The sequence below is a fragment of the Cadophora gregata genome, assembly GCF_030347475.1.
Source record: "Cadophora gregata isolate MNR1 chromosome Unknown scaffold_13, whole genome shotgun sequence".
NCBI lineage: Eukaryota > Fungi > Ascomycota > Leotiomycetes > Helotiales > Ploettnerulaceae > Cadophora > Cadophora gregata.
Genome location: NW_026695936.1, coordinates 1,828,374 through 1,900,462, shown reverse-complemented (window position 1 = coordinate 1,900,462; position 72,089 = coordinate 1,828,374). Strand labels below are relative to the sequence as shown.

General features: G+C 33.6%; 8 protein-coding genes across 8 annotated transcripts; 2 read left to right on the top strand and 6 right to left on the bottom strand.

The window, feature by feature from the left end:
• Positions 1–20,570: 20,570 nt before the first annotated feature.
• On the bottom strand, positions 20,571–22,122 carry ONS95_004084 (uncharacterized protein). The gene is made up of 3 exons (XM_058497427.1): positions 21,965–22,122; positions 21,109–21,914; positions 20,571–21,044 (listed from the first exon to the last, which is right to left on the bottom strand). Exons 2-3 carry the CDS (start codon positions 21,910–21,912, stop codon positions 20,682–20,684), a joined length of 1,167 nt encoding a protein of 388 aa, XP_058353370.1. The 5' UTR covers positions 21,913–21,914; positions 21,965–22,122; the 3' UTR covers positions 20,571–20,681.
• A 1,429-nt stretch (positions 22,123–23,551) lies between these two features.
• ONS95_004082 (uncharacterized protein) lies at positions 23,552–25,943 on the bottom strand. Its single transcript, XM_058497426.1, has 6 exons — positions 25,592–25,943; positions 25,046–25,536; positions 24,892–24,989; positions 24,634–24,835; positions 24,241–24,577; positions 23,552–24,192 (listed from the first exon to the last, which is right to left on the bottom strand). Exons 1-6 carry the CDS (start codon positions 25,890–25,892, stop codon positions 23,654–23,656), a joined length of 1,968 nt encoding a protein of 655 aa, XP_058353369.1. The 5' UTR covers positions 25,893–25,943; the 3' UTR covers positions 23,552–23,653.
• Positions 25,944–27,552: 1,609 nt separating this feature from the next.
• ONS95_004081 (uncharacterized protein) lies at positions 27,553–28,972 on the top strand (the record flags this gene model as incomplete). The annotated part of the gene is made up of 7 exons (XM_058497425.1): positions 27,553–27,879; positions 27,939–28,006; positions 28,079–28,225; positions 28,283–28,498; positions 28,552–28,673; positions 28,722–28,789; positions 28,841–28,972. 7 exons carry the CDS (start codon positions 27,553–27,555, stop codon positions 28,970–28,972), a joined length of 1,080 nt encoding a protein of 359 aa, XP_058353368.1.
• A 14,631-nt stretch (positions 28,973–43,603) lies between these two features.
• Positions 43,604–44,544, bottom strand: ONS95_004080 (uncharacterized protein; the record flags this gene model as incomplete). Its single annotated transcript, XM_058497424.1, has 2 exons — positions 43,604–44,116; positions 44,182–44,544. The coding sequence occupies 2 exons, from the start codon at positions 44,542–44,544 to the stop codon at positions 43,604–43,606; spliced, it is 876 nt and encodes a 291-aa protein (XP_058353367.1).
• Positions 44,545–47,442: 2,898 nt separating this feature from the next.
• Positions 47,443–48,045, bottom strand: ONS95_004079 (uncharacterized protein; the record flags this gene model as incomplete). The annotated part of the gene is made up of 1 exon (XM_058497423.1): positions 47,443–48,045. One exon carries the CDS (start codon positions 48,043–48,045, stop codon positions 47,443–47,445), a length of 603 nt encoding a protein of 200 aa, XP_058353366.1.
• On the top strand, positions 47,499–50,409 carry ONS95_004078 (uncharacterized protein; the record flags this gene model as incomplete). Its single annotated transcript, XM_058497422.1, has 3 exons — positions 47,499–48,395; positions 48,449–49,217; positions 49,264–50,409. The coding sequence occupies exons 2-3, from the start codon at positions 48,690–48,692 to the stop codon at positions 50,407–50,409; spliced, it is 1,674 nt and encodes a 557-aa protein (XP_058353365.1). The 5' UTR covers positions 47,499–48,395; positions 48,449–48,689.
• Positions 50,410–50,721: 312 nt separating this feature from the next.
• On the bottom strand, positions 50,722–53,318 carry TKL1 (Transketolase; the record flags this gene model as incomplete). Its single annotated transcript, XM_058497421.1, has 6 exons — positions 50,722–50,838; positions 50,887–52,545; positions 52,606–52,690; positions 52,920–53,015; positions 53,067–53,113; positions 53,265–53,318. The coding sequence occupies 6 exons, from the start codon at positions 53,316–53,318 to the stop codon at positions 50,722–50,724; spliced, it is 2,058 nt and encodes a 685-aa protein (XP_058353364.1).
• Positions 53,319–56,206: 2,888 nt separating this feature from the next.
• On the bottom strand, positions 56,207–56,953 carry ONS95_004076 (uncharacterized protein; the record flags this gene model as incomplete). Its single annotated transcript, XM_058497420.1, has 3 exons — positions 56,207–56,524; positions 56,575–56,772; positions 56,825–56,953. The coding sequence occupies 3 exons, from the start codon at positions 56,951–56,953 to the stop codon at positions 56,207–56,209; spliced, it is 645 nt and encodes a 214-aa protein (XP_058353363.1).
• Positions 56,954–72,089: the final 15,136 nt, after the last annotated feature.

The following is a 72,089-nucleotide window of genomic DNA, read 5'->3' as shown; positions in this document are numbered from 1 at the left end:
TATTCTTTTAAACTTACTAATAATAAGTTTCTTAGATTTAAGACTAAGTATATAGATCTAAATACTAGTAGTATTATCTCCTTATTATTTTTTTATATTAATAAGCCGGGCGATTTATTCTTTAATAATATATAAGTAATCTATATATCCTCTAGTAAGATAGATATCTAGTAGAATAACCTCTAGAAGTATTAATTACCTTTTTATAATAGTAAGAATAAGTTATCTAGATATATTATTATAAGTTATTTTCTTATTATTATTTATATCTAGTTAATAGTATATTATTAAACTAACCTCTTATCAGCTTTATACTTATAGGATTATAAACTAATACTAATTCTTAATAGCTATAATATATAATAATAGAAAATACTAAAGATATTATTATTATTATATCTTATATAAGTAAGAAGTAGCGTATTAAAGCGCTATTACGCTTTTATATTATCTTTAAAGGAATAAAAGCTAAAATCTTTATTAAGAAATAATTCCCTGCTCGATTTATTATTATAATAAGCTTAGTAATTATAACTAATCTTACTCTAGTTAAGGTAATTACTATAATATTTATAGAAGTAGATTATAATACTTATATAATAGACTAAGGGTTTCTTATTACTATTATTAAAGTAATAAGAACTAGAAGATCGAATTATAGCTACTTATTAATAAAGGGAATATAATAGAGTAATAGATTCTAGAGATAAATAGTTTATAAAAGAGAATCTAGTAAGTATAAGATTATAAGAGAGTTAAAGTAAAGCTAATATTAGTTCTTCCTAATATAACTCCTAACTTAGCTAAATAGTATTTAATATAATAAGTAAAGAGTAATAGAGATTAAGAGTATATCTATTAGATACTTAGCTAAAATTAGCTTATAAACTTACTACGTGAAGTATTTCGCTAAAATAATTTATCCTATTAGAAATAGTCTAAGAAGTTATTATATAAAGTAGTCTAGTTTAAAGTAAGTAGCTAAAGTAGCCTCTAAGGTTATTATATAAAGTAGTTAGCTAAAGTAATCTAGTATAAAGTAAGTAGCTAAAGTAGTTTCCGAGGTTATTATATAAAGTAGTTAGCTAAAGTAATCTAGTATAAAGTAGTTAATTAAAGTAGCCTATTAGTAATTAGTATAGTAGCTGAATAATATACGTGCCTAATACTAAATCTAGTACTCTATAGATTTAATAAATAAATTAATTATAAGTATTATTATCTAAGTATATTTATATTCTTAAGATATTTTATTACTTTCTAGTTACTTATATAAGTTATTATCTCTCTAAGTTCACTAGTTATATACTTAATCAGCTTTATAATACTTATATAATTAAAAGTTACTTTATATATAGTTAAAACTCTTCTATATTATTTCTAAGTTTTATTTATCTATTTATAACTATAAAAGAATTATCTTAAGGTCCTAGTCCCGCTTATTTATACTAGTATATATATATAATAATCCGCACGCTTATTAGAAATTATCCTTATCCTTAATTTCTATTACTAGCTTTTTACCTCCTTAACCCGGGAGTTTATAAATAAGCTTATATTATTTATCTGAATTACTATATAAATCTTCCTTAATATAATATAATAGGTCTATATCGTAGAGTACTTAATAAAACTTACGCTAGCTTAAATACTTAAGCTATATATTAATACTTACCTTTTCCTTATATCTATCTTTTACTATTATATATATCCTTATAGTAAGAGTATCTCTCGGACTATAACCTTCTCTCTTAATCTCTATTATAATATTATATTATATAAGAGTAGTCTTTAATATCGTTTTATATATAAACTTAGCTATTAGCTTATTTATCTTTATTATATAACTTCCGTCTAACCTACTATCTTTACTCTTATACTTTTTAGTTATTTTTTTTCTCTTTCGCTTTAATATTATCTATTAGACTACTACTTATATAAGAGGAGCTAAGCTTTATAACTTTAGTTAAAGACTTAGGAGATATATTTATTTATACTAAATACTTATAGTAATTAGATTATAGTAGTATATATCTTTTACTTTAAAGTAATAGTATTATATTCTTACTTATAATCGCTAAAGCTAATAATAATATTTACTTTAACTTAGCCTTACTTTAGCTATTATTATCTCTAAGATCCTTAGTCTTAATCTTTTAAAGCTTTTATTTAAAAATATATACTACTCTTTAAGTATATATAATTAGATATAGAATAGCTTAATTAGTTTTAACTTATAACTAAAAAGTATTATCTTACTTTTAGATTAAGTCCGCTATTATTTTTCTAATCTTACCTTAGTCTATCTTACTAATCTATTTCTTAGTATTAACTTTCTTCTTAGCTTAGTATTAATTATAAGAATTAATCTATAAGTTAGTTAATATAAAAGGCTTTAAGTTAAATATAGTTTATATTAGAATATCTACGTTTAACTACTAGCTCTTATATTATATTATAAGAGCTTTCTATATATTAAATTAAGTATTATTAATATCTTAAAACTAATTATCTTATTTAGTCTTATTATCTATAGGAAAATATATAAACTTAAGGAGCTAGTCCTTAAGGTTTAAGTTTACTAGATATAGAACTTATTAATAAAGTATAGCTATATAAAAGAAAGTAGTTATTTTACTTTCTATATTAATACTTACTATTATATATAAGTAGCTAAAGCAGGTATCTTAATAATAATAGATAATCTACTAAATTCTGAAGTAGAAGTATAAGTATAATTAATTATTATACCTTTAATAAAGCCTCCTTTAACTATATAAGTATTTAGATATCTTAAGCTTTAGCTTAGAGAATATTTACTAAATATTAAGCTTATTAGAAAGTTCTAATAAGTATAGTTAGATTATAATATTTATAATTAGAAATATAAATCTATAATAATATAAGTTTAATAGTTTATATATTATTAAGATAAATATATTTATATTCTTAGAGAGGATATTATACTAACTTAGATTAGCTAGAGATTATTTATTATCTTATTTTATTTAGATTAGAAATCCTTACTCTAAGTGCTTCTACTAGTAAAACTTAGCTAAACTACTTTCTAAAATCTTCTCTAGATCCTAACTATCTTACTAAGTTATATATTATAATATTCTTCTTATTTTTACTTCTCTAATTAACTACTTTACTATATCTACTTCTAACTAGATTACTCTAATAAACTACTCTTCTATATCTACCTCTAACTAAACTACTTTAATAAACTACTCTTCTATATCCTTCTCTAACTAGATTACTCTAATAAACTACTCTTTTATATCTTCCTTTAACTAGATTACTTTAATAGATTACTCTCTTATATCCTTCTTCTCTTAAACTACTCTAATAAACTACTTTCTTATATTCTTCTCTTTTTAAATTACTTTAATAGATTACTTTCTTATATCTCTTTCTTACTAGATTACTTTACTAAGCTTAATCTTTATATCCTTCTCTTATTATACTACTTTACTAAGCGCGCTCTTAGTATTCTTCTTTAACTAGACTACTTTATTAAGTATACTTTTTATATATTATTTTAATTAAACTACTTTACTAAGCGCGCTTTTTATATATTATTTTAACTAAACTACTTTACTAGATTACTCTCTTATATACTCTTATAACTAAATTACTTTATTAGACTATTTTTAAGTATAAAGTTTAAATTAAAATCACTTCTTAAGACTACTTTTCTAGTAAGTTATTCCCTTTAAGATTATATTAATAAGCTACTTTATCTATAAGTTATCTACCTTAAGGCTAATTTAGAAAGCTACTTACTTATAAGAGCTACTTATATAAAGCTACTTTAGCGGAAATTTAAGTATAAGCTTATAGTTTAAGAGAAGTATTACTAGAAGAAAGACTTTTTAAATTTTATATTATATAAGAGGAGTTAGCTCTAAGGATTTAATATACTAATAGTAATTTCTAAGAAGTATAATTATTTAGAGTAACCTTATTTAGAGATAGAGCTTTAAATCTGAATTATTTAGTAAGATTATCTTTAGTAATAAGCTATAACTTTACTATCTTAATAAGGAAAGTAAGGTTAAATATACTAATAGATATAGTCTAAAGGTTATTATATTATATTACTCTATTAAACTTTTTATATTTATCTTACTACGACTTTATTTCTATATTATTATTTCAGCTTCTTTTATAGTATACTTCTCTTATATATCTACGCCTTTATCTCGATTATAGAATCTTTACTCTTTACTATTATAATAGAACTATAGCCTGAAAGCTTAAGTATCACGCTAGATAGCTCTATTTAATAATTATATATATAACTTAGTTTAAAGACTATTTCTTATAAAATTACTATAACTGATATTAAAGCTACTATTAGTTCTTTATAAGATAATAATACTATTATAAATAGTATAAGCTACCTTATAGCTATAGATTTTAACTAATATACCTTAGATATTAATTCCCTTACCTAAGTTATTTAGTCTTAGCTAAAAGACTTATTTCTCTTATACTATATATATACTATTAAATATCCTAAATATTTAGCGTACTAACTTATTATAATATATTTATAAGAAAACTCAGATATAGCTATTATAAATTATTATATAAAATATAAGTAATTAATCTTTAGTACTTTACTAAAGAAAAGTTACTAATATCTTAAAATAAGTAAAATCTGCGCTTATTATCTTAACTATAATCTATTTAAGTATTTTATAATAAAGAGCTTCTATATAAATATAAACTCTTATAAAGTTAAACTAAGTTAAGTATATAGAGTATTTAAGGATATTCCGGCGGCTTATTTTATTATTAATAGTAAGCTTACCTTCTATTTTATTATTAGTATCTTATTTAATAATATATAACTATATAACTATATCCCTTCCTTAGACCTTTACTTATAGTACTTCTCTCCTTATAATATCTCACTTAAGGAGACTAAAAGGTCTATTACGCTTACTACTAGAAAGTATAAAATTATTACCTTTATAAACTTTAATTATATACTATAAGATTAAAGTATTATAGCTAGCTCTTAGTAACTCGCTAAGCCTTCTTTAGTTATAAACTTAACTTAACTTACTCTAATAAAACCTAATATATTAGAATTACTTAGAAAAGAAGATTCTAAAGATAGTTCTAATAAAAGAGCTTCTACTAATACTAAAATAAAAGACTTTAATAACTCTAATAACTTAAAAGATTCTAAAAAGGAAAGTTCACTATTTAAAAGAAAGGAAAGTAAGTATACTAAAGAGCTAGAAATAAATAAAGAAAATAGTATTAATATTAGTAATATAGATCTAGTAAATATGAAAAAAGAGAAGCTATTATAAGAGAATTTCCTAAATAAGAAGTTATATACTACTGCTTATTAAGATTTTAAAGAGCGCTAGTAGATATAGTATATATAATAGTATATTTAATTCTATATTATTAAGTATTTATTATCTGACTTTTTTATATAAGATAATAGATAATCCTATAAATTCTAATTATATTATATATCTAATAAGCTAGATTTAGCTTAATAGCTATATATTTTTCTATTATAATCTAAAGTAAAAAGAATCTAAATAGTAAGTCTTTATTTATAGCTTTACTTAGATATTACTACTAGTATAAATATACTTATCTTTTATAGGTCTTAAATTTAGAGATAGAGTTAAGGGCAGATATTTTATAGTATTAAGTATAAGCTTAGGTAAAACTACTATAGTAATCGTCGAATTTTATTACTATTATATATATAACTATATATAAGAGTATATCTTATATTTCTTAGATAAGTATATCAACTAAAAGGGACCTGTTACTATAGATCTTAACCTTATTTATCTATTAGTAAAGACTATATTAGATCGATTTAAGTTTTATTATCTCTGCTATTATAGCTTACCTAGCTGCTTTATAAAGCGGAAATTAAGTATAATAATCGTATTAGTACTAATAGCTTTACTTAAGATATAAGAAACTAAGTTTAAAGCTTACTTAGATCTAAATAAAAGTAATACTGCTACTATACTAAGAGGATATAAAAATAAATAGAGATATTCGATTATATAATACTATTACTTAAATACTATAACTCTAAAGTAATAGTAGAATCTCTAAGGAATAGAGATATACTATCTTAAAGTACTTAATAATCCGAGAGATAAAATTATAAGTAGTAAGTAACTACTAGATATATTAATAATTATATTATACTTATAGAATTCTAAGGTCTTTATTCTATTTATAAGCGATTTAGTTAGAGTACACTTCTTACAATCTAGAGAGAATAGATATTCTTATTTATAATATATTAAGCTATATAAGGAAAAGAAAGAAAAGGATAGTACTTATAAGATTATTAATTTTAAAACTATTAAGTATATAAGCTTACCTTACTAATATATAATAGTAGCTAAGATCTTTAAAGATAAAAGCTACTTATAGGTAGATCCTTATATAAATAAGATTAAAGTTATAATCTCCGCTTAAAACTATAGACTAAAGTGATTTATATTCTAATAGCAGTTCTCTAATTAAACTTTTTATAAAGTATCTTATATTTAGATATCTAGTACCTTATTAGTTTCTAGTTCTTTAGATATTATTAAGTTTATTAAATTAATAATATAAGATAAGTAAGTAGTAGACTCTATCTTATATAACTAGATAAAGGATAAGCTTAAAGTACTTAAAGATTAATAAAATAAGAATTTAAAGCTTAGTTATTATTATATAGAAGTTTTTATAATAATTATTACTTCTATTACTTCTCTTATTAAAAGACTCTTCTTACGCTTTATAATAAAGAGTAAGTTCTTTAGCTATATAGTTATTAAACTACTTCTAAATAAATTCCTAACTTATAAGTATACTTACTCTAAGGAGTAGTAATAAATTACTTCTAATATAGCCCTTATTAATTATAAACTATAACACGAGCTAAATAAAAATACTAAGTAGAAGTATATTAAGAAATATAAGATAGTAGATAGATTTACTCTTATTCTAGTAGGTAATATATACTACTAGTCTTATATTTATATAATATTTCCTTTTCTTACTAAAATAATTAATCTTAAAATAAATAAGCTTTTTAAATTAATAAATAAAGAATTTCTTAAGTTAACTTTATTAAAAATAGGCTTAGATAGTAAAATTATTATACTTACTTTTATAGCTAGAAAAGAGAGTAACTTATTCTATAATAACTTATAGGAAATCTGTATATCTTTAAGTAAGTTAGAAATATAATAAGTAAAGTATTAGAAGTATAATATACCTTTCCTTAATAGTAATAATTAGCTATTAAGATATATTATAATATTATTATTCTATATTATAATATATATCTAGTTAATAGTATATAAAGATAATAGCTCCTTAGGCCTTAGCTATACTAAAGTATATTTATTAACTATAGTTTATAGTAGCTTAAGTATATTAAAAAGTAACCTAAGTTAGATATTATTAAAATTACCTCTTATATAAGTGAAAAGAAGTATTCTTATAAGCTTACTTATTTTCACGCTAATCTTGAAAGTAAGATTATAGTTAAAGATTAGCGCTTAGTGTAATTTATTATAGCTACTAGTTTAGTAGTTACTATAAGTCTTACTCTTATAGAAGTAGTTATAATAATATTTATAGAGCTAGATTATAATCCTTATATAATAGAGTAAAGCTATTATAAGTATTAGTAGTAAAGTAATAAGAATAAGTTAGTTAAGTTATAACTACTATATAATTAAAGGAATAAGATAAAAGAACAGATTATTAAAATTAATAGATTTCAGAAAATTATCTAGTAAGTATAAAGTTAGAAGAGGGTTATAGAGCTAAGAGTAGAGCTTAGACTAACTATTAAGATATCTCCGGATACTATTAGTATTATAAGCTCTTAATAGTATACTATAGAGATTATTTATTCTTATATATAAATTAAAACTTTATATAATTATATTATTTCTATACTTACCTCTAAATTAATATATAAAAAGTAGCTTATTAAGTTACTAATAAAAGTAGTCTAGTAAAGCTATAAGAAAAGTAGTCTAGCTAAAAGTAGCTTACTAGGTTACTAATAAAAGTAGTCTAGTAAAGCTATAAGAAAAGTAGTTTAGCTGAAAGTAGCTTACTAAGTTACTAATAAAAGTAGTCTAGTAAAGCTATAAGAAAAGTAGTTTAGCTGAAAGTAGCTTACTAAGTTACTAATAAAAGTAATCTAGTAAAGCTATAAGAAAAGTAGTCTAGCTAAAAGTAGCTTACTAAGTCGCGTATCCTAAATAACTTTATCTTTAGTTATTTTAAGGAATTTAGGTATTAATTTATTAGGATAAACAGCTTTTAACTTTATAAGAGCTTATTAATAAAGGTAGTCTGGTGAAGCTATAAGAAAAGTAGTTTAGCTAAAAGTAGCTTATTAAGTTATATATCTTAAATAACTTTATTTTCAGTTATTTTAAGGAATTTAGCTATTGATTTATTAGGATAAATAGCCTTTAACTTTATAAGAGCTTACTAATAAAAGTAGTCTAATGAAGCTATAAGAAAAGTAATCTAGCTAAAAGTAGTTTACTAAGTCGTGTATCTTAAATAACTTTATCTTTAGTTATTTCAAGGAATTTAACTATTAATTTATTAAGATAAATAGCTTTTAACTTTATAAGAGCTATACTTATATCGAGAGTTAGACTTACTAGTAGATTTTCTCTCTTAGAGTAGCTTTTAATACTATCTTATAAGATTCTAAACTTTATAACTTATTTTATTAAGCTATAGAACTTAATATAAGCTATATATACTTTAGTAGGATTATAAGATTAATTATAACTAAGTTTAACTCTAGCTAATATACTAGCTCTTATTCTATTTATTAGTAAGAGAGCTTCCTTATTAATAAGAGTATTAATTAGGCTAGACTTCCTAGACTTAGTATAACTAAGAAAACTAATAGGAATGTACGGAAGCTAACTTAAAATATTAATATTATCTATAAGGAATATTAGTTATTATTCTTAGGAAGATAAAGAAATATATTTAATAAGATTATAGTAATAACTTACTTATATACTCTAATTATAACTTATAGTCTAGGTATATATCCTTATCTCTCTTAATTAGTACTTTAAGCTACTAAAATAAAGCTTTCTTTAGCTCTACTATTTATTTCTTATACTTAACTTGAATTTCCGTATTATTATTATTAGCTTAAGGTACTAGTTAGAATATTTACTTCTACTTAATACTAGATATAAATATACTTAGTAATATAGAACTTATAAAAGTAGTAATACTTTAATATAATCTTTAGCTTCTACTTTAACCTTAGACTAATTAGCTTTAGCTTTTATATAATTAGCGTTAAGTATTAACTTATAAGTTATTTTACACTTAATAGTAGCTAATTATTTAGCTATTTATAAAGTATCTATCTTAAATATTTATACTTAAATTCTAAATAAAATATCAGTTAAATAGATTAAATCCGATAGTATATAAAGCTAGTAATAGAGTCTTAGTAGTAGATTAAGAAGTATATATTCTTTTTTAATTAAGTATATAAAGATTTATAAATATTATAATATATAAGAGATATATAAAGAAGATATATATATAGAGCTAATATATCTAGCTCTTAAGGTAAGTAATTATTATAAAATTAAATCAGAAAGTAAATTCTAATAAAAGTAGTCCGGTAAAGCTATAATAAAAGTAGTCTAGTTGAAAGTAACTTACTAAGCTACTAATAAAAGTAGTCTATATACCGTAAGAAAAGTAGTTTAGCTAAAAGTAGCTTACTAGGCTACTAATAAAGATAGTTTATATATCGTAAGAAAAGTAGTCTAGCTAAAAGTAGCTTACTAAGCTACTAATAAAAGTAGTCTATATACTATAAGAAAAGCAGTCTAGCTGAAAGCAGCTTACTAAGCTACTAATAAAAATAGTCTAGTAAGGCTATAATAAAAGTAGTCTAGCTGAAAGTAGCTTACTAGGCTACTAATAAAGGCAGTCTATTAAATCTGTAATAAAAGTAGTCTAGCCGAAAGTAGCCTACTAGGCCACTGATAAAAGCAGTCTAGTGAGGCTATAATAAAAGTAGTCTAGCCGAAAGTAGCCTACTAGGCTACTAATAAAAGTAGTCTAGTGAGGCTATAATAAAAGTAGTCTAGCTGAAAGTAGCTTATTAGGCCACTGATAAAGGCAGTCTAGTAAGGCTATAATAAAAGTAGTTTAGCTAAAAGTAGCTTACCGGGTTACTAATAAAAGCAGTCCTTACGAATAGTAGTAATACTTACTATTATATCTATAGTCTATAGTCTTATAAGATTACTTAACTTAATAAAATTATTTTATAAGATTAGTTTAGTACTTTTCTAAGCTATCTGATTCTATCTTCTATATTACTACTAGTACTATACTATTTAAGTAATTAATTTTTAAGTTAATACGAACTTAAAAAATAGTATATATTAGCTATATAAAGAGGTAGCTACCTAAAAAGCAGCTTACTAAAAAGCTATTAAGAAGAGGTAATCTAGTAGAAGAGGCAGAAGGGCAGAAAGTAGCTAAGTAAGAAGTAATCAGTTAAAGGGTCACGCTTATATAATAGCCTTATTAGGTAGAGCACCCTAAGGCTAATATAAGCTATATAGCTAGTAGTAAGGGAAGAGATATATAAAAAGGATATAATAAGAAGAACTAGAATAAGAACTAAGTAATTATTAATAGTAGCTTACTCTATTATTAGACTAATAGAACACTTATAATATATTAAATAACTTACGCTATTATCGCTATCTATATCTATTAACTAGCTTAAGTAGCTTCTTAAGGTATAAATATAAAGCAGTAGAAGTCCGGAATATATAATAGTAATAGTTAATAAGGTATATATTAATACTACTACTAGACCTATTAGAATAAGTAGAAATAATAGACTAAGATAAAGGTTATATACTAATAGATATTAAAGATAATATTAAAGCGCTTACTTATAAGACGAAACCCCGGGTTTTCAGTTATAAGCTAAGTATCCTATAGCTCCGAGTTATAGAGTTAATTATAAAGAGATTAATAGTCTTAATACTTATTCTTCTATTATAAACTAAGCTATTAAATAGTTTATTAACTAAGCTATTAAATAATATCTAGATATATAAATAGAAGCTAGGAATAATAAACCTATAAGTATTTAGAAAGACCCGGATCTGGAATTAAGTAATATAATAGAAGTAATATACTTAGAGTATTTTCTCTACGAAAATAAGAGAATTAAGGCTAGTAAACTATTAACTAATAAAGACTTAGCTAAGTTAAAGCCGGAAAATTAACTACTCTATATTTATTCTATTTCAGATAAAGATATATATAATCTATTTACTAGTACTATAAACTAAGATCTTATAATATAGTTTTATAGTACTAATATAAGTAAGGGAAAGATCTAAGAATAGTTTAATAACCCTAACTTTCGAATAGTAAACCTTACTTATAAGAGTATATTAAGATTATACTCTGATATAATATATATAATTTATTAGATTCTGTATAGTATCTCAAGAGGCGATTAATAGTATTATAAAATTATATATATAGATTCTTAAGTAGTAAGCTAGAAAAGGGAAGAGTATTAGCTTATTTACTACTTAATTAAAAACTATCTAAAGTTCTTACTAAGATACTACTCGTTCACGCCTAATATATTATAAGCTCTTATAAAGAAATCATATAAGCTATAAGAATAATAAGTCTATAATAAGATAAATATAAGAATATAGTAATAGAAGATATAAAATAAGCTTATACTAAGAGTAATATTAGTTCTAGTAATCTTAGCTACTAATAAGATACTAATAACTTAACTAAGCGAAGATAGAGTAGTCTAGCTAATATATCTTCAGATAAGTAACTATAAGAGGAAGCTTAAATAGATATAATAGGTACTAGTAACTTTACTACTAAGACTACTACTGATATCTAAAACCGTATCTTATATAATAAATAATACCTTAGCTACTAAGATTAAATTAGAGCTTTACTATTAAAGTATAAGTATTATATTAAAAGGTATATACTAAGTTCTGAATCTACTTTAGTTTTAGCTAATTAGTTTAGATATAAAAGAGTTAATAGAAGAGAGATAGTATATTTACTATACTAATAATAAGATATAATACTATTTTCTTATTCTAGGCCTAATATATATTAACTATAAAGAAATATACCTTATCTATAGAATTAAGTATAATTAATAATATACTAAGTATAAGATCGAACGCGATTATCTATAAGATATTATAGCTTAATAGCTAAGTAAGTTAAAGTCTAGTATAAAGTAATAAATAGTAACTTAAGAGCGAGATTAAATTCCCTAGACTTATCTATAATAGGTCTACCTTATTAAACTTTTCTTTTAGAGCTATAAGGTCTCGGATATATACTAAAATATTATTATTAATATATTTTATAAGCTTTAGAAAAGCGTTTTTTAGAACTTAGTTAATTTAACTTAGCTACTTATTAAGAAGATATATCCTAGAGTATAATAGATAGTATAAATACCTTCTATAGGAAAGCGTAAGTATTATTAATTACTAGAACTAATATAACTAGATCTCTATTTTAATTATATACTACGCTACTTAAGTCTGAAGTATTTTATTAAATTCATATAAGTGATATAATAGACTAGTAATAAAGAACAGGATCTAATATATATTTAGATAGCTATATTAGTACTACTGCTTATATAAAGCGCTCCTATTAAACTTACGTTTACACAAGTAGTTATTAACTTTATTATAATAGTATAATTTTATACTTATAATAAAGATATATTATATTATTTAGAGTTAGCTTTATACTATATTAATAAACTTAAAGATATCTTCTTAGTTTATTAGCTATTACTTAAGGAAGATACTAATTAGAATACTCTGAAATTTCATATACTTAGTTATTATATTAACTTTATTCAGCTATTTAAAGTACTAAACAGATTTAATACTAAATACCTCGAAGCTTCGTATAAGTTCCTACTTAAATAGTTTTATAATAGGATAAATAAGAATAATAGATACTTAGATTAGATTATAAACTATAATACTAGAGATACTAATCTAAGAGCTATAAGCTATTAGATATAGTATTATATATTTATAACTTTATTTACTAATATAAAGGTTCCTATATAAGTTACTAGAGCTACTACTACTCTATTAGCGCCTGATTTATTTAACTATCTAAGTCTAGATATTAATACTCTACTATTATATCGGAGTTTATATTATATATACTTTATAGTAAAAAGTATAATATTAGTCGTATAAGCTGCTAAAGGTATAAGATTAAGTAAGTTTATAGAAGTATTAGTATTATTTATACTCGAAGAGCGATAATAAGCTACCGGATAACTTATTATTTATAATTATATATATACTTCTTCTAAAGATATATTATAGTTATTATAATATTTATTAGTATTTCTCTCTACAATTAAGTATTAGAAGTATTTTAATTCTAATAAAAGTAATTCCGAAGTAATAAAAGAAGAGATTCTATAATATAATCCTAATTAGTAGAATAAGAGAGAAAGAGGTAATTTTTACTAAGTCTAGGTATATCTATATTCTAATCTAGTAGCTAACTCTAGATCTTAAAGAATAAATCTATAGAATAGAACTTATATTAAGTAGTTATATCTAATTATTACTATACTAGATATTAGAAGTATAAATATAGAACTATTTAAGTAATACCTAGTATACTATAGTGCTCTAATTAATATCTATCTATTTAAAAGAGAAACTATAAATCTAAAAGATTAGTACTATTCTCTTAGCTAGCCTTATATACTTTATAAGATAATTAAAGTTACTCGCGCCCTTATACTTATAGCGCGGAAACCGAAAAAGCTATAAGATTAATATTTTTTCTCTATAATTAATATCTATTAAAGTATATATATAGTTAATACTATATATATAGAAAGACTAAGGCTAAATAATATTTTTTTTATAAATAATTATATAGATTAAAACTAATTTCAGACTTACTATTAAGTTAACTAAGAGAAAGATAATAAAAAGTAAATAGATAAATTTTAAAAGCGACTTAAGTAAGAAAGTAAGTAGATTATTTATTTATAATATAATACTATAATTATATTATATACTATATTTAATTAAAGTTAATAAATAAAAGAATAGAAAGTAGCTTAGTTATAAACTAGAGTTTAGTAGATTAGATACGTGCTAAAGTAGCTTAAAATATCTAATTAGACCGGAGAAGTAGCTTATATATAAAGAGAAAGTAGTTATACTAGAATAAAAAAGTAGCTTATATATAAAGAGAAAGTAATTATACTAAGCTAAAAAGTAGCTAATATACGAAAGGAAAGTAGTTATACTAAGCTAAAAAGCAGCTTATATTCGAAGTAAAAAGTAGTCTACCTAAACTGAAAAGTAGCTTATATACGAATTAAGAAGTAGTTTAATCTTAAACTAAAGAAGAAAAGTAGTCTACTAGTAAGATAATTAATTACACTAGAATACTAAGGATTTATACTAGGCCTAAAGAGCTAGTAAGAGGCAGTTAGAGATATAATAATTAATAGATTATTATAAATATAAGATATCTAAAGATATAATAATATTAAAGGGGGTTTACTAGTAATATAAGTCCTAGGGAAGCTACGCTAATAATTATATAGAAATCTAAAGTAATACTAAAAACTATATATCCTTATAAGCTAAGGGTATTAAAGGAGATACGTTAGGTTTATATAAGCTAAATATAGTTAGTATTTATAAATATATATTAGTAGTTATAATAATACGCTAAAGTAGTTAATACCTTTAGTATCTTTTATATAATATATTCTAATAGAATCTACTATTTAATAGAGTATTTAATTAATCCTACTAGCTTTTCTATATATTTAAATATAAGATATTCTAAAAAAATAGTAAGAGAGAAAGTATATTTTCCTTTTAAGTTCTTATTTAATATAAATAAAGTACTTATAAAAAATCAAAAGATATCTTTATAATACGCTCTGAAATCCTAAGGTAGCTATAGCTTTTTATATATATTAATTACTATAAGATCCTTATTACTAATTCCTTAGACTTTATATTAACTTTTATAGTAATTAGGGATAATAATAAGAGATCTAAATCGACTTTAACTATAAAAGCTACTCTCTTTTCTATTATCTAAGTAACTAAACTCCTAGATATTTTTATAATTTAATAACTTAAGTTCAGATATAGATATAAAAAGTATTATTAAGTCTATAGATAGTAGTATACCTTTCTCTTAAGGCGCTATAAAATACTATTAAAGGAGAAGTAATCTAGTTATCTAAGGACTTATAATATATAGTAAATAGAAGATCTAGGTAGTATTAATATTAATATCCTTAATATAGATTATAAGGATATACGGGATTAAATATATATTCTAGCTTAAAGAGAATAAGCAGAAGCTAGGTTAAGTAATTATAGTATACTAGGAATTAACTTATTAGTAAGAGTATACTAATAATTTTAAACTATATAAGTTAGAAGATATTATTATATAAAAAGTAAATCTATTATCTACTAAATATAAGAAATAAAACTAATAAAAAGTAGATAAGAGACTATATTAGTAATCGTAGATTAGATTTACTTAAGTCTATTAAGTAGATAATTTAATAAGTATTTAGTAGTTATACTAAGATAAAGGATCTTAATACTTAAGTGAAATTCTAAAAGAGATTAATATAAAACTATATTATATTATTATTAGATCCTAAAAATATATTTTCTGAATCACTAAGTAAAAGCTATAGTTAATATTTAAGTAAGCTAAGTCGAATAAAGTAAATAAGTAAAGTTATAATAAAGTATTTAGCTTTACTCTACTAATAGAAGAAATACTTTACTAATATAATATATAATATAATTAAATCTTAGTTTATTTCTATTAATAGTTCTACTATAGTAGTAGTTAGTACTATAATTATATTAGCTTATTATAAATAGAGTTATAGTACTAAAGTAATACTATATACTCTTATAAATAATAGTTTATAAGTTCAGATATAAGTAATAGTTACTAAGTAATACTAATATATAATAGCTTTATTTTATTCTATTTATATAAGTTAGAGAAGGATAAATAATAAAAAGTAAAAAGTGATTCTTACTAAGCTTTATAAGAAAGTTACTAAAGTAGTTAAGGCTACTTATACTAAGATAGTAGAAAAACTTATTAAGACTCCTTTTAATACTAATCTAGATAATTTATTAAATAATCCGGATTTTATAAAAGTATATTTTTATAGAAATAAGTAGTATATATTTTTTAATATAAAGTGAATAGATTAAGGGTTTAAATATTAATAATCTTACTAATAATATAAGGGAGTAAAACATATAAGTATATATTATATTAAGAGTAGATATTAATTTATACTAAGTTATAAGTAAGATAATAACTTATATTCTTCTTTACTACTTTTATTACTTAAAATAATCTAAGATAAGAGGATAATAAGAAAGGTAAAAGACTTAAGGCTTTCTAATAAAGATTACTAAGAAAATATAATTAATCCGGACTTAGAAAGTTTACTAGAGTTTATAGATATTCCCTTTTAGAACATATTAAGAAAATAGCTTAAAGCTATAGTAGTAGTAAAAGATATTATAAGTTAAGCTTAGTCTATAAAGCGTATATTAGATATAGTAAGTATATTCTAAAGGAGATAATATAGAAGCTAATTAAAAATAGTCTTCTAAGGATCTTTTACCTTATATTAGTAAGTGAATTAATAAGTTATATACTTAATAATTATACTATTTTAACTAATATTAGGCTACTAGTAAGGGGAAAGAAGGCGATAAAGAAAAGTAAGTACTAAGCTATTTATAAGTAGATAAGATAAATTAATTAATATATATAGGATATAGTTCTAAACTCTCTTACTATTAAAGCTATAATTATTAAAGCTAAGTAAGTCGGCTCTAGTTTAGTTCTTCTAAATAAGGATCGATTTAAGATTATAGAGGAGACTAATTAGGAAACACTTATAAGCTGTATTAGTCTAGGATTAAACTAAGTCTCTACGCGACTTAGAAGAGAAATATATATTAAATACTTTTAATCTAGCTAAATAGAAGGCTAATACTAAATAAGATCTAATATAATAGAATTATTACCTTTATAATAGTTCTGATTAATTCCCGGAGGATCGAGAATAATAAGAAAGCTATAGTTAATTTAGTTCAGGTATAGTAAGTAGTTACCTTATAATATATTATAATACTAATAGACTAATAAGAATATAGCTCTAGAGTTAATTATATCCTAGAGAATAACTATAGGACACGGATTACTTAATAGGTAATCTATTTTTTAAGAGCTACTTTTACATAGGAAAGATAATTACTTAGTTAATTAACTACTTTTTATAAAGCTTAGACTACTCTAGATACTTAGCTATAAACTGCTTTATAAGTTAGTTACTTTAAGGAAAGCCTTAACTACTTTTTATAAATTCTAGATTACTCTAGATACTTATCTATAAACTACCTTATAAGTCAGTTACTTTATAAGAAGCTTTAATTACTTTTTATAAATCTTAGATTACTTTAGATACTTATCTATAGATTACCTTATAAGTAAGCTACTTTAAAGAGAACTTTAACTACTTTTCATAAATCTTAGACTACTTTAAATACTTAGCTATAAGCTACCTTATAAGTTAGCTACTTTAGGGAAAACCTTAACTACTTTAAGTGCTTAGCTATAAGCTATATTATAAGTTAACTGCTTTTTAGTATTCTTTAACTACTTTATAACTTATAATTTTATTACTTAAGAGTATTACTAAGCTTATATTAAGTTTTTAGAGCCTTCTACTTTATTAGTTTATTAATTCGGAAGTAAGATAGCTTATAAAGTAATATAAAATATTTATTATATTATAAGTATATAAGATTAAAAGAGAAAGCGACTTAATACTTAAGGAGATTATAAGCTAAGCGAAAAGCTAGTAAAAACTATATAATTTAGAGCTTATTAAAGCTTATAAGTAAGGTATCTTTAAGTAATAGCCTGACTATTACTATAGGTTAATAGTATTAGGTATAAAGTAGAGAACTAAGGGAAGAGAAGTATAAAAGGGAGGTCTAGAATAAAGCTAAATAATTATATAACTATACTAGTAATATTAACTTATAGGTAATAATTAGTATATATATAATAAGTAGTATAAATCGCGCTAAGGTACTAGATAGCACTAAAAGAGCTTATAGCACTTTAAGCTATCTTTTTAGTATAAGTATAATAAATATTATATATTATAGAAGCTATTATAATAATAGTAGTATCTAGAATAATATATATATTAATAGCTTTAAGAGAGGAGAGCGTATATCTAATATAGAATAAAGAAGTAGTATATTAATAAAGAAAGTAGTTAATAGTAGTAAGAAAAGCTATAGAGTATAAAAAAGCTAAGGATAATAGAAGTAAGTGAAGAGTTAAGACTATTCTAGTTATTTAAGGAGATAGTATAATTAGAAGTACTAGAGTCGCTAATATAGCCTTTAGTATATATTTAAATTAGTATAGTATAAAACTATCTCTAAATTTTTTAATATATAACTTTAGCTAAAATAGCAGAAATAGCGCTGAGAGCGGACTACTAGCTACTACCCGGAGCTAGAACTTTTTACTAATGGAGGCTTTAGGTAAAAACATAGCCTTAACTACTTTAATACCTTTATAAGTATTATACGCTATTCTACCTTATAAGTACTATTTACTATTATAGCTAAAAGAGACCTAAAGATTAAGTATATTAATATTAATACTACCTTCTTAAATATATATTTAAAAGAAGATATATATATATATAATAATTCTAAATAATAAGACGCTAGAGATATAAAATAAACTTCACTTAGAGCTAAATAGAAGGAAAGATATATATCTAAAGCTTTTATATTCTCTTTATAGCTTAAAATAAATACTTAAAGAATAGTAGCTCTTTATTAAAGATAATATAAAAAAGCTAAGTTTAAAAATATTAGAAGCTAACCTTAATCTCTTTATCTTTAAGAATATAATATATATATTAGTCTTTATTAATAATATATTAATTATAAGTAACTCTACTAACTATGAATATCTTAAAAAATAGCTCTTAAAGACTTAAAAAGATAAAGACCTTAAAGCTATTAATATATTTATAAGCTTATAAGTTAAGAAGGATAAGAAGAATAAGATTCTACGGATTTATTAAATAGCTTATATATAAAAGCTATTAGAAAAGTTTAGAATAGCTATAACTAGAAGTAATACCTTACTTATAATTACTAGAATAATACTAAGAGAGTTAACTAAAGATAAAGGTATTATATTAGCTTCCTTTAAAGAGATCTTACTATTTTATTAGATTATTAGCTCTTTAATATACCTCTTAAACCTTATACGACTTAATATTACTTATATAATAAGCTAACTAGTATAGTATATATTAAATCCCTTTAAATCTCACCTCTAAGATATAAAACCTCTCTTCTAATATCTATAGTATATAGAAAATAATAGAATAATATTTAGAATAGGAATAAAATATAAGAAGAAGCTAGATAATAATATATTTAATATTTAGACTAATATTATATAAGGAATAGAATATAATAGGAAATTATTCTAAGGATAAATAGTAAAGTTCTATAAGAGTTTAATCTCTTAAGCTACTATTAAGTAAAGGTCTATAGCTCTCTTTAGCTTAGATTCTAAGATAATAACTACTAGTAATAGCTTTAAAAAAGTAGCTTAGTTACTTAAGCTATAAAAAGACCTTAATATAAAGCTATCTTAAATTCTTATACTATATCTTAATAATACTAGAGTTAAATCTCTTTTAAAGAAACAGAAATTCTATCTAAAGGCGAAGTATATTAATATCTACTAGTTCTATATTTAAGATAATATAGTTTCTTATAATAAATTAGTAATAAAGTATATTCTAGGAAATAATAATATAGTAAATACTATTATAAAGGCTCTACCTTTAGAATTATTTAAATAATATAAGATATTTATAAGATTACTTAGAAAGAATAAGGTAGCTATAATAGAAGAGAAGAATAAGAATAGTTAAAGTAAGGAATTATTAATAAAAAAGCGATTTAAGTATACTCTTATATTATTTTATATACCTTAATACTATAAAGTTACTAAACTCTTAGGAAAATAAGAAATATAAGTACTATATATACGCTAGTATATTATAAGAGTTAATAAGGTATAATTAAAGCTTCTGATATACTATAAGTTATTAATAATACTTCAGCTTTACTTTAGTATTACTTTAGGAATATTTAGTACTATACTACTTAGGAAAGCTTTATTTACTATAGATATAAAGAATAAGAGAGCTATTAGAAATATAGGGATTATAAGCGTAGACTTAGTACTATAGGCCGTACTACTAAGTACGCTACCTCTTTATATAAAAGATTCTCTCTCTCTATAATAGCTCCTTATATAACTGCAATTTTAACAGGTTTAGCTTTGCTTTAAATTAGATTAATTTTAGACCTATCACTAAACCTTCAATAATAAGAGAGCAAACCGAACTATGAACCATTTAATGGAATAGCATTAGATTTCTAAGCTCGAAATCCTCAAGTAACATGATCTCTCACATCAGCCGAAACTATACCCGCTTCGACTGCATGCAACATTGCTGGATACACTTGCTTAGCATAGTTGCTTCTCCTGTCCATCACATACCTCCACTTTATATCTTCACAGTCAGGTGTTGGTGGTTCAATATGAGGACTCGAGGCATGGATGAGATATGCCATGGAGTAATCTATCTCCCAGTCCTCCCGTGCTTGATGCTGTGTCTGATTCCAAGCCTCTATAGCAGACAACTTATCATCTGTCTGACCAATGGGTGCTTGTGTCTGGATCCCATGATTTAAAACCTCCTGAGAAGCTCTGAAATGGTTACGGAAGAGCGCTGAGTGGTAATCGGGGTGCCACTGGGAGATCTTAGTATATGCAATCTGGACTTCAGAAGCATAAAAATGCTCGGACATAATTTACCCCATCTGGATTGAAAGCCTTACGCTCCAGGATCAGAACCTCTCCTTCTACCCGGGCTAGCGCCTGCGCTAAGGAAGTGAGCAGATTTACACTGTGCGTGATCCAATCGCCGTCAAAAACGGCATGCTGCTCTTGGTCGAATATATCCATCAACTGGCTTCCTTTCTTGGACAGCATGACTCCGTTATTCACTTTCTCGTTGAGTTCGTGTCCGAAGACGTTGTTGAAGCCACTCTCTCTCAGGGCCTTGAAATCTCGGATTGGTATCGCATCAAAGTCAAGATAGACACCTCCGTACTCTTTTAGAATACTGGGACGGGCGAAGTCGGAGATATGCTCTAGTGCATCTAACTTTACACCTCTGTTGGTATGAGTCGGGAACTCCATCTGTCGTACTGTCAAAAACGGTAGCTGAAGCATCTTCTTCGTCCAGTAACTTCCACTATCTTTTGCTCGTGATACGACGCCAGGATCTGCGTTCGTGTGAATAAAGACCGTGTCTGCTTTCAGATATAGGCCAGCTGAGTAGACGCTGACGAAGTGTTTGAATTGAAAACTGAGATTACTGTCGGGTTTAAGTATCCAAACATAGTGAACGATATTTGGTATTGCGGTCTCCGAACTTTCCATGGAACTGGCTAGCCGTACCAGCCAATCGTCGGGGCTTATGGTGTCGGCGGCTGAAATCCTACCTCCAAGTGGGAGGGGAAGTGATAAACCCCGCCATATGGATATCCAAATGAAAACTGCAATAAATAGCCATAAGATGCGAAGGTTGAATCTGTGCTTTGTGGTTATAGACATTTCTGACGAAGTAAGCGACGAATATGAATTTAGGGTGGGACGTGTGACGAACCTCTGGCATGCCTTTGAATCTCTTTGAAATGTATTTTTGAAGAGCGAAAAACAAGAAAGGATTTCCTGAGTAATTAAATGTTCGGGCATATTTTGGTGTTGAAAAGAGTTCCGCTGTCAAATGTAGCGTTCTCTTCCCGAATAAGATATAGGTCATCAGTTCAAGGTCTGTGTGAGAGCTCATACACCTCCTACATGCATGATCCACAGATTGCCGAGGCAAAATTCTTGCTATGGGCTATCGAAAGTTCGTAAGGGTCAAAGATCCTTGTGCTATAGGGGTACAGTACCGTACAGATTCAAATTGGAGAATTAGCTTTTGTTCGCAACTGATTTCTCGCGGAGCCCCTTGCATCAAGGTAAGGAGTCAACTCCTACTTGTTTCTAATTCAACTTTATGATTACATGGATCGTACTCTCACTCGTACCTGCATGGCCCACAAAATATGAGGCAGTAGTCGTAGTTTCGGCTATCGTAACTTCGTAGTGGTTAAAATCCCTGTAGGACAGAGTTGCTGCATTGATAAATTTAGCTTTTTTTCAAAACTGGTTACTTGCGGTGTCCCTTGCACCGAAGTAAGGATTTGACTTCTGCTTGTTTCCCTAGTTCAACTCTATCGCTGCACGGATCTTCCTCTTAGGTGCCGCTCTAGCCGCTGTCAAGTTTGCACTTCACTGCTAGTACTACTATCCCTCCCCTTGTCCAAATGTCATTTATAGGTCAACACCTTGGATTCGTCTTGTGAGTGGCTAAAGTGCCCTGACAACCTCATTGCAATATCTAGTATTTGATATCTTATATGGTAGAGGCGGGAGTAAGTGTAGAAAGGACTCAAGTCTATACAGAAGGTTTCGAGGCTTGAAAGGACAATATTTAGCGGCTAAAACCACTCAGTTTACTATCTACTTGTATGCATACCCACAAATGACATTTGGACAAGGGGGAGGAGGATGTAACTTTGATACTGTAGTACGAGTAAGTTTTGAGTCGAGAAATTTAAGGTTTGTGTTTCACAGTGACTTTGGGGGGGCACGGTTGTGGATGCGGTATATGAGACGAGTCTTGTCTCCCAAGACTTGAGTCCTAACGATTCCCACCCAGATTCTACATTTACGATCGACACTTCGAACACAGAGAATAATGATCACCTGGAGGTCTGTGTGCACCACTTCCGCAGATGCCGAGCATTACCGATTTCATAAAAGCTTTCGGGATGTGTAGTTGTATTACCGATTCTGCGCTTATTTCCTTTCGTGTAAATTCTAAAAGAGACAAACATACGTATTTGTCTTATTGATGATTCCTTCGGCGTGCCCTTTGTATAGCATTTGTACAATACTAGGAAGCATTTCTGCTACTACGCACAACCATCAAGGTATAGAAAATAACTGCGTTCAGGACGCATGCCTCGAATTCATGGCCTCAAAATCTACCTTGGTCTCATAATTATGATAAGTAAATATTATATCCGAGTCCCAAATTGTTCACGTCTGGTGGAGACGGGCTTTGGTACTTGTATGAGCAATGAGAATAGCAGCTTTTTCAAGGCAATTGTACAGTGAAAAATATTATACTTTTGAACATTTTCGACTTTCAAGCGCCGTATCTGAATATCTCTCGAAGAAGAGCCAAACAAATATGTAATGCAGATGTGCTTAAGCTAAAACAGAAACACTCCTTTGGGCAGCTTCACCACATTGATGTGCCATACAGGAGACCAGCACAGTAGATTGCTGCAACAATGTAGAGGTTCTGAAATCCGATGATCTCAAACTCCCATCGTACACGGCGTGCCTCTTTGATGGGATACGCCACGTTTGTCTGTGGATCTCTCTCCAAGAGATCCTCTCGCTCAGGGACCGTCGGTGGAAAAATCGCGTATCTGAGAGGAGTGAGACAAGCAAAAGCCGAAAAGAACCACGGGAGAGGTATCCAGCCCAAATGTGTCAGCAGATAGACATTCCGTCCGACGGGGTCCTCGCGGTAATTGGTAACAGCCCTCGAGACGATGAACCCAACAGCAACCAAGCAAAAGAGGCTGTAGAGGCAGTGGAAGATAGCCCCATGGGTTAATAGGATTAATCTAAGACGGTGGTACAGAGGAGACCTCCTAGCTTTGCTCCTCTCGTTCAGTTCGTTTGGAATGGTCCCCGTTGGAATGAACGTAAAAAGTTTGCCTCCAAGCCAGTTTGGCAGGATATAGGTCCGCATTTGCGTCACGGTGTGATCTACCAGCTGTCAGCAAAATCCATACATGGCGTGCTGAGCAAATTTACATGGTGCCATCCAGATGTCATTACAGTTCTCCATTAGAGAAGCCTTAAACCCCGTCAAAGCTGCGATATGGCATTTGAAGAAAAATGCGCAAAGAAATGCTAGAGCGGAGGTCTGGGTCAGATGCTTCAAGTCTGCTGGAGTATCATAGATAATCAAAGGAATGTCGGCTAACATGAACAGAGGAGAGGTGAAGAGACCAAGCGTGACCAAGGGGCTTGTGAGAGCCTTGAATGGATAGAAAAACCAATAGAGCCGTTGGTTCCAAGTCATTCCCTTTACCTGTTTGCCGAATAGTCCAAACTTCATCGCGAGTCCGATCTGCAGCCCGCCAAGTTTCTGCGCTGCGCATGAGTATTGAGTTCCTCAAATGATAAAGGTTCTTGAGAGCTTACCCATTGTCGATGTTGCTTCAAATGACCCTTGTATCCATCAGGGACAAGTCCAAACTGCAACGACTCTGAGAGAAAAGCAGCCTTATATCCAAGATTCAGAATACCACTAGAGCAATGAACGTCCTCGGCGATGTCCTTCATCGGAAAGCCGCCCAAGTTGTCTAAAGCATCCCGTCTGCAGACCCAACCTGAGCCTGTGTTCCTGTACAACAAATCAGTCATTCTGAACTAAAGAATCTAGCTCGTTTGAAATCATACCAGGCGTTATTGACTCGATCTCTGAAGCACTCTTCGAACTTGTTCACAACTGTTTGCGATTGTAACAGAGGGTCATTAGTTGCATTATTGTAGTAAGTCTTTCGAGGAGTAAGCATATGTATCTCAACACAACCGTGAAGAGAGGAGCACTGACAGCAGCAGGACATGTAAATCCCAGATTAGGATCCTCAAGAAGGTGTGGCATCGATGCGCGCAGGAATTGTCTCTCGGCGATCATGTCGGCATCAAAGCCTGCTACGTAGGGAGAAGATCCCCCGGAAAGTTTAGAGAGAACTCTCAGGGCATGATTGAGATTAGCGGCCTTGTGACGGTCATCCTTTCCTTTTACACGAGAAGTGTAGAACAATTTTTGCGGAGAGGTCTTCTCCGAAATGTCCTCAACCGCCTGCTTGAGTTCGGAGCAGGCCCCATCGTCGGCAACAAGGACTCTGAATTTCGATGATGGATAATCGATATTCATGGCCGCCCGAATAGTGTCGAGACAGGTGTCCACGTCCTCATTACAAGTCGTGATAATGATGTCCACCATGGGAGCCACCGATCCGGTCAAGCGTAGATATGGTCTTTTTCTGTTGGGAGTGAGGATGGCGATAGAGTCAAGAAGTGCCTTAACCGCAACCGATACTAGTAAAAAGTAAGCAACAATGCCTATCGAAGTACAACTTTGAAGACTTCTCACAAGCAACTAGGAGGTCTATCATAGCAAAGAAGAGACGGGCATTCATGTTCTGTCCCCGCGATCTAAATATCAACAGTTGCCCCACGTAGAGTTTCCAATAGGCGAACGAGGATACGATAGCTGCAGAAGCTGTAATTGGAAGCAGTTTCATGATGTTTCTTGCTCGATCCGTCGCGTACATCTCGTCCTCAGTGTTTTCCATCACTTCAACGAATTGGTATATTTCGCCTGCTGGTCCGCGAACACGATTTCGAGTTTGGAGTGGAGTTCCATAGTCGGTTTTCTCTTTCATAACTGACATGGTGATGGGTTGTAATTAGAATATAGAGCCTGCTAGGGAGTTATAAAGAAATATTTGGCAGTAGATTATTTTGCTGATCCTGTGATCGCGAAAAGAAGAAGATTCAGAGCTTCCAGAGCTTCTTTGTGGAAAGAGCCGTTGTATTAAAGCACAGCACAAAGAAAAGGGTGTAAAGAGGAACTAGCGGCGGATGAGCTATAAGTACTATCTTGAGACGAGGAAATTAATGCTTAAGTAGGGGGACAGGAAGGGAGGAGGGGCAAATGATGACGACGATAACCTTGTTACTCTAGGGTATAGTCTACCCGCTGAACCAACAGAGTGCTATTTATATCCAATTTCTCAAAGGAAATATTGGACCAAAACTGTACGGAACTACAGCTGATTGCCGAATCCGAAGCCTTATTTTGCAGATTCCGGGATTCCGGAATCGTTGACGAATTTGGCAATCTGTTCTAGAGGAGGCTACGGTTTAGAATCAAGATGAATGATTCGCCGGAAGAGAAGGGACTTGGTCGGACGAGGAAAAGGCATCAAAGAACCAATCAGGGTGACAAATGACCATCAATCAGTCTCCGAGGACTATGTTTTAAGTTTAAGGTTCATCTCAACTATGTTTTGTATCAGAACGAACTGCTTTGAGACGACAGTATTCTTGACTAGAAGTCTCCGAGGACGATGTTTTAAGTTTAAGGTTCATCTCAACTATGTTTTGTATCAGAACGAACTGCTTTGAGACGACAGTATTCTTGACTAGATGGAAATCTTCGGTTCCTCGAGATATACTCTGTAGCTTGGCTTTATGGCTCGAGGTCCGAGAGCCATGTTCAGTTTCCTCTTCAACAAAAAAGGCTCCAGTTGCAAGGCTGGATAGCATGATGAGGTAAAAAAAAGTTTGAAAGAGGGAAGTTCTCCGGAAGGGCTCTATCAGAGGTCTTAGCTCAACTACTACGCTGCTTTGTGGCCATGCAGCCTTATCAATCGCGTTGCTCAGACGCAAAGCCTGACCTTTGAGGTGAGTAAGTGCACTATCTTTTGACTTTTGACATGGGAAATCTGCTTTTTTCAATGTAAGAAATCTACCAGGTAGTTTCACATTCCGAAGTCTGAAACATACCCAGCTAGGTATTCATCATCGCATTCGCTGAAACTACAGGACCTTGTTTACGGGGGTTACCTGATGGCTCACCGCTTTGGTTCAGTGCAACTAAATCCCATGGTCTGCGTAGGCGGGATGTCGTACTTTTTTTTTACCTTACGGCCAAAATCAAAGATATGATCGCCTTGACTGTAAAGGTCTACTGGTTGCAAATATGCTGTGGATATTGTTTCATCTTCTGCTCATCTTTTAGCTGCGAGAGCGATATTGAAAGTCACCCTTGTCGTTCAGAAGATCGCAACGAAACACAAGAAGGTTCCGGGATACTCCTGTTTATTTCATTACTCGTACCCCTCGTTTGAAGGCGTTTAAGTGATTTTAGTCTCGAACGTGCTGACAGACTTTGCTCTACCGGCTTTATGAGTTCTCTCTATCAGCAGGAGACGGCTTCAGCAAATGATTCTGAGGGAACATTTAATATCAAGTCAAAAGAAACCAACTACAAGCATTCACTCTCCCGAATCTAGCAATATCTCAAAAGCGCCCACTCATCTGACTATCATGAGCAAACAAATCTTTCAGATTGGCGGCGGCATCGCCCGAAGATCACAGTTTTCTATCGGCTATGCCGCTATTATTTGCATCGTCGTTCTCTATGTTTACAGTACATCAAATCCCAGAAAGATCTTTATAGCTCCAAAACCCCATCCAGGTTATGTAGAACCGACAAACTCAACACTTAATTTCCAGAAGATATTCGCGATCAGTCTACCGTCAAGAACGGATCGGCAAGATGCTTTGACTTTAATGTCTGCGCTATCAGGAATCAACATTGAAGTGGTGCCTGGAATCCGAGGGGAAGATGTACGAGAGAAAACGATCCCAAAAGTGAGATTCGAAGGTGTCTTCCAATGACAGTTCTCATAGCTGACATTTGTAATTTTAAGGATCCTAAATCAGTTATGAAACCCGGATTCGCTGGAAGCTGGCGAGCTCATTTGAATACCATCAAAAGGTAGCTAGTTAAGTTCAACACGAGTCTTTTATTCCGCTTGTTCTGACTGACTCTTGCTGACAATTATGCCAGAGTCGTAGATGAAGGTATATCTACCGCTCTCATCATTGAGGATGATGTGGACTGGGACATTAGAGTGCGCGAGCAGATGCAACGGGTCCTTGAAGCGTACTTAAAGGACCAAAAGTCAGGGTCCTCAACACTTCCTCCAGACTGGGAGTAAGTCAAGCAATCCAAGATTATGTAATATCTTGCATGAATACTGATATAATAAAGCTTATTATGGCTAGGAAACATTGGAGAAAGATTCCCAGCAGACGATAACCGAAAGATCCAGATCAACGACCCAACAGTACCCCCACGCGCAGATCTCAGCCCAGGCTTTGATGCCGTTAAAGAGCTTCCAGAGCGTTCTCGCTTCTTGCATCCGACTGACTTTCCAGCTTGTACGTACGCATATGCTGTGAGTTATGCAGGCGCGCAGAAAATTCTGTACGTAAACTTTGCTTTGCTCTGTTGTTGTAAAATGCTCACACTGTGCCAAGGTACCATGCGAGTCTAGGCAAAGTCGTGGCGAATTTCGACTCAGACCTTGCAAATAACTGCTGGCTTTATATGAACTGCTTGAGTTTGACACCTCCATTATTTCATTTCGATAGGAGTATTGGTAATTAGCTTTTGTCGGTATCCCGAGCATTACTCACGACAAAAATAGGACTTCAACGAGACTCAGACACTGATGCAGCAGCTGAGAAACACAACCGTGAGCCAGGTATTTTTACCGTGAGCCAGTCTTTCATTGAATTGCGCTACGCGTGCTAACTAGTATTATAGAATGTTGATATTTCTGTAAGGACAGTAATGAAAGAGAAGTTTGGGGCAAAACAACGAGAGAATAGATCTTGGAGGTTTCCTAATGAGTTCAGTAGTTATTTTATTCATGCAATGGATTTACCAGGTCAATAAGAGTTATATTATAAAAAAAATCTATATAGTTTATTAAATATATTATTATTATTTACTTCTTATATAGTTAATTATTAAAAAGATAACTGAAGTAGTTTTAGTTTTTTAAAGTAAGTTTAATAAAGGTCTTAAAGCTTATATAAGTAAGCTATAAATTTTTTAATAAAATAGAACTTTAAGTTAAAGTTGAATCCTTTTTAATTAACTTAATATTTTAATATTTTATTTTGTTTGAGATATATACTTAAGATATTTTAAACTTTTTACTTTTATTTTATATTTATATAAATAAGTTCTTATTCTTATAATACTTATTTAAAAAGTAGATTATAATTATATTATTAGAGCTTATTATTAAAAAGATAAAGTAGACTTCTATAAAAGTAAGGAGTCCTAAGTAAAATAAATAGCTTTTCTTTTTAAGGACTTTAAATAAGCTTATTTATTAAATATTTAACTTCTTTTTTAAATAATATATCTTTTAATTTCTTATAATAACTTAAATAAATTACTTACTTTCTAGTTAACTCTTTAATATAACTTATTTATATCTTATTACTTCTTTCTTAACGATTTAAAGGTATCTCTACAGTTTAAATAGCTCAGTTTATTATTCCTAATTAAGATAGTATAACTTAAGCTAAATAAGATTTTTTTAACTTTTTATATATTACTTTTTTTATCTCTTTTACTTTCTTTTTTCCTTAGTTATAGATTTTAAGAGAATCTTAATTACTTTTACTTAATATTATTAATATAAAAGACTAATATTATTATGTAATATTAGCTTTTTATAAGATAAGTATTATATTATTTATAACTTTTTATATATTATTTAAGAAGATAGTAACTATTTAAACCTTTTAAACTCTTTTAAGATCTCTTATTATAAAGAGAGATTTATATAAAAAGTCTTATATTAACTTTTATTAATAAATAGTACTTTTTGAAACTAATAACTTAAAAAAAAGAGTAGTAATTACTTTTTCTTTCTTTTTTATTATAATAACTTAATTAACTTATAACTCTTTTTTTAGTTTATTCTTTATAAAGAAAATAATACTTATAACTTTTAGAAATACTAAGTAATCTTTAACTAATAATATTAATATATCTTTAACTTTTTTAAATATTACTAATATTAGCTGTTTTACGTTATAAGTAATATAAATATATGATAATTAAATAAAAGAACTTAATAAAAAAAGTAAAACCTATAAGATAAAAGAACTAAAGCTTAGTAAATAAAGTATTTTATTAATTACTTTTAAATATTAAGTTTATATCTTTTAGATCTAATACTCTTATTATATTAGTTAAAAGACCTAGCTCTAGGTAGCCGCCGGCTAACCGCTATAAGCGCTATTTTCGCGTTTTTTAGTCTAAGTTATATATTTAAAAAATAAGAGTCTAAAGCGGTATATACTAATTTAAATTAATAACGTAGGCGCCTAGAGCGACTAAGATATTATAAGTGCTTATAAGCCTAATTAGGACTAGCGTATAAAATAAAAGTAGGTCTGATTTTTTATATTATATAAGGTATATTAGTAAGCTTAAAAGACTTAGTAATACTAAAGATATTAAGAATACTAATAATATTAGTAAGGGTATACTTTATAAAGAGGTATTATTAGGCTTATATCACCCGATTAGGTAAGGCGGCGGCTCACTCCTACATAGAATTTACCTGAATCGAATTATAAATACGCTAGTAAATTTTTAGTATAGATATTTATAGCGTTAGAGACTTAGTGAGACTAGTTTTAAGGACGTACGCGAAAAGTATATATCTTTTTAGATTTTTAATCAAAATCCACGCTAGTCTAACTATTTTTAGTTAGTATAAAATCTAAAAATAAAATAAAAATTTTATTTTTATTTCTAATTAATAATATTATATCTTTTCTAATTAGGCCCGGCTTATATAATAAGTAATAGCTCCTAGGGATCCTAAGGTAGCCTCTTAATATTTAAGGCCGCTATATAGCGGCCCCTTATATTTTAAGGCCGCCTTAGGCGGAAAAAGCGACTATTTAGCGGAAATAGTGAAAATAGTAGGTAGTCTATATACTTAGCGTTAGAATTTTTTACTAATAAAAGCAGAATTACTTATTATTCTATTAAAGAAGAAAAGAGGTATTATAGATTAAAACTCTAATTTAAAAGAATAACTCTTAAAGGAAGAATATTAATAAATATTATCGTAATCTTTTAATTAATTATTAAAGTAATTTAGAAAATATAATTAGCTTATAAAATCCGATATAATATAATAGTAGCGTTTAAGTTATAGTATAAAATTAAAACTAATAATTAAGGAATATTATTATATTTTAAGATTAACTTAAAAGACTTTAACTTCCTTATATTCTTAAATCGAACTTTTATATCTTTTTATTCTATAGATAAATAGATATTTTTAAAGCTATGTTTTATTAGTATAAAAATCTTATATTTATATATGTCTTTTAATTATCTTTTTAATTAATAAACTTAATCTTATAAGTATATTTAATAAATTCTCTTCTTAAGAGATTATATTTATTATACTACTTATATTAAGTATTCTCTTTCTTCTCTCTTAGAGGATTTTCTCTATTTATAATATAAAAAACCTAATTCGCCTTTAGTAAGTTAATAAGTTACTTATATTTTACGCTCTAATTATTACTATCCTTATTATTAAATTATATTATTTAGTTTACTTTATATTCTTTATTTTTATTAGTAAAAAATTCTGACGCCAGGTACACGTGCTACCTGCTATTTTCGCTGTTTTCGCCGAATAGTCGCTTTTTACGCTTAAGGCGCCTTAAAATATAAGAGGCTATTATACGTTAGCCTTAAATAATAAAAAGCTGCCTTATACGCTTTAGGCGCCCTTTATAAGATCTACTTTTATATATAAGCTAGACCTAATTAAGAAAGATATAATATTTTTAATTAGAATTAAAAATTAAAAGTTAAGTTTATTTTTAGATTTTAAACTAACTAAAAATAATTAGACTAGTGTAGATTTTAACTAAGAATTTAAAAAGACCTGTACTTTCTATATATATCTTTAAAACTAGTCTCGCTAAGCCTTTAATACTATAAATATCTACGCTAAAAAATCATTAATAAGCTTATAATTCGATTCGGGTAAATTCTATATAGGAGTAAGTCGCCGCCTTGCCTAATCGGGCGATATAAGCCTAATAATACCCCTTATAAGGTATACTCTTATTAGTATCCTTAGTATCCTTAGTATCCTTAGTATTCTTAGTATTATTAAAGCTTTTAGTAAGCTTACTAATATATCTTATATAATATAAAAAATCAGGCCCACTTTTATTTTATACGCTAGTCCTAATTAGGCTTATAAGCACCTATAGCGTCGAAGGCGCCTAAGGCGCTTAGGGCGCCGGCTAAAATTACTATATACCGCTTTAGGGGTCGCTAGCTATTAAATTAATCGACATATAACTTAGGTTAGAATAGCGAAAATAGCGCCTTTAGCGGCTAGCCGGCGGCTGCCTAGAGCTAGATTTTTTTACTGATATTATATTTAAAGTAAAGTCCCTTCTTATAGTTTATATTAATATTAATTATACTTAAGCTCTTAAATAATATTATAAGTCTATTTATTATTTAGCTATATATATAGATCTTTTAGTTCTTCTATAAGACCTTCTTTAATATTATTATAAGTTTAAGTTTCTCTCTTTAAAATTAATATTACTTCTACTTAAAGTTTTAATAATAAATCTAGTAAATATTAAACTTAAAGCGTTTTATCTTATTTTTATTAGTTATTTATTACTCTAAAGTTTAAGACTCCTTATATTCTTACTACATTCTCTCTTCAATAAGTCTTATACTTTTTATCTATAAATATTTATCTTCTTCTCTAAAACTATATTTTTCTACGAGGAGTTTAATATATAAGCTTATTATATCGGTTTTAAGATAGATCATATTAGCTTATAAATTATTAATTTTAATTCCCTTCTTAATTTTAACCTTAGTTTCCTTCTTAATTACCTTCTTAATTTTAATTTAAGTTTCCTTTTTAATTACTTTCTCTTACGTTTTACTCTCTTTAATTATTACTTTTAATATTTCCGCCTTATTTAGATATATCTTAAAGTAAAAGTTAAAGAGATATAACTTAAGTAAAAGTAAAGAAAAGAGTTAGTTTTAATAGATTTAAGAGGTTTAATTAAAAATAAAAAGTATATAGTATAAAAAGATAAAGAGAAATTAAAAGTTATATAAGTTAAAGAATAAAAAAGAAGAAAGATTTAAAGATATATAATATATCTTCATACTTATTAATATAAGATTATAATTTTTTAACTTATAATAAGATAATTTATAGCTTTTTTTAATTATAAGGTCGTGATTTATAATACTTAATAATCTATTATCTTTTAGTTTATAATAAAATAGTTTATAGCTTTCTCCTTAAGGTTATAATTTATAGTAATTTATTATTATTTAGCTTATAATAAGATAATTTATAGTTCTCTTTAGTCTTAAGGTTATAATTTTTAATAATTTATTATCTTTTAACTTTTTTTTATAAAAGTTTACTTTTACTTTATCTTCTTCTTTAGTTTTTCTTCTTTATTTTTAATACTTCTTACTTTATTTTACTTTTTAACTTCTTTTATATTAATATTATATATTTTACTTTACTCTTTTACTTTCTTCTTACTTATTATTATTAACTCCTTTACTTATATTATAACTTAACTTAAAAATTAAAGAAATCTAAGTTAATATTAAAAAAACCTAAACTAACCTTATAATAATTAGCTATTCTAAGGATACTTAAATTAATCTTAAGGAAACTTAAACTAGCCTTATAATAATTAGTTATTCTAAGGAAACTAAGACTAGCTTTATAATAATTAATTATTTTAAGAAAATTAAAACTAGCTCTATAATAATTAGCTATTTTAAAGAAACTAAAACTAGCCTTATAATAATTAGCTATTCTAAAGAAACTAAAAGTAGAACTTTTTATAATAATAAAAAAGAAATCCGAACTAATAGAAGAATAATTAAAATTAAGAATATATACCTAATTAGGAATTTCGCTTACTTATACCTTTAATTCGACTTAATAGTTTACAAGATACTAATTACTCTAAGTAATTACTTAATACTAAATAGAATAATACGTTTAATAAATATAATAGTAATTAATAAGTTCTTATATTAGTAAAAAGATCTGGCTCTAGGCAGCCGCCGGCTAGCTACCGTAGGCGCTATTTTCGCGATTTTTAGCTTAAGTTATATATTAATTAATTTAACAGCTAGCGACCCTTAAAGCGATATATACTAATTTAAATTAATAATATAGGCGCCTAAGGCGACTAAGGCGCTATAGGTGCTTATAAGCTTAATTAGGACTAGTGTATAAAATAAAAGTAAGTCCGATTTTTTTATATTATATAAGGTATATTAGTAAGCTTACTAAAAGCTTTAATAATACTAAGAATACTAAGGATACTAAGGATACTAAGGATACTAATAAGGGTATACCTTATAAGGGGTATTATTAGGCTTATATCGCCTGATTAGGTAAGATAGCAGCTTACTCCTATATAGAATTTACCTGAATTAAATTATAAGCTTATTAGTGATTTTTTAGCGTAGATATTTATAGTGTTAAAGGCTTAGCGAGACTAGTTTTAAGGATATATATAGAAAGTGCAGGTCTTTTTAAATTCTTAGTTAAAATCTATATTAGTCTAACTGTTTTTAGTTAATTTAAAATCTAAAAATAAACTTAACTTTTAATTTTTAATTCTAATTAAAAATATTATATCTTTCTTAATTAGATCTAGTATCGTGTACTGTAGGGAGAAGCTTTATATAGTGTAAAAGTCTTGATTTATTAAGATATTCTAGAGCTCCCCTATAAGGGGAAGCTCTAGGAGTTCTAGTTATATAAGTAGCCTCTAGTTAACTAGAGCGCCTTAGGGAGTACTTTAGGTGCGCTAAGTATATAATACACCTTCTCGCTTAGCTTTATAATAGTAAGTAAAGCGATATAGATAGTATAGATAATACTACCTAAACTATAATAAGAGTTAATACTAACTAATAGCGTTAGGTCTTAAGCGCTTAGTAGCTCTAAGTATATAAAGTAAGTAAGTTCCCCTAAATACTCTTTTCTTAAATAATAACTTTAATATAATATTAGTAAATATAGCTAAAAGCTCTTATACCTCTTACGCCTCGCGTATCTCTAACCTCGCTATTACTTATATAATAAAGAAGAAGACTATAAGTTATTTATTTAAAGATTCCGACGTAGTTAGTGTTATAAGGAATTATTAGAACTACGCTAATACCTTATAAAATAGGCCTATAGCTACTATAGCTCCCTTGCTACCGCTACCTTACTACTACTACTATTATTATTACTACTACTACTACTACTACCTCTACTACTACTAACTCCTACCCGCTGCCCTACTATAGTAGAAGCTATCCGTGCTATACCTTATAGCTACTATATTTATAGTAGTTTACAGGGTATACTAGGCGACTCCTATTATAATAAAGAGATAGCTTCGCGCTATTTTTATTATTATAAAAATAATAAATCAGGTTATATCCCTGCTCTTACCTATGCTATTAAACTCTTCGCTAGCTACTTAGTAGCCCGGGCCCTCTTAGAGAGCTTATACGTAAGTTTATTCTTATATTATAATATTAGAATAATAAGGTATTAAAATATTAATATATTAAAGTACTAAGCGAGGCTAACTCTATAATATATATAAGCTCTTATAGTCCGCTAGGCTATTATTAAGAAGGCCTTAGAAGCTAAGGAGGAAGAGAATAAGAAAATAATATATACTACTATCTATAAGTCTTATAATAGTAGTCTTATTAATTTCAGATGTTATCTAACTATTAATATCAGCTATTACTCTTACTCTTACTTCTACTCTTCGTAAAGAGACCGCTATTCCCTTCTCCTGCCCTATTTTTAGTACTATAAGAATAAGCTCCGGCTCTATAGGAGCTACTATTATCGCCCTTATAACGCGTTTAGCTTTATATACTTCTACTTTAGTAGAAGTTAATATTATAGCCGGCGCTACTTAGTAGTTAATTAACTTTCTTTTCCCTCCTTAGTAAGTAATATAAGCTTTATAACTTTTAAGTAGTAGCTTAAGAATATTACTCTTTTATTATTATAGTTCAGACTAGCGTATTAATACAGCTTTATAACTTAGAAGTCGTAGCTTAGGATTAAGTCCCTTACTTTTCATATTATTTTAGCGTAGCTTTATAACCCTAAAGTAATAGCTTAAGATTAGGTCTTATAATTCTACCTCTTCTTTTCTTTCTAATAGCGTTTAAGAACTATAAATATAAAGTAAAGGAAATATAATAAAAGAAAGTGTTTATATAGACTATATAGCTTAAGTAAGCTTTTTAATATTAGCTTAAGAGTCTTAAAAGTTTAAAAGAGTAATAAATACTTTAAACTTCTGCTTTAATAGGTTTTTAGTTAAGTTATTAGCTAGTATATTATTTATTAGGAGATATATCACTTAAAAACTCTCCTTTTTATACTCCTATTATAACTATATATTAATATACTAAAGCTTTATTAAGATATACTAGTTCTCTTTAATTATTAGCTGAATTATCTATTTATTATTATAGAATATATTCTATAGAGCTCTTATATTAAGCCTTAGCTCTTTAAAGAACCTTTAAAGCGCTATTACCTCCTTAGTTATCTATTTTATACTAAGAAGCTCTACCTTAGTTATTAAGGTAGTAATAGTATCTTATTAGGAGGCTTTCTAAATAATAGCTCCTTTAAATAATATAATAAGAAATCCTTAAGAGAAATAACGTGATTTAGTATTATTAGTAAATAATATATTTAAAGTAATAAGAAGGTATATCTCTCTATCTTCCTAACTATAAATAATAGCTAAGAATCTTAAGCTAAATAAATATTATATAGCTTAATTAACTACCGCTAAGTATAGCGCGCTTAGGTTAGTTAAGAAGTATAATAGTTAAGAGGCTATAAAAGCGATATCTAGCTAGAGTATAATAGCTATATATAGTATTAACTTAACTTTCTCTTAATATTCTTTAATTTACTTAAAAGTTACTATACTAAGATTCTTAATTAACTCGTAGTATAAGAGAGATATACTAAAGTACTTCTTATCTACTATATTAAACTTTTAAGTTATCTTCTTAATATAAATATTATATAAGAGAGATATTATCTTCTTTTCCTTATTCTATATTACTTATACTCCTAAGAACTATTCTATATTTCCTAGGACTATTAGCTTATACGCCTTATATAGTCTATTTATAATTATCTAGCTCTCTTTAGCGTATCTAATATAATATAAGACTTAAATATTATTAATATAAAACACTATAAAGATAGTCTTATACTAGTTTATAAAGATATATAGCTCTTTCGTAAGTAGAGATAAGTCTAGCTTACTAAGTATCTTAGTAAAGTTATTATACTAGAGTATAAGTAAGTCTCTTAAGCTATAGAGCGCTTAGTTAATTTCTACTACTATTCTTAGTCTTTTCTAGCTTTCTAAAGGGAAATATAAGACTAAAGCGCTTCTTTTATCTCTCTTTATATTAATAAAGGCGTTAATTATATTAAACTACTTTACTTCTAAGTCGAATTAAGCTACTAGTACTATTATAACTTAGAATAACCTTACTATAAGTATAACTATATAAGTTAAGAATATTATAAAGTTATCTTATATATTACCTTATATTATAATCTAAGACTTATAACACTTAAGCTATCTTATAGAATCTACTTTATAAGTAAATACCTATTTTAAGGGAATTAGTAAAGTAACTACATCTTCCTTAGGAATTAGTCTTTAATAGTCTTAAGCTTCTAAGTTTAATATCTCCCTTTCCGTATTAGCTTTAAACTACTTACTATATAAGTAACTCTTTAGCTCTCTTTAGTTCTTAAGTAGCTTTAGGAGCTTCCTTTAATATTAGTTTTATAAGTTAAAAGCTTCTACTTTTACTCGGATATTTAATATAGCGCTTAAAACTATTACATGAAGTATAATAGTATTATAGCTATTAGCTCGTATTAGAGTCTTACTATAGAAAGTTATAATAAACTCTTAGAGATACGAGTAGCTATCTTATCTTAGAGCTACTATTATAGAGTAATAGCTACGTATAATAAGCTTTTTATATTCTCTTTAAGCTTCTTATATTACTTAGATTTAATTATATTTTATTACTTATCGCTATTAGTAGCTATTTTTAGCTACTTATAGAAACTTAGTCCTTATTACTTTAAGAGAAGCTTCTAGAAGCTTAATAACTTATTACTTAAGGTCTTATAGCTATTAGCTAAGTAATATAACTTAAAGGTATATTCATTAGCGTATCTCCTTAATACCTAGACTAGTATTATTACTACTTATAGTATCTCTCTAATATTAAAGTAAGAGATAATTAGTTTTTATAGCTTTAGTATCTCTTAAGGCGCCTTAACTTAACTTCTTATAAAGAGTCAGATCTTTATTACTATTAGCGATATTATTATTATAAAGGACTATATTATTACTCTCTACTTCTAAGGTCTAACTCTTATAAGGGAGTAATTCGGAGGTCTAAGGAAGCTCTAGCGAGTTAACCTCTATCAGTTCTTATACCTCTAGTACTACTCCTAAGCTTTATAAAAACTCTACTAAAGTAATATCTATTAGTTCTAGTATCTCCTTAATAACTAGTATAATAGTCTTAATACTAATATTAGCTTTAACTATAGCTTCGTTTAGTTCAGCTATATATTCCGCTATAACTATATTAGTAATATTATTAATACTATACTCTATATCTAGAGTAACGATATTCTCTTCTAAGTTCTTAATAAGCTCCTTTAAAGTAGAGGTAAGTTAGCTAACTTTCCTCTCTTCCTTAGGGGAATAGAATATTATCTTATTAAATTATATATTACACGTGATTACTATATAGTATAACTAAGGTACCTAGATCCTATATAAGTTAGAAGTAATATAACTAACTAAGTATCTAATATACGCCTTAGAGCTAACTTTAAAGCCTCTATAACTCTTTCTAGCTTCTCTATTAGTTATAACTAGATATATATACGTCTTATATATATATACTCTACTCTAGTTAAGTCTTAGGTCTATCGAGAGCTTCTTTACTATTAATAGATCGTATTACTAAAAGTAGTTCTGAAACTATTCCTAAAGTACTTAGTTAGGACTCCTTATTCCTTAGTATATAAGAGAACTTATATTATAAAAGTAAATTACTATATAATATACCTTTAAGTAAAGCTTCTCTAGTAAGTTCGCTTAAATATATATCTTAATAGATTTATTAATAATCTCTTATCTTACGCGCTTAGTACTACCTATAGGTTCTTTAATATATAGTAAGAGATTCTCTACTTTTATCCTTTCTCTTATAATCTATTCCTTATATCTTAATATGCTTTAAATAGCTATAACTAAGGTATTATTATTATGCCGAATAATATAGATTAATAGTCTATATTAACGCTTAATCTAACGCTTAAAGTTCTTTAAGACTAGAATAATATAGCTAGCTAACTTATTTAGTAATATATAACTAAAGAGCTTCCTACAATATTTATCCTTAATAATAAGTAGCTAGCGAGTATTATTATAACTTATATTAAAATTAAATAAGTTCTAGAGGATTTAGTAGAATAGCCTAGTTACTTTATTTTCTAACTCTTATCTTAACGTGATATTTCTAGTATATATAATAGCGTAATCTTTATATTTAATTCTCGATATTCTATCGAATTATATATCTCTTCTTACTTTAAGTAGCGCCTATAGAGTACTCTCTTTTAAATAGCTAGTGCGTAGGTACTATAGTTACAGAGTTATAGAACGCTCTTTAAATAGTTAACTTAATAGTTAGAAACCTTACTTATTTAAGCTACGACTTAAAGTTAAGTATATTATAATAAGCGTGTATATTAAGGTTACTAAGTTATAGAAGCGATAAGAGTATCTAAAAAGCTTATATTTAAAGAAAGTTAAGTTGAACTTTCGAACTAGATATCTAATAACTATACTTATTTAAACTTTCTTATATTATAAAGTAGTATCTTTCCCTAAGTACTATAACTTAGCGTCTTTTAATAACGCCTCTAAGATAATATTAATATAGAAATCATAGATTATAGTAATATTATTAAGTAATAAGTCTTAAGTATTTAGACTATTTAGCTTAGTTAAGGAGTTCTTAAATACTCGCTTCCCTTTATTAACTACTAGAATTTATTATATTCTAGCTTTTATATAATTATTATTAGTTAATCTTATAAAGGAACTTAGAACTAGCTTACTCTTATAGTTTATTAAGTACTAAGCGCTATAATTATCTACTAAGGTACTCTCTAATAATACGTAAGAGATATTAATAAAGTCTGTAGTATAGATTTCAAGTGTCTCTTTAAGGTCTAAGAGCTTTAAATTAATAGTAGCTATATTAATATTTCCGGGGTACTTCCCTTTAGTATACTAAGATAATAAGTCTTAGTTTTTATTAAACTTCTTTCTAGTGATTTATATAACTAGGATAATAGTTTAACTTTCCTTTAAGATCTCTTAGTATAGTTCTATATACTTAGGCGTTTAAGCTGCCTTATAAATCCTCTTAATTTACTTATTATTTAGACGGAATCTTATATTATTAACTTAAAAGTTATTATAAGTGAACTAGAGCTTTTAGTACTTAATTAGAAGGTATTAATATCTGATTCCGTAGGGGTAGTTAATCTTCTTATTTCTTTAATTTAAATAGAAGCGATTCTAAGAGCTTTTAGAATAGTCTTATAAGCCTCTTATATTAGAATAACTACTTAGTATTAGCGTGGTATAGAAACTATTAGCTCCCTTACTTTTATTCTAGTAGTGCTCTTTTATATTTATTATAAACGCTAGATTATACTCTTTTAGTGTTATATTATATTAATATCTTAGAGTATTATCTCTTATAATATCAGTAAGTACTTAAGTAGCTTAAGTCTCTAATTAAACTAATATTATATTTAGGAAAGCTTATATATTATATACTTCTTATATATTAAGAATATTATATATTCTTATAAGATAGAAGTTCTTTTACTATAGCTTATACTATATATAAGGTTTAATTCGTGACTTCTTATCTTAACGTATTAGTAAGCTAAGTATATTAGTATAGTCTGAAATAATAGAGGTTAGTACTATTATATCTGAAAGTATTATATTACGCTTAATAGACCTGACTAGCGCTTATAGTCTTACGGCGCCCTTAGTAGTATTATTATTAATTACGTTAATTAGAATAGACTAGCTGATAGTACTATTTACTTAGTTAAAGAGGTTCTAAATATAGTTATTAAGCGCTATTTATTTAGCTAGCTTATTCGAGTACTCTTTTATTCGAGCTTCTTAAAGTACTTTAATATTTTTAAACTTAGCTTCTAAGGGTTTACTTATAAATACTAGTAGTTCTATTATACTCTCTTTTTCTTTAGTAGTAGTAGTATTCTATTTCACTAGTAAATCTAAGTTAGCTTATATTAATAATACTATCTACTTACTAAAGCGACTATTTATCTCCTCTTATATAAAATCATTAATACTAAGGAGATTCAGTTATTACTTAATAATATTTCTAATATTATTAGTATCAGAGTTAATAAATCTCTAGATTCCTTTAAGTTTAATATAATACTAGAAGGTTATCTACTACTAAAGCTACTACTTTCTTTAATTGAGAGTATTACTCTTATATTTAATTAACTTATCTTAAAAGTATATTAATATATTAAAGAGGCTTTTTATAGAACTAATAGTATTAAGAGTATTTCAGGAAGTTCAGAGAAGTATTTAAAGGAGTTCTTTAAGTAGTAGTATAAGTATCTCTTAATATTACTTATAACTTTACTTATACTACGTAGTATACTCGTATAGTAGCTTAAACGAGCGAATATAGCTCTTAACTATCGTATACTATAGGGAGGAGCTTTATATAGTATAAAAGTCTTAATTTATTAAGGTATTCTAGAGCTCCCTTATAAGGGGAAGCTCTAGGAGTTCTAGTTATATAAGTAGCCTCTAGTTAGCTGGAGCGCCTTAGGGAGTGCCTCAGGTGCGCTAGGTGCACGACATCTAGCTTATATATAGAAGTAAGTCTTATAAAAGGCGCCTAGAGCGTATAAGGTAGCCTTTTATTATTTAAGGCTAACGTATGATAGCCTCTTATATTTTAAGGCGCCTTAAGCGTAAAAAGCCACTATTCGGCGAAAATAGCGAAAATAGCGGGTGGCATGTGCACCCGGCGTCAGAATTTTTTGCTGATGTAGTAACTAAATCCCTCTAATAACGTAGCTAGTTATAAGAAGATCTAAATGAGATTGTAAGACCATGTTATACTAGCGATCGAAACGACATGGATATATATCTGTTCAACCAAGTCAGCGTGACAAGTAACAAACTATATCAATATGTTAGGGCGGTTCAGAAAGAGAAACCACAACGAATGATTCATGAATAGGTGAGAAGTAAGATTGAAAAAGAAATTCGTAATGCCGATTCAAAGACATGTTATAACTTTTAGTGTAGTAGTATCTAAGTTCCAAGTTTATGATTGAGTAAGTGTAAATAGGTACTCGATCACAAGGAAACGCGATTAGAATCATCCTTATCGAACAACTCCACGTTTATATAGTTTTAAGGTTTCTAACGACGCCTTTAATTAATATCTATCGTAGTTTCTTTATCGTAACTCGTGTCAGTTAATTGTAGAACTAGAGACTCTACCCACTGGTAAAGCTGCGTCTCTAGGTAAGGTGTACTAAAAAGTAAACGCGTAGCGAAAAGTAAGATTTTTCTACTAATATTCTATAAAATACCTAATAACTATAATATAATATATAAATCTTAAATTTTTATTAGAAAAAATTTCATTAAATTACTTTCTTTTAATTATATTAAAAAATTATATATATCTTATATTCTTAAAGTATATTATAATAGGAAAGTATTCCTTATTTTAATATTCTTATATATATAAAGCTCAGATAAAGGTAAGCGACTTAGGGACTAGGGTGCTCTAAAGCGAGGCCCCTAAGAAATCTTGCTTTTCGCTACGCCCTACCTAAAGGCGTAGCTTTACCGGAAGGTAGTAGTCTCTGATCCCACGATTATATGCCGACTAATACCTTTAACGATATCACTTTGGGAACGTTAAACCCGCGCATGAATGACGCCTTCACTAGGGAAGTGCCCATGATACAGTTGGTTTCACAAGACGCCACAAGAACCATGACATGTCACGATCTTACACGTCCTAAATAATGTATCCAGTCCCTAGGGCCGGTTTGGTGCATATGTGTACAGGTATTAAGCTGGAAGAGGGAAACGCTTATCCATAGCGAGAGAAGAGACAATCAAACACACCAGAAGCGCAGGATATGCTTGGCCTTCCCCATAACATCCATAACACCCATATTTCCCAAACGCCCCCAATGCCTGTCGATGCAGACGCTCCAAGCCATGACAACAAAGAAAAAATCGCAATGTCGTGATCTTACATCATTGTTGCTTGTGGTGCTTGTTGCGCTGCATGCGCTGCTACTTGCTGTATTCTTGTGCCGACCAAGTTCTGTAGATTCTGTAACTGCCTCATCAACTCATTTGTCTGAGAGGTTTGCAATTGTGCCTGCCTCTTTAATTCCTCGTTCTCCTTTCGGAGTCTCTTCATTTCGATTCGAAGATCAACCCCATCATCTCGGGGGCGCTTTCTCTTCATTCCCGCCACCTCGCTGCTGTCCTCATCACTCTCCAGGGCGGCCGCCAGTATTTCTGCTGCATCTGTGTGTACACGGCGTAGATGCTCATTCAGATTCTCCTGGCGGGAGAATCCTTTCCCTGAGAATCTCTTGCAATTTGGATGCGGACAGTTGAGTTGCTTTCGAGGGCCACCATGAAGATTATGTACTTCTCGCTGATGACGCAACAATCCTCCCGAGTATGTGAAGCCGGGCAGCTTTTCGCATCCTTCCGAGGGGCATTTATACGGCCGATCATGCTTGTCCATGTGCTAAGAATTCAGGAAAGTCAGTACAGATTTAAAGACTCGTGACTGAGAACAACGGGAGTGCATACCTTTGACCACTCGCACTTCCTATTGAAAGCGCGCACATCCTCTGTGCATCCAACCCAAGTGCAAACAAAACGCCCATCGTCTCCTTTGGTCACTTCCCGATCTGGCTTTGGTATAGGTTTGGATCTTCCAGGACTTGGCGCATCCGAATCCTCCTTTGGCGGTAATTCTGGCATCTCATCCAATGTAAGGCCCTCGGTGGCATCTATTCCCTGGGAAATATACGTGGTGTCGCTCATCGGAGGAGGAGGGCTTGGATATCGATGATGTTGCATACTATGGTCGTCTTGCTCTTGATGTGAATCATGCATTAGCGCAGACTGTGGGTAATCGGGGAACGTTCGACTTTCGTATGAAAGTGACATTGCGTCGGATGCGGAGTAATAGCTGGCACTGGAATTGGTATTAGGTTGTCGATGCGAGGCCGCAGTTTGCAGGTTGTGAACGATATAGTGGATTTCCGCTGTGGCGAGCTCTTACGAAGCCTAGAAACCTCCCTTCCTCAGGCTCGCAGGTTGGATCGTGACAGGGGCCTAGACTAGCGTCTTGGCACAAATCGCACGATGAGGCTGGATTTCGAAGGCGATTTCCTCCTCCCACCTTGCGCGTGTTGGGATACACGCGACTATTTGTATCTGTGGTTACGTGCCTGTTCATGTTCATGAACAGGTTCAGGCTTTTTGCGCAGGTGACCGGGAGGAGTCAGTCACATGCTATCGTCTGCCGCCTCAAAAATAGTTAGGTACCTGGCTTTCGTGACTCACCAGCTGATGAAGTATAAATCGCCCAGGTATTCCCAGGTATGTCTGCCTGGTCCTGGTAGTATGAGTGGGGTGTCGGGCATCTATTTGGAGCCTGGCCGTTGGGGGAAGGCAGAGTAAGGCGACAGACTGCCTGTGGCGCTGTTGTCGTCACGCCGGGCGAAGGCATTAGAAATGATGAGCGTCCGTTTTCGTTTCCTCGTGCTCGACGCTCAGGGCTGAGATCGCTGGAGGGATCAAATCAGCTCTGTTCTGTGACGTATGTAGTGATGAAATCCGAAGGAACGGCCTGTTGTCGTTTGCTCACATGCCATTCTTCAAAATATTTTCATTTCCATCAGACGACAATTTGCTGAAACGTTGCTCTGACTGGAACTCTACAAATTCTCGTGGTAGAAAGACGTTGGCCACAGCATGTTTCCATCAAAGGCCCAAAAGCATGATGACTAAAGGCTTGATATCTTGCCAAAGCCAAGTCGGGCTCAAAGAGGTTGTTTAACGAGTGCTGCGTCCTGGTCATTCAAAGAACCAACCAGATCTAAATAAGGCATGTAGTCAATTTACTATTCCACTGCATTGATACCTGGATAATGATCTGAAGCGTAGGTGGGAGTCGAGCATACACTGCTGCGAACATAGTTCATTCGAGCTTGTACCGAAGCACCTATCTGGAAAATGCTGGATGACATGTTGCAGGTCTCCCGCGGCAATAAGAGTGTCTTCCACTTTCTGCTGTGGAGCTCAGATGGATTGTGTTGGTAATACATGCAGTCAAATTAGACCATCAGCTTAGGCCACACCTTGGAGGCAGTGACTTGCATTTCGGTTCCAGCAGCTATTAAGCGGAAACCTCTTAAAATGCAAAGCAATAGCAACAATATGCCCTTGATTTCCTTCCAGAGGATTCCAGAGGAAAATTGGAAGGACAGGTAACATATCCAGTCCTTAAATTTGCAATCCAGGCGAAGAACAAGGTAACTGCTAACCAGAAATATGAACAGGCGCTCACCAAATATTCCCATTAGCCAGTGAAAACCTAAGTTCCTGCTATGCCAGTTGCAATAAATCTTCCGAGGAGAACGACGCACTTAGAGCATACAACAAACATCAAGCACATGGATGTAGCGCTTGCAATCGCAGATCAAAAGAGTCTGCTGCCGAGAATTTGTTTGGATACTTCTTCAACTACGGTCAAAACCTCTGCAGTCCAGTCAAACCGTAGCTGCTGTGTCGAGCACGATATCACCAGACAGAAATGCAAAATTACAATGTTAGGACTTTCGGATAGCATATAAGTTCGAGGTTGATAGAAACCATAGCAAACTGGAAGGGGATATTGAATTTCAAGGTTCATGTGATGACGTTGGCAATTACTTGTTGAAATATTTCTCGCCCCTAGATTTCTCACCGACAAGTCTCGCAAGACCAGTGAACTTCTCATCGGCGCGAGAAGATTATTATCGTTGATCTCAACGAATCCGTTGGCGTCGCCGCACAAGTTCGCACTCTCGGTTCAAGAGAAGAAACGATGTGGAAGCGAAGAATCGGTGCGAGGATGCAGCTTCTTATGCTGCCCCTTGGGTATGATCGATAGGCGTCAGCCTCCTTGAAGAAGAGACGTAATTGTAAGCAGTCCATCGAGTCCTCGCCGGTCACCGGTGGCTTGCACTGCCCCTGCCAGTTGGATGTATATTGAATAGTCGGTTTTAGTTGCGATTGTGTGGAGGCAAAACCCAGAGAAAAGATGAGAAGTTCATGCCTGAGGGGCAGCTTTGGATTGCCTGAACAGGCTATCACTATCGTTGTCGTTCTGTCGGGCAGAACATGAGCAGCCAGGCCGACCTTTCTCACTATCCGCACATGTGACGAACGGCCCACGATAGAGGTGCTAATACTGGTTTTCCTTAGGAGGCTCGTTCATGAAACTTCACAATGGTTCAAGAATGCAGGTGCTACGCAGCGAAAAGTCGACGTATTGGGAGTGAGCTGGATCTCGAGGTCTCCAAGCGCAAGACGCCAGCGACCACAAGACAATCAATCAATTCCTCTACTGACCACACACATAGTGTTTGTAGCATTTCTATTGCAGCAATGCCGCCCTTTCCCTTTGATGGAAGGCTATCAACCAAACTGGCAGATCCTCACTAAGGTTGTAGCCACAGATCTCGTGATCGGATGAAGAACAGGAGAGTACAAGTCGATGGATTTCCAGAGTCCAGCAACTTTTCATTTGATCTCGCTATCAAACGAAGCTGAGCAAGCATGATTTATAGTAGTAGTCGTCTCACAAAACACTAGCTACCACGCAAGTAGAGCAGTGAAGCTTCTCAGTGCTCTTCCCAAGACAACCTAACCGTAGCTCCTCTGTCAGATCATCGTGGGTTCTGTAGCAGAAAGACATTCTTGCTACGACCACCTGGACACGCCAAAATTACCATACTGTCGGTATATGAAAAGCAGAGTGTGGAAATTGTTCGTTTGAAAACTCGCGAACGGATTTGATCAGCTGTCTTCTCCACTCATTGCAGCCACAGCACCAGAATGCTCGACCAGCTTTTTTGACCATTCGCTCTGAAAATCTCTCCCAGTTTGCTCCAATTGAGCAGCTGATCTACGAGCTTCCCCAATCGTAGAAGCGCTTGAAGCCACAACGGTTGCGATCAATAGAGGGGGGCGGTTCCTCCGTTCAAATTCGCCTACACCTAATTCCCTGTGGCTGTGAGCACTCTCGTCCAGCCCATGGATAGGTTCTTCGAGGGTGTTGCTGTCATCCAGAATTTCGCGAAGTAGACGTGAATTCTCATGAGGCTGTTCTATTGTTGCTTTGCATCGATCGGGTGAGTATAGATAGGAAGTCAGCACAACAGGGCCTGACGACTGCGTTTCCACCATGATCCTCAGAGGCGAACCAAGGCCAAGCCGTAAGGCGGTGTCGTGTACATTGATCGCTGTGGTAGTGAGAGATGAAAGGGACTGGAACTGTCTTCGTGGCTGAGAAGTGGTACTGCAGGTTGACGAGAACTGAGAGGAAGAGAGAACGGGATTCAAGCCCCGATCAGCAACATGGAGACCGAACGAGTCGACCTGAGGTGGAACCTTCGCCATAACGACTGTCGTAACTTGTGGTGCAGTTTGAGCCGGAACAATGCCGAGGGATTTGATGTTTGATTTGAGCCGAAATGAATTGGGATGGATTTTGCGACAGAAAGAGAGAGCGAGGAAAGCGAGGAGAGCCAGACCTAGCGTAACAGAACAGAAGAAAATAGGGCTGGATTGGATGCTTATAGCTCGTATGGGGATAGGGATGGGGATGAGAGGAGATGAGGATTAGTTGGGTTCCTTCGCTTAATTTAGTGCCGGGAACTAAAGTAGCGTCAAGCATGGACTTCATACCTACTGTAGCGAGCCTAGGTAGTGATGCTTCCATTGGTCTGGGTCGCTGGGGTAATACGGAGGTAGGTAGTGATACGGCAAGCTGTCCTAGTCAAGTCAAGTTAACGTCAGAGAGTAAGAGGCACATCGCTTTCAGCGCACCCGCCACCTTATCTGTCAACATAGTCTATTCCGAAAACTTGCACCCTCCTCAGCACAGTCCCACAAGCTACTGCCGCTCACAAGAGCAATCATGGCGGATGAAGATAAAGCAAAGGCTGAAAAGCTCGCAGCTGCGAAGAAGCGGGTATGCATCTCTCGTCTTGGTGGTACTCGGACGCTGGCCTGCTAACCCATGGTCTCTGTAGGTGGAGCAAATGAAGAAGCAAAAGCAGAAGAAAGCAGGTGCAAAGAAGGATGACAAGCTGGAAGCTGCCCCAGAACCTTCCAAGCCAGATGACAATCCAAATACATCAACGAAGACGAGTCCCGGGCCCACCAATGGAGATGACAATATAGAAACGTCGCGTGATGGGCTTAAGGACCAAGAGGAGTTGGTTGCCGAACCCAATTCAGAAACGCCCCGCCAGCAACCATCCTTATCCCTCCAATCGAAGATGCGATCATCCTCTTTCAGATATTCATCTGGCGGACCACTATCCCCCAGCTACGGGTTTTCTCCTGAAGGCGACACAGCCCCAGATATCCATCGGAAGCAGGCGGTGCGTATTGAGGAGCTGGAGAAGGAAAATAAACGCCTAGCAAAGGAGGCAAGTGATGGAGAAAGACGCTGGAAAAAAGCCGAAGAGGAGCTTGAAGATCTTCGCGAGGCGGATGATGAATCTACAAAGGGAAACAAAAATCTCACTTCGAATCCTGCGTCATCATCCGAGCTGGAGAGATTGGTAAGGAGCTCGTCCTTTTGAAGTAGGTTAACTGACAACGCTTTAGAAAGCCGAAGTAGTTACTCTCCAACGACAGAATACACAGCTTCAAGCACATTCATCCCGTGTTTCTCGACATGGCTCATCTCCTTCGGTCTCGGTATCAGTTCCAGAGGACTATGAAGCAGCTCTGTCATCTAAATCTTCAGTCATCGAATCTATGGAAATTGAGATTTCTAGTCTTCGAGCGCAGCTCGAACGGATGGCATCTGGTTCTTCAGAGAAAGAGCAAGTCACAGCGCTCGAGTCAAAGCTTTTGAGGAGCGAAAAATTAGCTGAGACAGCTCAGCGCGAGCTCGCCGACCTGAAGAAGAACCTCGAACGTACAACAGAAAAGGCAGTAAAGGAGGGAAGTGAGCGTATATCAGCCGAGACCAAACTTAGAACACTGGAACGTGAAGCCACAGAATCAAAGGCACATAGCAAAGAGCTGCAAAAAAAGATCGATGCACTTGAAAAGAAGGTCTCGACTCTGGTTACTTTACGTAAGGAACACGATGCCCGATCCCAGACTCAGAAGAAAGAACGAGAGAAAATCGAGCAAGAGGCTTCTGAACTACGTGTCCGAATTGCCGGTATCGAGAACGAGAACCTACGATTGAGAGAGGAACGAGAACGCGCACGGAAGCGGGATGCGCAGGGTATTGACGATGATGGGGTTGATGAGCTAGAGAACGAGGAGCGACAGCGTCTCGAGGAGAAGGTCAGAGACCTTGAAGGAGAAGTCCATGAACTTCGCAGAGGGGCATGGCGCGAGCGAAGGAAGGAGCTAGTTGGAGAAGAATCATCTGGTGTCACAAGTCCAGGTACCAGATTTACAGATGTGGACCTCCATGGCGGAATGTCACCAAGCAGACGGAGGAGTATCGCACCTAGCGGGAAGAGTGGCTTGGGCGACTTTTGGACCAGTGGGCTCAATGCAATCACGGGCGCAAATGCCTCTTCAGGCGATGGAGCATTGCTAGAAGATGATGAGGATCTAGAGTTCGACGAGGATGCGTTTAGACTTGCTCAGGAAGCAGAAGCCGCGAAGCGGATCGAACGAGTGAAGGAGATCAAACGTGGGCTCAAGAAGTGGGAAGGTTGGAGATTGGATTTAGTTGAGAATCGAATTGGAGGCGTCGACGGCGTTGGTGAAATTTTCGAAGTTTAGAAGCAGATGTGGCAGGCGAATTGCCTCGTGTACTAGATTACTGTAAGACCAAATCAAGCTGTTTAGATGCTCTCGTGGATTGTGCGCTTCCCGAGTGATCACTTTCGAACGATTCCCAGGATTGTTGTGATTAGTGACATCTGCTGGACTTCGAAGTAATATACCTATACAAAATCACGGCACTGAATTGACTTTTGCTCATATAGTTGTAAATTCCATTTTGAGATCTAATTGCAGGCTATCACCACAAAATCGACTGGCCTGATACTTTTGGGACTGCGTTGACTGCCTTGCACTTTCTTTGCGGCGAAATTAGATGAGTTGTTGGAAAGCACGGTTAAGTGGAGAGCGAATGTTCGGGACGTCCTTGTAGAACTCGATAGTGGCAACAGCACGCTTGCTGATACCCTCCGGAGTAAACTCGAACTTCTATTAGACAGTTAGTCCTGTTCTTTCATGTATTAGAGGCGTACATACTTTGTAGACATCCTTGTATGCACCACTTGCACCGAATCTGTTGAGACCGAACTGCTCGTGTGTGTATCGCTCCCATCCCATGGTTGACATGACCTCAACGGAAAGGGATGGAATACCATCTGGTAGGATACTGAGTCTGTACTCCTTTGACTGCGCATCAAAGACCTCGAAGCAAGGAATAGAAACAACACGAGCAGTGACATTGTGCTTCTCCTTGAGATACTTTACGGCATCAACGCAGATACCAACCTCGGAACCAGTAGATACCAAGGTGATGTCGGCCTTCTCCGCCTCGTGAACGGTGTAGCCCCCCTTGATGGCGTGTGCAAGGGTGGAGTTCTCAAGTTGTGGAAGGTTTTGGCGGGACAGGGCAATGATGCTGGGGGTGTGCTTGGAAGTCAAAGCAATGTAGTACGCAGCGCTGGTCTCGTTTCCGTCAGCTGGCCGCCAGACCATGCAGTTGGGGAGGGCACGGAAATGAGCGAGAGTCTCGATAGGTTGATGAGTAGGTCCATCCTCACCAAGGCCGATGGAGTCATGGGTAGCCACCCAGATGACACGGACTTGGGACAGAGCAGAAAGACGAACTGCACCAGCAGCATACGAAACAAAGTTCAAGAAGGTTCCTCCGTATGGAATGACTGTACCATATGCGGCAAGACCATTCATGATAGCACCCATTGCATGCTCACGGACACCATATCGGATATAGCGCCCAGACCAGTCACCGATTCCAAGGGAGGGTGGTTGGAAGTCAACAGCGTCCTTCCATCTGGTCAAGTTGGAGCCAGTCAAATCTGCAGAACCACCAACCAACTCCGGGATTGCTTGGTGAATCTTGGTGAGCACAATCTCGGAGAGCTTTCGCGAAGCAACTGCAGCGTCAGAAGGCGAGTATACCGGGAGATTCTTTTCCCAGCCCTCTGGAAGATCGCCGGTCAAACGACGTTTGAGGTCCGAGGCCTCAGACTTGAATTGCTGGCCGTACTTCTCGAGAAGCTGCTCCCACTCTTGCTCTTGTGCTGCTCCTTCAGCACCGTGCTTGTTGTATAGGTCATAAACCTCTTGCGGAACAACAAATGACTGCTCAGGATCAAAGCCGAACTTGCTCTTGACTTGCTTGATGTCATCTGCCTTGAGAGGCGAGCCGTGTACCCCTCCAGTTCCCTGCAACAACGATCCAAAGCCAATGGTGGTTCTGAGCTTAATCATGGATGGTTTGTCCTTGACAGCTTGGCACTTCTTGATAGCATCCTCCATGCCCTGCAAGTCGTGATCTCCATCTTCAACGACCTCAACGTGCCACCCGTATGCCTTGAAACGTAGGGCGACGTCTTCGGTGAAGGCACAGTTGGTGTCTCCATCGATAGAGATGTGGTTATCATCGTAAATGGCGATCAGGTTGCCAAGTTGTAGGTGCCCTGCAAGGGAGGCCGCTTCGCAGGCGACACCCTCCTGCATACATCCGTCACCGAGGAAGGTATATGTATAGTTGTTGAAAAGCTCAAACCCTGGCTTGTTGAATTCGCCAGCAGCGTGGTGCTGAGCAATGGCCAGACCAACAGCGTTGGAGAAACCCTGACCCAGAGGACCAGTGGTGACCTCAATGCCATCGGTGTCATGTGCTTCCGGATGACCAGGAGTAATGCTGTCTATCGACTATAGAACTACTGTCAGATATCTTATATAGTTAGGTGGCTGAGAGGGAGAGGCACGAACTCGGAAAGCCTTGATATCATCCATGGAGAGCTTGTACCCGGCGATATGGAGGAGAGCGTATTGAAGCATGCATGCGTGTCCGTTACTGTTGCAAGAGGTCAGTTTCTCGATATCTGCCAACATGGAGAACTCAGAACTGAAATGCAATGGTCTTGTACAACAGCGAAATACTGAATCTGCACAATATAGAAGCCCACCAATTGGAGCAGTAACATTATGAATCCGAGCGATCTGGCGAACTCTGGTAAGGTCGGAGGCCTCTGGTCCGGGAGGCAAAACGAAGTACTGCTGGCATAGAAGCTTGACAAACTTACGAGAGGACGAATCTATCTCTGTTGACCCATTTAGAGTTCTTTGGGTTATACCTCAGAATCTTGTTAAACAGGACGTGGGCGACAGGCGCCATTCCCCTGTGAATAAAGTCAGTCTCGGGACATGTAACAACTCGTACGAACACCTACATCGGCGCGCCCGGATGGCCTGAATTCGACTTGAAGGTTGCATCAACCTAGAAATACAGCTGTTAGTAGCTGTATTTTGGGCCGACAGATGGAGAAGTTGGCGGATTGTGGTAGATAGAAGGTGTGCTTTTTGGCCACAATGGAGGGGTACAGAAGGGCTGGGGGTTGAGGTGGTGCCCGAAATTACTCTGATCTTACCGCGAGCAATCGAATGGCGTTGATAGCCAGCTTATCAACGTCGGTGAAGCCCATGACTGCGGATTGGAATGAATGGGTGTGGTGGATGATGGAGCAATGGGAACGGAAACCTAGAGGTGGTGTTGACGATGAAGGAGGAGGAGGGGCGACAGAGGAAGAAAAGTTTCGTCGAGTGGTAGAGTAGAGGGGTTTTGGCTTTTGACTTGACGTCGCGTAAGGATGTTGAGACCAGAGGGGTTGGTGGGCTGGTGGGGTGCGAGGGTGCGTAGTGCGCACCTAGCGATGCCGCGGGTGGGGTGTGGCTACATGCGCCCGCTGTGGATTGGCTGGAGTCTTGCGTCTGCTCCACCGATTTCACTTGTGCATTTCCAAGTTGCGAGGCCCGGAGATAGAGATGGAGATGGATATGGAGATGGAGATGGAGGTGGAGATGGAGATGGAGATGGAGATGGAGATGGAGATGGAGATCGTAAAGGAGCGTAGGGAGAACATATGGGAGCAGGCAGGATGGCACAGGATAAGAGCCTAGAGAGAAGAGGAAGGGGAAGGGGGAGGGCGAGGGCGAGGGGAAAGTGAAGAGAGCTGGAGTGAAGAGGAGCGAATTGGACTGCACTGGACTGGGAGGCTAGCGAATTTACAACGACATGATACTTATATGTTGGAGACGTGGGAAGCGCACCTGGACAGCATCTACACAGCTATCTCAGGTGTACCCTTCGTATACCATGGAGAGTGGACAGCAACACTACTGGCGTACCTTAAGGAGAAAAGTGGCAGATTCTCCGGGGCTGCCTGGGAGAAGAGAAGTGTAGGCACTGGGCAGCCGCTCAGAAGCAGAGAACGTTCGCCTAGCTCCATACCATACAGTATCGCTAGTCGCTTTCCCGCAGGATGTAAACCCGAACAACGAGAAATTGCCGATGGTATGGAGTCATTCGATGGCATATCTCCCAATGACCTAGATGGACAAGGCATTATGATTGACAATAACGTAACTAAAGTGCAGGTATTTGAGGTGGTCTCGAAACCCGAATATGGCGACGACTGATACCACGATGTGGAAGGACGATCCGATATACTACAGTACAGTACGTGCTGTTGCGAGCTTGCATCACTGCGCTTCCACTAGACGGACGGAGTAAGGAGAGACCGCGAGAAGGCCTTTGGCGAGCATTAACAAAATTTGAAGGATTCGCAGCAGTAACAGATTAGCTGGGTGAAAACCTACCTCACGGACATAGGCAAGCAACTTCTAGGATACAAATGAAACAAAAGTGTTTTCTTCCTAGGCAACGTCCCAAGTAGAAAACACCAAGCCCTTTGCATCTTTCGAGAAGGGGCGGCCCAACCCGTAGATTCTGACTCGCTCAAGCGAGCGCTCACGATCTTCCTTGTTGATCGCAGCAGAAGGAATTCGAGACATGGGGGAGCGTGTAGCAACATGAGACTGAAATTAGAAAAGTGGCTTCGTTGCAGCACTCTGCGATATGTGACAGCCATTGGTGTTGATGATTTTGTGCTTATATGCTGCCCAGTAAGTACAACCACCTAACTGGCAATGTAGCTTGCTTTACACTCAACTTCGGAGGAGCATACCTAGTTGCCTCATTCCAAAGCATCCGTCCAAGCATGTGAAAGACAGCTGCTCAAAGCACCTTCGATTCGATGCAAGGTTTTTAAGATGCACCTGAAGATCCCACAGATACGTGTCGACAGATTTAGTACGAACACCTGTGGGTGGGCACTCGCGCCTGGATGATTAGCGCAGGGAAATGACTGACTTACTATCTTACCACTACCTAGGTATAGTAAGTCCACCACAATGTATCAGGACGGACCCTTTAGGTAGACGGTTGAAAGAAGATCTTCATGCTGTTAAGTGTGCATGCTCTATATTAAACCAGCGATTCGAGAATACTGGGAGGGGGCCAATACTTGACCGAATCTTGATTTCTTTTTGTAACCTCCCATCCGGAAACCTTTCGCAGAAATAGAATAGTTTGGCTACCTGTAATGTTCGTAAGCTGAACAGGAAGGTTTCCCCCTGCTCTGCTCCTCCCCAAAGAGCGGGGAGAGGTTTGAATCGAGTGCATATTGTCCTCGCCGATGACGAACTCTCAGGAAGTGCAGAAGTATCAAAAGCCCTGTCATGTCCAGAGTATGTATTGCAGCAGGAAGTCATGCAGTCTGCATGTTTTCAATCCAGCATCCCTTTTCAGGTTGCTGCCGAGCTCACTTAACAGCAACAACGACATCCTCCGCAATCCACGTTCCGGTCTCGGCCTGGCCATTCACGGGTTTCTAAACTTGCTACAATTCACATTGATTGTACATGTATTTCACGTCAACCTCGTCCGAATCTCATGCGGGCTTTCCCCCAAGCTAGGATGAACGTCGGGCATCATGAGAAATCGTACGATATGTTGTCATTATTCAGCACTATCCAGCACGAAAGATATGCAAGGCTACCAATTCCGAGTTGGAACCTGAGCTTCCCTTGACATCACAATTGGTTCCGACGAGGTAACTGTTTGCTGCAGAGCACATGGGCTACACAATTCTGTAATGAGATTTCTCAACCGCCATCTTTGCTTGTTGGTCGAAAGCATTTGTGGAAGAGCAACAGCCTCCAGAGTGTTTTCAGAAAGCTGGGCATCATGTTCATATTTGAAGTTGTGAATTTCCCTAGAGCCACAAGTTTGACCTCTTAGTCCGATGAAGTGTTGAAGACTACAACTCGAGGTTCAATATTGTCCATTAGTAAAGCTACTGCCAGTATCAACCAACGCCGCAATAATCCAACAAGAGGCTGCAGTTGCAGAGTGCTCCAAAGATTCCATCCCTCGAAGCCTAATGAGCCGGAAGAATAAGCGCCTGCTTTGGAAACCCAAGATCCCCGCCCAATCCCCAACGCCGATGCCCATAATCAGTGAAAGCATTGCTCACTCCTTTCTGTCTTGCCCATCATCCTGATCAAAGCAAAACGCAGAGACATCAAACAGGAGGGGGTCTAGGATCTCGCCCTTGGTCTCCTCCCATTCTCTCGATTGGTAATTCCTTGTTGATCCTTCCCTGTCCTTGCGGAGCTTGTCTAGCTCCTGCTTGACGCTAGTATATTCGACTTGTAGCGATTCATAAGACCTCGAAAGGTCGCTGTGACGGCCCTCGAGTTCTCCAAGCCTTTGCTCCAGTTCTCTCATGTGCTTCTCCTTTCTATCCCTGAACGCCCGTTGTGATGCGCGATTCTGAGCACGACGTCGCTGGAGAGGATTAGTCATAAGCTTCATGACCGTAGACTGAAACTTCATACCGAATGAACGTGCGAGGAGACGGTCTTCTCAGTTCCATTTTTCCTCCGTCTACGATCATGATCCTCATAGAGACCCTCGATGTCCAACTCAACTGGGATGAGCCCCATGGGTGCCATGCCCTCCCCGGCCATTGGATACTGCATTGGAAACGCGGGATAGGCCATGAAGCCATTTGAGCCATAAAGGTTATCGAAACTCTAGTCATACTGATTAGCCAGTGGAAGCAGGTTGTGGTATCGTTTTGCTCACGTTACAATTTAATGGCGAACTCGCAGAAGAGTCGCTGGAAGTTCCATCATACATGCCGGCGTTCAAATCTGGAGCCACCAGGTAGGACTGATTATCCACCGAATTGTCGTTATACTGCCCGGCTGCCATTCTTAAATATCGTTCGTCTGTAGAACGGTGGTGATAGAGTGGTGTTTATTGTGAGGCAATAGTGGAATCAGCCTTACACAAGAGTGATTGTAGCTGGGTCCAAGCTTCAAGTAGCTGAAGAGGGAGTAGTGCTCTGCAAGGCTGTGGCAATTGATCAAACCTTAAAACTTGACAAAGCTCGAGGGGAATCGACGTCTTAAGTCATCGTTCGACGAGGATGTTCGCTTCCGGTGCATCGGTGCTTGATATATTCTCAGTGGATGGAACACACTCGGACTAAGACGACCCTGCAGAGACTCAGAATGTGATCCGACCCCAACAGCCCCGCGAGACAAAGTAAAGAAGAAAAGTAAAGCAGAGGCAATGGAAATGGCAATGGCAATGGCGCATACCGCCTTTACTCGAGCTCATTCCACTTGGGGACATTGTTCTCTCCAATCAAGTGCCCGGGGCCTTGCAGATGGAGCGGTAACAGCTTTTCATGCTGGGATGGGATGATGGGGACGCAGGCTGGGGGTGGTGGTGGTGGTGCTGCCCCATTCTGAAGAGCCGTTTTAGGAACAGCCTACCCATCCTCTCGAGCCGTACACGGGTAGGGGGTGGGAGGGGTGAGAGGGGTGAGAGGGGCTTGAGAGGGGATAGGATGGGTAGGATGGATAGGATGGATAGGATGGATAGGATGGATAGGATGGATAGGATGGATAGGATGGATAGGATGGATAGGACAGTCAGGAGGACGGCGCGCGCTGAGTTGGGTTGGGATGGAGGAGTAGTGGAGTACAGTAGTACAGCAGGAGGGAGGGGAGGGAATAATTGGAAGGGAGTCAGTCTATGGGAAGAGAATGAGAATGACTGGGGGGCACAGACTCGTGGCATCTGCATATGGGACCAAATCGGAACAGGGGAGGATACCATACTGTACCGTACCGACGATACCTCCGATAGACAAGGCGCAGCCAATCACTGTGGATGACCTCACGCAAACTTTATTACCTAAATCTTCACACGCAAATTTGGAGTGATGACTTGTCGGCCGCCAAGGCCAGAGTGCTGCACACCCTGCACCCCCTGCTCCCGCGCTGCTGACGGTGCAAAGGTTCCTTTCCCTTCCCCTTCCCCTTCCCCTTCCCTTCGTCTTCGTCGTCGGCTGCTCATGCGATGCGTATACCCTGCTCCTGCTCCCGCTCCTGCTCCGGTTGGCGGGCTCTAGGATAACTGGATGACTGGAATGACTGGAATGACTGGAATGACTGGGATGACTGGGATGGCCAGGATGGGAAGATAGAAGAGAGGGGTGAGGAGAGAGGGAGGGGAGGCCGAGAGGGGCAGAGGGGCAGAGGGGGTGGCAGAGGCATCATGGTCTTTATGCAGGCTGACAGAGCTAGAGGCTCGGATTTTAGTAGTTCTACATACCCGCTGGTCTTAGCAAAAGCAGAGAACATGGATGTTCGCCATTGATAGCGCTATGAAAAAGACGCTGCCGCCCCCCGAGACACAGCGCGATTGCGCCTTGCTCAGAATAGCTGTGCTATGGGACCACTTTACAGTAATATTGCAGCAGAAGCAGAAGCAGAAGCAGAAGCAGAAGCAGGAGCAGGAGCAGAAGGGAAGCTAAGGGAAGGGGAGGGAAGGGGAGGGAAGGTAACGAATGTTCCTTTCCCGTTCAGCCAAACTGATCGAGAGACATCAAGACGACCTACCTACAGTAGGTACCTAAGGTAGGTCCTCCGTATGTAGTCCGCCCCTGTTGACCAGTGACTTCGCCTACCTGGCAGGTTACAGACAGATGAACCCCGTCGATAGCCCTTCGTGCAGATGCTCGGTCAGACAGAACAAAACACAACATTCTCCGTGTTCGGCCTCCGTCAATTAGCCTGATACAGTTGTCCCATGTACCTTTCTGCGGCTCGTATCTCGCTTGCCTCTGCTCACCGCGACAAGAACGACCAGTTCAGGTAGCCGGCCGATCTCCAGCTCCTCTTACTGCGCATTCACCCCATTAACCATGTCCTGTCCGACCGGAGCTTGGCGGAAGTCACGGTGAAGGTAGCAGCTGTGTCGTGCTCTAATGTTTGGTCGGATCAAGCCTCACCACTTGGCGGGACTCATCAGTGACAAGAATACTTGGCTTGTGGCTTTTCGATGCAGCTTCCAGACGCTTAGAGCTCCTCCGTAACATCCTGCCGTGAAAGATTGACATGCATTGCTTGGAACCTCCAGCTTTGCACTTCTCTTTGCCAGATGCTGAGCCCAGCATGCTCCAGCCACCAGCCCGCCATCTCCGTCAGTGCGGGAGCAGCTCAGAACAATCTGATATCTAGTCTTGATAGGAAAAGAGGGTATGTACCGGGCACTTTGTCGCTTTCACATGTTGGCAGCTAGCAGAACTGCTCTGCCCGGTGGATTTGATAAGGATTAAGTGTTGAGGCGCTGTCTGGGTGCAATTCTGTGCCGAACGTTCACATAACCTTTGATCGTCCATGGTACCGTCAACGGTTGAACGGTGCCACAACTAGGGTTGCCGTCATTCGTTAATAGAGGGATTTTAATAAATAATGGGATTTAATGGACTCACCCTATTATTCGTTATTTATTAAGCACGTGATTAGAACAAAGTTAGCCCGACCTGAAAACAAATCAGAAGCTGCGAACCTTCGCTTATTAGTACCCTCTTTCTCTAAATAACCTCTAGTGGCTACCCTCTCTCTTTACTTATAGCTACTATATTAAAAATATTAAATAAGCACTCTTTCAGATTATTAATATCTTTAGTTTTACTATATAAATTTACTTCTTAATAATAATAATATATATATATATTAAACAAGCTAAGGTATTGTAATAGCACGGTTTAGCGTTAGCTAGCACGTGAGCGAAATAACTACGGATCAGGTGATAATCTCTCTATTAGCGCGAATATCAAGCTGAGGAGCTCTCGATTCTGTAGAGAGCGCTCGAGCCTATATAAATAAATTCACTAAGCTATTCCCGATTAGGCCTAATTACATTTAATATAAAGCTTAACATAAACTTCTGTGACAGCATAACGAAGGTTTATTAGTAGCTATAATATAAAGTAGAAAAGATAGCGAGAGGAAGAGGTTCCTAAGGAGCCTTAAGAATAAGTAGGGAGGATATAGCTGCTAGTAAACTAGGCTAGTCTTAGGTTCACTATATAACTCTAGCCTCGTAGCCTTATAACGTTAGCCTTACTCACGTGACTCGCTTATTATGATTAGTCTATTATATTACTCCCTTCTCTAAGGAAGGCTTATCCTTAAGCCGCGAAAAAATTTCCTACGATTTGCTTTAGATACAATAGTATTATCTACTAATCTGTTATACGTATTATTATCCTCTGCCTCTTAAGTAGTTAGCTATTCGGGGAGTAGCTTAAGCAGTTCTAGTTCTGTAGAGTAGGCCTAATAAAAATCCCGAAATTTATATAGATAAGTTATAAAGTCTCTAGTAAGGTAGAATTTAAGGTTAGGATTAAGTCCCTTCTATTTAGCTTAGTACTATAAAGTCCTATCCTATTCGAGGCGTACCCTTAAGATATCCTAGACCTCCTATTCTTATTCAACGTTAACTTAGATAGGTTCTTATTCCTATAGTACTTATCTAGGTAATAGGTTATTATTATACCGCTAAAGCTTATCCGCAGAAAATATAAGGTAGATCTTAACTAAAGCTAGGAGGTCTAAGTAGAATAATTAGCTTTCTTTTCTAAGGACCTTAAATAGGCCTACCTATTAATTATCTAGCTTCTTCTTTAGGCGGTATATCTTCTAGTTTCTTATTATTATTTATATAGAATCGCCTACCTCTTAGTTAACTTCCCGGTATAACTTATTTATATCATATTACTTCTTTTCCTATTAGTCGCAAAGGAACTCTTAGGCTTTCCTCTAGACCTATTTATAATAATAAGTAAATACTTATATATTAGCGATATTTAGCTTCTTAGTAACTATTTATTCGACTTCTAGCTAGGGCTTATCCTAATCTGAACTAGTCCTTAGCTTATACCTATACTTTAACTAGTATAAGGATATTCCTAGAGACTTATATAAGAGAGTTAGCTAAGCGTAATCTATTATTAGTAGGAGTTCAGACTAGTTATCCTAGTAGTAGTTAATAAAAGGCCGGAGATACTAATCTAGGTATTAATTTATAATCTCTGTCTAACTATTTATCTAAGCGTAGTAAGCAGTAGAAAGCTTAACCTTAATACTAAGGATACGATAGAACTTATTCTAGAAAAAGGAGATAAACTATAAGCCTTTATCTAATACTATTATTTCCGGGGGCCTATTAAACTTCTAGTAGTTAGAGATAAATAGTTATACTAAGTCGCGAGCTATATAAGTAGAGAAACAAGGGATTAATATTACTTCTTTAGAAAAACAGTCTATTACGATAAGTATAGAATTATACCTAAACTTATCTTTTAGTATACTCTTAAAGTTTATAGTTAAGTGTTACTATAGGCAGTTAGAGATTAGTAAGAAGTAGAGGTACCCTAGCGTCTTATCTTAATAATAGTTCACACGATTATAAGCTAGGTAATTTAATACGAACCTAGCTATATCCTTAAGTATACTAAGCTAGTAGTACCTAATATAAAGTAAGCTGAATATCTTAGACTTCCTAGGATAGGCTATAGAGATTTAGTCGTGAATATACTAGATAAGTCGTATATATAAATTATCTATATCCGGGACCTATAGTCGACCTTTAAATAGAAGTAGGCTATCTTCCCGGAGGATATACTATGAATTAGGCTCCTTTGATTCTTTCTATTAAACTATTAGAGCTTTATATATTCGATTAATATAGATAAGCTCTATAACTAGATTAGTTTTTGTTACGAACCCCTTAGCGCTACGGTTCAGTTAGCACCCATAGGCTGATAGTACTATCAGTGGTACTATAGGGGTATTAGTACTAACGAAGGAGCAGTGCTATTAATAGAGTAGTACTAACTAGGGAATAATATAGGACAGCGAGTAGTACTACTATACACTCACGCTTAGTAGTAATAGTTACCTAGATTATAGTAGATAATAAGTCACGTGATAGATCCCTAGATCCCTGGATCCCTTTATAAGGGAACAGATCTAAGGATCTAAGGATCTAGTATCTTAAGGGATCTAAGAAGAACAAAGGTTCTATATAAGACTAGTATATCTGCTATTAGATAAGAGCTTTATACTCAACTTTAAATAGTATTCTAATACTTAGTAACTATCTTCTATCTATATAATATACCTACCTCCTAATTATTAGAGATTAACTATAGCCTTCTGTATTTATAGCAAGTAAATACCGGACTATTATACTTTAAGCACTTTCTCGTTAGAGGTACCGACTTATAAAGATAATATATCCTCTATTAAAGGATCGTTGAATAACTACTCGGCTCTTACTAAGGTCTTCAACCTAAAGAATATACCTAAGATCGCCGCCCTAGATCTCTATAATAGAGACTAATCTAAGCTTAGAGTATACCTTACGTAGGTTAAGCTCTATATAGGCTTTAATAGTTACTAGTTCACTATAGAGACTAATAAAGTCCTTTAGGCTTTATCCTTTCTTCAGGGATCTGCCTTTAACTAGATCGAGACCTTTCTCTTAGATTATATTTAGAACTGAACTAAGGATAGGAGAGTCTCTATAGTAATAACTAAGGAATCCTAGAAGATCTTTATAACCTTTAAGGGTTTCGAGTATAGGATTAACCGCGTTTTTAGTAATATCGATCAGAACTATACTATTAAACGGAATATCTAGAACCTAAAGCAGGTCGGGTTAGTAACTACGTATACTACCGCCTTCTAGTAATTCGCGAATTAGACTAGCTAGAATAATAACGCCCTTCAGGTATAATACTACAAAGGGTTAAAGAACAGAGTAAAAGATAAGATAATAAGATCGGATACGCCTACCGACTTATAAGAACTTATCGAGATAGCTATTAAGATCGATAACTGAAATTACAAGAGGGCACTTAAGAAAAAAAGCTAATACTACTCTAGAACATATATATACTAAGGAAGAGTAGGTAATAATAAGAAACTATTCTACTCTCAGGAAATAGAACTTAATATAACGTTCCGGAAGCTAAGTTATTAAGGAAAGCCGTATAATAGCGGGCTATCTAAGAAAGTTATAAGTAAGTGATAAGAAAAGAAGCTGTACTTTAAGTATAGCCTCTCTAGTTATATAACTAGCTCTTATTAATAAAAGAAGTCGTAGATAGATAAGAAATATACTAATATAATAGGACGTAGCTCTTATAATAAACTAATACGATAACTCGCTGCGACATATTAATATATAACTATAGACGAGCTTAAGAAGAATTATATCTATACCTAGTTAGGCGATTCTGACGATAGTGAGCGAGATTCTGTAAGCGCTATGGATTAGCTCGAGTAAACTATTATTAGCACGCCCTCTAAGGACTATATGTATTAAGATAATAATAGCTCTGGGCTAGATAATAATATAGAGCTAATACTAAGTGATAGCGAGGAGGAGGCTTAGGAACTCGATTAGACTCTAGAACTAGGGCTACTTTAACCTGAACTCTTAGGACTAAGAGTAGGTAAAACTTGGGAAGTTACCTAAAGAGAAGAGAGCTTATATCAGGTTAGCTATAACACTCGCTACTAGACTAATATAGCTACCGGGGTTACTTATTAAGAACTAAGCTTTATTAGCTTAGGGGGTTTACTATAGGGGGTAAGGTATAAAGTAGTCTACTGGGACTATAAGCGTATCAGATAGAGGATAGCTAGCAGCTAGGAAGGACTAACGACCTTTATATAGCACTTGCTACTCTAGAATACTATTATTCTTAATACTAGCACGCTACTAGAGGTGGGCGAGGAATAGGAAATTATAGCTGAGAACCGATATAATAGGATATAAGTCTACGTTAATAATAACAGCTGGTACTATTACAAGATATATAACCTAGTAATATATACCGAACTCGGAATAGGGCTTGTATATAAGGTTAGCCTAAGTTATAGTAATCGAAGGGTATAGGAAAGTGTCCTTAACTATAGTGTATATTAGGAATATTTCTATATGCGGTAACTTACCGCTATTAGAGATAAATATCTTATATTAGAGGTTAAAATTAAGGGAGTTAAGCTTTAGGCGATAGTAGACTCTAGGGTATAAGGGAACTTTATATCTCCTACTGTTATACTTAAGCACTACTTATTAACTGAAGTAAAAGATAAGGGATACTATCTAGTACTAGTAGATAGTAAGGTCGCCTCTAATAGACTAATCGAGGTCCAGATTACTCTAGTCTATATAGGTATCGCCGGATACTTTAAAATAATCTAATTCGATATCGTTAGGATTAGAAGGTATAATATTATCTTAGGGCTGCTATAGATAGAAAAGTATAATCCTGTTATTAATTAGTAGATAGGAAAACTTAAGTTTAGTTATTACTAAGACTACTATTATCTACTAGGAACAGAAGTAGTGAGTATTCGAGAGGTTAGCGCTACTTTTAAGGAAGAGCTTAGATACTAAGATAAGGGTCTACTAATAAAGGATATACTATTAGTATATAAGAAGTTTATAGCACTATTTAAGGAGGAACGAGGTATTAAGGCTTTACTGAAATACTAAGACTACGATTATCAGATCGAGTTAGAACTAGGTACTGAACTAATATTCTAACTACTTAAGGAATATTCCGCGATAGACTTAATAACGATTAAGTAATATATCAATAAAAACCTAGCGAAGGGATTTATCTGAGAGTCTAAATCCCTATAGGGGAGTAATATCTTATTTATAGAAAAGAAAGACGGAAGACGATAAATATATATCGACTACTATCGATTAAATAATACTATAAAGAAGGATTGTTATATACTACTATTAGCTAAGGAGCTATAAGATAGACTTATTAGAGCTAAGATTTTCACTTAGCTTAACTTACAAGGAGCGTATAACTTTATTAGGATAGCTAAGGGAGAAGAAGAAAAGATAGTATTTCGCACTTATTTCAGTTACTACAAGTATATAGTTATGCCCTTTAGCTTAACTAATATACTAGCTATATTTCAGCGTCTAATTAATAACATTTTACAGCCTTACTTAGACATAACGTGTATATACTATTTAGATGATATACTAGTTTACTTTAAATCAGAGGAGTAATATATAAAGGACGTTATAGCTATTCTCTAGAGGCTAAAGGACGCCTACTTATTACTTAAACTAGAGAAGTGTAACTTCTACGTGGATAAGGTTATCTTCTTAGGCTATATAGTTATTACTGTAGGATTAGCTATAGATCCTAAAAAGATTAAAGTAATTATTAAGTAGATAGGGCCTATAAATATTAAGGAAGTATAATTATTCCTCGGGTTTACTAACTTCTATAGGCGATTTATTAAAGATTACTTGAAAATCGCCGGGCTACTTACGGAGTTAACTTATAAGGATAAGGAATTCCACTGGTCTAATAGCGCACGAAAAGCGTTTAAGGCACTTAAAGCGGCTTTTATCGCGAAACTAGTACTTACTTCCTTTACTCCTAATAAAGAAATATATATAGAGATAGATTCTTCGGACTATACTATTAGAGCTATGCTTAGCTAGCTAGGTGAGGACGGAAGATAGTAACTAGTCGCTTACTATTCACGGAAACTATTACTAGTAGAACTTAATTATAATATATATAATAAAGAGTTACTAGTAATTATAGATATAGTACGCGAATAGAAAGTCTACCTCGAAGGCGCCGCTTATGAGGTATAGATCCTAACGGACTATAAGAATCTTATTTACTTTATAACTACTAAGGAACTGAACTGATAGTAGGTTCGTTAGTACGAAACACTCTCTACTATTAAGCTTCGAATTTCTTATGTTAAGGGAACGGAAAATACTTAAGCTAACGCTTTAAGCCGGAAACTAGAGTACCTTATAAATAAAACCTATAAATCCTATATTATACTACGGAAGGATAGTGATTTATTAGTTATTAATAACTGATAGCTAGCTACGATAGGATAGTTAGTCGTAGAGAAAATCTAGAAAGGCTACGCTAATAACCCGGTTATAGCTGAATAGCGACGCTAACTAGGCGAAGGGTTCTTCTTCTCCTTAGAAGGAACTCTCTTATTCTAGGGATAAATATATATACCTACTTAGGATCAGGCTGAATTCGTTAAGGACTTCCACGGGCTACCTACCTATAGATACTAGGGATTAGTAAAGACGCTATCTAAGCTATCCAGGGAATACTACTTCCCCAGGATAAGGAAGGTAGTTAAAGACGTAGTAGCGTTATATAACATATGCATCCGGAACAAGGTGTTATACTATACTTTATATAGGCTCATAAAGTCACTAATAACACTACCTCGCCTATAGAAATTAATCGCTTTAGATTTCATAGTTAAACTATTACTCTTAAAAGACCCGATTATAGGAATCGTATATAATTCGATCTATATAATAACAGATAGGTTTATAAAGTACGCGTATATAGTACTAGTACTTAGAACACAGGACGCGCCTATAATAGCGCAGGTATTCCTTAGAATAATCTTCATAAGCTACGGAATACTAGATAAGATTATCTTAGATAGAGATAAGCTTTTTACTTTAAAGTTCTAGAAAACTCTTATCACGCTCTTAGGAATAAAGTAGAAAATATTAACTATATTCTATCCTTAGACTAATATATAAATAGAACGAATTAACTAGGTAATAGAGACTTATCTTTGGTGTTATATGAACTATAAGTAAGATAACTAGGTATAACTACTCCCACTTACCTAGTTTATATATAATAACGCGGATTAAGAGACTATTAGAGTATCGCTATTCTACGTGAATTATAGGCATAATCCCACGGCATATAACCCACTAATAGCCGGTCAGGGTACTGCGTAAGAAGCTATACTATAGGCAGGTGAGCTTAAATAGCTCCACGAAGAATTATTAGCTGATATTCTCTTTATCACGTAGAGATCTACGATCTACTATAATAGGAAGTGTAGTATAGGACTAACGCTTAAGAAAGGGGATAAAGTTTACTTACTTAGAAAGAATATCGCAACTAAATGACTAAGTTATAAATTAGATCATAAGAAGCTAGGACTATTTAGGATTACTAAAGTTAAGGGACTAGTTAATTATTAACTAGCTCTGCTAAAGATAATAAATATCTACCTAGTATTCTATATATCTCTTCTTAAACTAGTACTACTAGGAGTACTACTAGCTCTTATTACTGAAATACAACCGATTAATCTGAACGCCGAATACGAAGTAAAGGCTATTCTCGACTATTAGTATTTCTATAGTAAAATAAAATATTTAATTAAATAGAAAGGGTACTTATAATTAGAAAACACTTAGGAACTTAAATCTAACCTTTACTACCCTAGGCTTCTACGGGAATTCTATTAAAGAAATCTAGGTTTACTTAGAAGGAAAGGGACCTAAAGTTAGGGACTAGGCTCTTAGAAAAGGATACTAAGTAGGCGTTAAGTTCGAAAGTAGGGAACTAAGAAGTAGGATTATCCTTAATAGGCTTAGAGGGAGGCGTTAGAGGGCGAGTAGGAGTCACGGTTTTTCCTATCTTAAACTAGTATATAGGTCGTTTAGGAGTAAACTTCTTAATATACCCCGAGGTATTATAATCGTAACGCTTTAAGCGAATATACTTAAAGTATTATTTTAAAATAGATAAATCTAAGAAGCAGGTATAGGAAAAGCTATAACAGAAGGAATAAGGCTTTATAAGTTACGTAGTACGCTTAATATAGAGCGCGAGCTAGATACTCTGTTTTTTCTTTATCTAGGTAATACTCGATTTCTTTACGACACTAGATATAATAGATAAGGAAGATAGTCGTTAGCAACTATCGATATCCCTTAAGGTTATACTTAAGTATGGGGACCACGCTAGGCTAAAAGGGGGATAGTGTTACGAACCCCTTAGCGCTATAGTTCAGTTAGTACCTATAGGCTAATAGTACTATCAGTAGTACTATAGGGGCATTAGTACTAACGAAGGAGCAGTGCTATTAATAGGGTAGTACTAACTAGGGAATAATACAGGATAGCAAGTAGTATTACTATATACTTACACTTAGTAGTAATAGTTACCTAGATTATAGTAGATAATAGGTCACGTGATAGATCCCTAGATCCCTAGATCCCTTTATAAGAGAATAGATCTAAGGATCTAAGGATCTAGTATCTTAAGGGATCTAAGAAGAACGAAAGTTCTATATAAGACTAGTATATCTGCTATTAAATAGGAGCTTTATACTTAACTTCAAATAGTATTCTAATACTTAGTAACTATCTTCTATCTACGTAATACACTTACCTCCCGATTATCAGAGATTAACTGCAGCCTTCTGTATTTACAGCGAGTAAATACCGGACCGTTACAGTTTTATTATCTAGCTTAAACTCGACTAGGGCTAAGTAGTATATATCTAGGAGCTTCTCTAGTTCCTTTAGAATACATGAGTTTAGCTAGCTTAGGTAGATCAGGGTCTAAGTACGTAATTCATCCTTTATCTTAATTTACCTATTAATATCTTATTCCCTTTGTAATAGTATATCTGCTATAGTATTCTAGTTTCCCGGGCGGTATATAATAGTAAAGTAGAAGTTTACTAGGATCTCCGACTAATAAGTTTATTATCTTATAAGCTTCTTAGTAGTTATAAAGTATTCTATAATAGCACGGTTTAGCGTTAGCTAGCACGTGAGCGAAATAACCACGGATCAGGTGATAACCTCTCTATTAGCGCGAATATCAAGCTAAGGAGCCCTCGATTCCGTGGAGGGCGCTCAAGCCTATATAGACAAATTCCCCGGGCTATTCCCGATTAGGACTAATTACATTTAACGTAAAACTTAACGTAAACTCCTATAGTAGCGTAGAGCTATTTCCCTTTGCGTATAACTAAGTAGGTAACTGTCAGTAAACCCCTTCAGAGTTAACCGAGCTCCACCAAGTCTTACTGAGCTTTGCCGAGCTCTAGACTCTTCCTAATCAGGTATAGTAAAGAAGTAGTTACTACTACCTTTACATCACCCCCCCCTTTGAAAAAATCGAGTTATAAGCTTAAAAGCGTAATAAAACAATTAAAAAAAAACAAAGTAGAAGTAATTATTAGACATTAGGAATAAAAACAAGCAAAACACGTATAAAATCAAACTAATAAGCAAATAAAACAAAGTACTTTTACAACGCTAGTAGTCCTACAACTGTAAATAGTGCATATTCACTAGATATTCCTGGACCGCTCGTTCCTTATTAGGACTAGCCTTTCGCTAAGCCTTCTCTATCCGTATTATAATACAGGCGATTTCAACGAGTTTTCAGTTCTAGGCTCGTATATAGGTTATAATACGCTCCCTATCAGGCTTTAAGCCTTGTAGCTTACAATTCGACTTATAAGCGTCTAGCATTAAGAGCTTTTCGTTAAATACCTAATAAAAGAGGTTCGCTACGCTATCTAGCTTAGCGAAGAATCAAGCCATAGGCTTAGCGAGGTAAAGCAAATACGCTAGTAATAAAGAAGCTAATTCGCTAGCTTCTAAAGCTTATTACAGCGTAAGCTCTAGAGCAGGGAATCTAAGCTCTAGTTCGTCGATATTAGTCGACTCAGAATCGTCGACTAAAGTTATAGCTATAATAGGCTATTCTAGCTAATCCTTAGCTTCTAATTCGCTTATAAGATAGTTACTTGTAAAAGTAAAATCGTCGTTTTATAATAGAGCGTTAAAAGCGAGTTTTAATTAGCTAAGAGGTCTCCCGCTATTAATTTTATAATAGTCGTATATAGCTTTAGCTAAATTACCGAAGCTGTTTATATCATACTACGTGTTATTAGGAGGATAGTCTTTCCACTCTACTTAATATTATATCGTATTATTATAATAACAATAAGCTAGTATACGAACTAGGTTGTATTCGTCTTTATTATATTCTATATCGTCTATAGTATCAGTGATATTTGATTTATCATCAGCTTACTTATACACTTTCTATAATCAAGAGGGGTTAATAATAGGGTAGATTTTCATCGAAAGAGGTAATTCTAACTCGTAAGCGTAGCCTACTTATTATATAACCTTATAAAGACCTCGCTTAACAAAGTCTAGCTTCTTTAAGGGCTATATTAACTTAAGGTTTTCCGTATATAACTATATATGATCTCCTACAGTAAAATCGACGTCTCGTCTTAAACGATTTATATACTCTCTTTAAGAGGCCTGCGCTTTGCCTATATACACCTTCGCACGCTCTATTACGTTATATATACGCCGTGAGGTGTTTATTACGTTACTCCTTTGAGTGCGTTCGTATTACGTAACTGTGTTATTATCTTTAGTACGCTGCGTATTAGCGTTGAACGGTAGTAGAGCTAAGCGAGGTTCGTCGTTGGATCCGGATCCTGGAATTAACGCGGGAATTGCCGTGTTTTAGTGTGGAATTGACATCTGGGTGGAATCCGGTAACCTAATATCGCTCCCGTTATATAGCGTAGAGCTATATTCCCCTATACTTCGGTTACCCTTTTACATGGTAGAGCTACCCTTTAGCTCCTGCACCGGCGTATAACTGGTCCTACTTAGCGTAGAATCTGGTCTAGATACTTATTTACCTTAATATTCCTCACTTAAGTATTAAGTAGTCGACCTCAACACTTAACAATTATTTAAGCTAGCGTTATTACTAGCGTCTGAATTTAAGGACTTTAATAGAGTCTTAGATCTAGTTATAACAGCTATATCGTTTTTTCTAATATTATTAGTAGCTTCGCTAGATAATTACTCCTAATTAAAGGATATCTTAGGCTTATAGCCGTTAAGTACTTTAAAAGGACTTAGCTACCCTAGGCTAGCGTGTAGTAATATTAACTGCGCGTAATCTAATAAGGGTAGTATTTCAGACTAGTTATCTTAATAGTGATTTAAGAACGCTTATAGTCGCTGTTTTAAGTAGCGATTATAGTTCTCTGTTTAATTATTAGTTTACAGGTAATACACTATAGAAAGCTTTAATTTAGTTCCTAATAAATAATATAATTCTTACTAATATTTAAAAACAAATTAAGAGCCTCTATCGCTTATAATCGTATTAAGGGCACTATAGTATCAATAGACGTATTTTATAAATAATATAGCTATCTGCTTAGCGTTTATTCGTCTATTACAAGCAATAGAAATCGATTACTTTATAAAACAGTCTATAACTACTATTATATAATCGTAGCTATGTCGATCCTTTAGTAGCTCTGTAAAATCTATACTAATATCGCGCTAAGGCTTCTTAGGAATCAGTAAAAGTTATAATAACCCCGGCGTTTTATCTATCGATTTTTTAGTCCTTTAATAATTATAACACCTATTAATATAGTTAGCGATATCAACTAGCATATTAGACTAATAATATCAAGCCTTTATAAGCTGATAAGTCTTATCTCTACCGGGGTAAGCTATAGAGATCTGATTATAAGCCTCCTTAATTAGCTAATATCGTAAATCAGTAATATCAGGGACTAATAGTCTTCCTTTATATAATAACAGCTCGTTTTTAAGCGAGAAGTTACTATTAGGCTTTTCTTTTACTTCTATCCTTAGAGGCTCGTAGGACTTTTCTTATCTATTAGCTCTTAAAAGCCTATCGACGAAGTAGGAGTCATCTATAATAGTACTTATAGAAGCTAGCTATAAATCCTCTTTTATAGCCTCTTCGACTTAATCAGGTTATAATAACGATTTTAGACAATACTTTACTTTTATAGTGTCTTGATTTTTAGTATTATTTTTATCCCTTATAAGAATATCAGCTTTAGTGTTTTCAGAACCTCTATAATAGCTAATAATAAAGTAATAATCAGCTAGCGCTTCGGCCTAACATACTTATCTACTAGTTAGAGCTTTAGTTATTATAAAATACTTTAACGCCTTATAATTAGTGTAGATCTTTATACGCTAGTAAGTACACTCTAGGTCGGATCTCTAGTTTTTAAGCGATTTTATAATCGCTAATAACTCTTTGTTATATATCTCGTAATTATACTTAGCAGGGGCTATAGTCTTAGAGTAGAAT

Coding starts and splice junctions, on each gene's coding strand:
- ONS95_004084 (XM_058497427.1), bottom strand. CDS start 21,912: ATGTCTATAACCACAAAGCACAGATTCAACCTTCGCATCTTATGGCTA. Junction 21,045..21,108: donor AGGCTTTCAATCCAGATGGG/GTAAATTATGTC, acceptor AAGATCTCCCAG/TGGCACCCCGATTACCACTC.
- ONS95_004082 (XM_058497426.1), bottom strand. CDS start 25,892: ATGTCAGTTATGAAAGAGAAAACCGACTATGGAACTCCACTCCAAACT. Junction 25,537..25,591: donor GATAGACCTCCTAGTTGCTT/GTGAGAAGTCTT, acceptor ACTTTTTACTAG/TATCGGTTGCGGTTAAGGCA. Junction 24,578..24,633: donor TGAAGCAACATCGACAATGG/GTAAGCTCTCAA, acceptor TGCGCAGCGCAG/AAACTTGGCGGGCTGCAGAT.